The sequence below is a fragment of the Triticum aestivum genome, chromosome 5D (assembly GCF_018294505.1).
Source record: "Triticum aestivum cultivar Chinese Spring chromosome 5D, IWGSC CS RefSeq v2.1, whole genome shotgun sequence".
Taxonomy (NCBI): domain Eukaryota; kingdom Viridiplantae; phylum Streptophyta; class Magnoliopsida; order Poales; family Poaceae; genus Triticum; species Triticum aestivum.
The window spans coordinates 108,368,563-108,440,651 of NC_057808.1; the positions used below are offsets into that span (position 1 = coordinate 108,368,563).

General features: G+C 46.6%; 1 protein-coding gene and 1 pseudogene across 1 annotated transcript; both read left to right on the top strand.

Annotated features, from left to right (window-relative positions):
* The first annotated feature begins 18,643 nt into the window (after window positions 1-18,643).
* Window positions 18,644-19,629, top strand: LOC123120325 (uncharacterized; annotated as a pseudogene).
* Window positions 19,630-43,178: 23,549 nt separating this feature from the next.
* On the top strand, window positions 43,179-48,180 carry LOC123119729 (protein NPG1). Its single transcript, XM_044539632.1, has 5 exons — window positions 43,179-43,572; window positions 45,131-45,386; window positions 45,459-46,669; window positions 47,077-47,224; window positions 47,572-48,180. The coding sequence occupies exons 1-5, from the start codon at window positions 43,354-43,356 to the stop codon at window positions 47,886-47,888; spliced, it is 2,151 nt and encodes a 716-aa protein (XP_044395567.1). The 5' UTR covers window positions 43,179-43,353; the 3' UTR covers window positions 47,889-48,180.
* The last annotated feature ends 23,909 nt before the right edge of the window (window positions 48,181-72,089 follow it).

Below are 72,089 nucleotides of genomic sequence, written 5' to 3' on the forward strand. Positions count from 1 at the left end.
TCTTGCCAACCTCATAGTCTCTCCTACTTTGGAAGATCAAATTCGTGAGGCACAACTTCTTGATGCCATGGTGTCGTTGAATTGTCACGGCAGATGTCCTCGTGCAAGGACTTAGTCGTGGAGCCATCGCCGCTAGGAAGCTTAAAGGGGTTAAACGGGACAAGGAACATGAGGGTTATACTGGTTCGGCCCCTTACGGTGAAGGTAAAAGCCTACGTCCAGTTGAGGTGGTATTGCTTTAGGGTTTCGATGACCAGCGAGCTTAATCGCTATTCCCGGCTCTCGATCTGTTGCCTCTCGTCCTGAACCGCCGCCGGGTCGTCCCTTTATATAGAGAGGTTGACGCCCCGCGGCTCTCAGAGTCCCGGCCGGCTTATAACAACATCCGGCTCGGACTCTTAACTACTCCTGCCTTATACTACAAGTCTTGTTACAACGGCGGTTTATCACTACGGGCCTTAAGCCGCCTCCGGGTCTAAGCCCATTATTGATCCGCCATCCTCAAGCTTGGTACTGGGCTTCGCGTGATGACCATTATGACGTAACCCGGCCCCTCCTGGGCGGGTGACTCTAATGGTTATATCCTCAACATTAGGCCTCGGATTGATTTGAACCGGTTCATGTCAATCTTCAATCCTTCTGAAAGAAAATCTTCCGGCTTCTGCTTGTGCGAAAGTTATAACCCTCCGTGATGTCATCTTCTAGATTCTTGGTAACCCGCCATGACATCATCTTCTGGATTCTTGGTAACCCGCCGTGACGTCATCTTCTGGATTCCTGGTAACCCACCGTGACGTCATCTTCCATTAAGTTCATTTTTTATTCTGTCATATCCCAACGGATCTTATCTTTAATGGCTATCCCGAAAATCGAGGCGTTTTCGTGGCAAGATAATCATGTCGTGGCCTCCTTGTTTCTCGCACCCATTCATCAGCCGAGCCTTATAAATAGGCTCGGCCCATAAGCCTTCATTCACTTCCTCTCCTCTATCGTCTTCCTCCTCTGACGCCCGAGAGCTCGAGCTCCACCGCCACCGCCGCGCCTCTCGTCTTCATCAACCTCGGCCGCTGCATCACCCTGAGTCGGTCCAGAGAAAACGGCGGCGACCTTCGCATCCCATCAACGCCCGTAAGTCCTTGCCACTCCATACAGTAGATCCGCATTAGGGTTCTTGTCGTTCTCCCCTGTTCTTCATAGTTCGTCGCCATTTCTTTACAGTTCTTCCTACACGGCCCCCTTGGATCCAGAAACCATATAGAGCTCGTGCGGCTGTGGTTTCGCACCCATTTTCAACAGTAGCATGTCCCCTTTAAAGATATCTTCTTAGAGCTCATGAACTTCTCTGTATCAGCTTTCTAGGTCTAGAAATTTTTTCTTTCTGGACGATTGTTTAATCCAAAATAATTACTGCGATCTGTGAAACTTGTTTGCGCCACACTTAGTCAAAAATTGCATCTGTTAGCTATGGCGGCTTATATCGCCGGCTTAAAAGAGGCCATGCGCTGTAAAATTTCCGGCTCATTTATGATAGAGTTTTAAATAACTTGAATGACTCATGATGCCCACAGCGGCTTAGATAACCCGACACAATTAGCCATATGTCATTAGGCCCCTTCATAAGCCGCCATCTTGAATACTGAACTGTAATCTTCCTCCGGCTTATATTTGAACCAAACATTTCCCTTTGTCATAGGCTTTCGTCTTTCACAATGCCACCCAAGGCTCCCAAGGCACCCATTACGTGCAACTGGATGAGATCCAATGTTACTGATGATACTTTAGCTGATTTCGTGAAGACGGGTTACCTGCCTAAAAAGGAGGTCATGTCTTATCGTGCCCCTGACCCGTCCGAAGAAAGACCTCAACCAAGAGACGGAGAGGTTGTGATATTTGTTGATCACATGAGCCGGGGCTTTGCTCCTCCCGGCTCAAAGTTCTTCAGAGACGTCCTGAACTTTTTCGATCTGTGACCTCAAGACATTGGACCCAATTCCGTGTTGAACATTTGTAACTTTCAAGTGTTTTGTGAGGTATACCTTGGAGAGGAACCCAGTCTGCTACTCTTTAGGGAGTTATTTTACTTGAACCGCCAGAATGAATGCGCCAACGGGCCTAGCTTGGAACTTGGCGGAATCTCCATTCAACGACGGAGAGATTGCCTCTTTCCTTACACTGAGCCGCCAAGCCACCCAAAGGACTGGAACCAGACATGGTTCTACTGCCAAGATACTTCTCCGGCTGATGAGAGCCCTCTGCCCGGCTTTCGTGCCCTGCGTCTGGAGCCAACTCACCCCCTGCCAGACAAACTATCTCAAGCTGAGCGTCAACCACTGATCCCCACCATCAACAAGATTAAGGCTCTTCTGGGAAATGGCCTTAACGGCGTCGATCTGGTCCGGGTCTGGATTTCTTGGCGGGTGATTCCCTTGAGCCGCCGCCCCGGCTTAATGTGCAATTACACGGGCCGGAAGGATGATCCTCTGCGGCACAGCCCCAACGATCTACCTGAGGATGTCGTGGGCGACATGACCAAGTCCCTCTTGAACGAGAGCTTAGCAGACTGCGGGAGGACCGGCTTAAGCCCCTTCTGCCAAGCTAACCCGGCTCCGGCGGTAAGCTACCAATCTGAGCACTTTACTTTCCATTTCAACAATTTTCATTTTAACTTCAAGGAAACCCTTGTTGCATTTTTCCAGGCTAATGACAAGTTTTGGAAGGTCAAGTATGACCATGAGGCTGCCAAAAAAGCCAGGAAGGCTAAAAAAGCCGCCAGGAGAGCCGCTCCCCGCAAGAAGGGGAGTAAGCCTAGCGCCTCAGAGCTGCTTCAGTTGGATGATAGCTCCGAGTCAGAGGTAGCCCTTGATTCGTTAGGCTCTTCTTTTGTTTTTCGCCTGGTTTTTAACCACCTTATTGACTTGATTATCCGCAGGATGATACCGGAGCGAGTAACCCGGTGACTGAAGAGGTAACTATACTTTCCTCCGACTCGGACCCCTTGCCAAGGCTGAAAGTCCGAAGAGTAACCCGGAAAGTAAGATTTTTGCATCCTTTAGCTTATCAAGATCCTCAATTTCTTTTGAAGCAACAGATTCATGAGAGCCGGAGGCAAACCCGGGCCAGCAAGGATGCAGACCTCTCCTCCGGCTTACCCGAAGCATCAAGAAAGCGCCGGACTGAGGTTATCTCCAACTTATACCCTTTTCATCCTTTAGCGGGCGTCACTCGTCAACCACTCAATTCGTCTGATTCAAACTATCAGGAAACTTCACCTTCCTCCGGTGACTCCATGCAATCTAACTTGCCGGATTTCAAGACTGCACCCGGGTAATGATAATCATCTCATTCTGTGCTTATCTTACTTATGTTTTTTGTACTAACCTTTTGATTTTCAGTGCCCAAGCCAAGCTCAGCAAGAGGGCCAAGAAAAATAAACCGGTCGAAGAGCCAGACTTAACTGAACCCAATGCCTCTGCCTCTGAGCCGCCATCTGCACCAGCCCCGGAAACCGCCGCATCAACTGAAGAACAAACCATGGCGGGTTCTGACAACCCAGAGATTCCCAGCTCAGCTCAACCGTCCGATGACCCGGATGTGGTGATTACCCGGACTGAATATGTTGAGCCGGGAAGACCCACTGTGCTGGCCAGATGTTCTGCCAAAGAAGAACTGCTGAAGCGCCACAGGGCTAGACTGGAAATCACTGACTATGCTAACTTGAGCATTGGAGACATTGTTTTTGGTTACATTGGTCAAGTGCACAACAGCCGGGGTCTGGAGATTGATATGGTGAAGCAGATATAGCAAAAATCTGAGGTACAACTCTCTTGCTTACTCCATAGTCATCCTTACCATGCTAGCCCCCAAGTCTATTACTTATGATAGAATATGTTGTAGACTTAACTTCTGGCTTACCTTCTTGAACCGGCAATTATAAATAGAATCTTTCAGCATACATTAGCCCCCAAGTGCCAAGTGTCTTTGCTTGCAAAGTGCTTGGGACTTTAATGTTGTATAATAATCACTCACACTGTAACCCAGAATTTGTACAGGCTGCCTGCAAGAAATTTGAATCTGAAATCTCTGAGCTGAAGAACCGCCTAAAGACTCAGGAAACTGAGACCCGGAAGGCCAACGCCAAATTTGAGTTCAGTGTTGCTGCACAAGAAAAGCTGAAAAAGAAATTTGAAACAGAAAGAAAGACTTGGGCCGAGGAGAAAACTGCTTTGCTCAGCCGGGCTGAACAAGCGGAAGCTGCTCTGACTGAGAGAACCGCCGAACTCTCCGGCTTAAAGCGCCATGTGTCACAGATGGTCTCTGCAATCTTCGGTAAGTCATTCTGCAAGCTTTTAACAAGCTTACATTCTTTATGTCTTATAAGTCCCACAATTGCCATCAGCTCACCTAACTTTGTTATGCAGGTCCCAGAAGCTCCAACCTTAATCAAAATGTGCTGACCAAGCTGAAGGCTGTTTACACCTTAGTGGAGCAACTCTACACCGGGTCACAGCGTGCATTAGCCGTTGTGGCTCTGTCCAATGAGGTTCCGACTCACCTGGCGGACGTACTCAGGCGGCTTGCCGTTCTTCCTCAGCGCTTCCAAGAGCTAAGACGGGCTTCTGCAAGAGCCGGAGCTATAGCTGCTTTGAGCCGGGCCAAGGCTTTTCTCCCGGAGCTAGACCCGGCCGACATCGCTCTTGGATACCCCAGCCTGAAGGAAGACGGCACCCCCTTTGACCAGAAAGATTTCGCTGCCTGTGTGAAGAGCGTGCGCCCGGTGGCCACCTTGATTGGGAATGACATCGACCTTACCAAGTATCAGCCGGGCTATGACGCGGAGAATCAGAGGATCCCCACTCCACGCTATGAAGCAATCAGCTTGATCCCTCCGACTCGTAAGCATACCTTCGCCCCAGAAGTTGACCCGGCCGGGTTAATTGATGACGAGGCTCAGTTTGAAGCTTTGAGCGGCATTGACTGGAAATCATCAACCTTCCAGGTCATGGAATCAGCCGGAGGAGCGGAGAGGGATGAGCCGGAAGCTTCGACCCAACAAGCACCTTGATTTTTAGGCGGCTCATGGCTACACCTTAAAACAATGCCTCACCTTTTGGACTCGGGGAGTCTTGTAATAGAGTAGGACAAACACTTAATTTTGTTGTGCCATCGTGCACGTGTTGAATGCTTAACTCCATTTAAGTTGCTTCTTCATATTCCTCCGGGTTGTAATTGATCATTTATTTTCCTTAAGCTTGAATAACTGTCTTTAATTGTTCTGCATAGAAAAATAAATCACAAGTCTCTAGGCGGCTTACCGCATGGAGAGTCACATATCTTACACTTAACCCGGAACATAACCAAGGTCATAAAAGACCGGCTCCGGCTCTCAACCATATCTGGTGCTCCGGCTCTTAACCATATCTTCAGGATAACCACGATAGCCTACCTGCAAACTTTGCAAGTATATCTCCGGTTTATGTAACCCAAATAATGAGGTTGAGAACTCAACTCCAGTTCACCAGCGTTGATAATGCTTTATTGTGTGCTAGTAACATTGTTAATCAAATTTAAGCCGGCGGAGCAAGAACCGCCCTTGCACACTGTTGATATGACCAGAAGAACTTGTTGTAAATCAAAAGATCAAAACTTAGGGGCTTCCGGTTCGAATACGACCAGAGAACCGTCCCAAAGGGGTTAAGCTAAGATTCGAATGCGATCATATAGCCCCCAGTGGCTTTGGCGTTGCCGATCAAGAGGGTACCGACAGCTATGTTCTCTTTGGTTCGAATACGACCCATGTTTGAACAGGAAGCCCCCAAATGACCTTAAGAGTTGTTTAGCGACGCTGATTCGAATACGATCCACGTCGGTTCTCAAAGGGGGTTGAGCTGTGATTCAAATATGATCAAGAAAAACTCCCCAATGAGCTCGGCGATTTGCCAATCAAGTGGGTATCGACAGCTATGTTCTCTTTTGTTCGAATACGACCTATGTTTGAACAGGAAGCCCCCAGGTGATCATATTGGTAACGGCCAAATTCGGATACGATCGTAAGCCTGACCCACCTCCAAGTGACCATGTAATGTTGTAATGGAAATAACACATTTACCTTTGGAGGAGAAAAGGACAGAGGTCCTGCTTTATTATTTATCATAATAGATACATGGCTATAGAAATATGTACATTATGAGAGCTGGTGGCTCAAGTGTAATAAGGCCGAAGCTGAGCTATGTTCCACGGCCGACGGGTCTCTTCCTCCGACTTGCGTGAATCTTTGTGCTCCCGAACATCGATAAGGTAGTATGACCCGTTGTGCAAGTTCTTGCTGACCACAAAGGGCCCTTCCCAAGGCGGGGATAACTTGTGTGCATCTGTTTGATCTTGGATGAGCCGGAGCACCAGATCACCTTCCTGGAAGACCCGGGACTTAACCCGGCGGCTGTGATAACGGCGCAGGTCTTGTTGGTAAATCGCCGAGCGAGCTGCTGCCACATCACGTTGTTCGTCCAACAAGTCAAGAGCATCTTGGCGCGCCCGCTCATTATCCGCCTCAACATAAGCCGCCACTCGAGGCGAGTCATGACGGATGTCGCTAGGGAGGACTGCTTCCGCTCCATAAACCATGAAGAAAGGCGTGTAACCCGTAGATCTGTTAGGAGTAGTATTGATGCTCCATAATACGGAGGGTAACTCCTCCACCCAACAACCCGGCGTCCGTTGCAAAGGGACCAAAGCCGGGGCTTGATGCCCTTCAAAATCTCCTGATTAGCTCTCTCAGCTTGACCATTGGATTGAGGGTGAGCCACTGATGAAACATCAAGTCGAATATGCTCTCGTTGACAAAACTCCTCCATGGCGCCCTTAGACAGATTGGTACCATTGTCAGTTATAATGCTGTGTGGAAAACCGAAGCGAAATATCACCCTTTTCATGAACTGAACCGCTGTGGCCGCGTCACACTTGCTAACTGGCTCTGCCTCAACCCACTTTGTGAACTTGTCAACTGCCACCAAGAGGTGGGTCTTCTTATCCTTGGACCTTCTAAAAGGCCCAACCATATCAAGCCCCCAGACCGCAAATGGCCAAGTAATTGGGATCATCCTCAGCTCCTGAGCCGGCACATGAGCCCGTCGCGAGAACCTCTGACAACCGTCACATTTACTGACCAAGTCCTCCTCATCAGCATGAGCCGTCAGCCAATAAAAACCATGACGAAAAGCCTTGGCCACAAGGGATTTTGAGCCGGCATGATGGCCACAATCCCCCTCGTGAATCTCACGCAAAATTTCTTGACCTTCCTCAGGGGAAACACAACGCTGGAAAGTTCCAGTGACACTGCGACGATGCAGCTCGCCATTGATAATTATCATTGACTTAGACCGCCGGGTTATTTGTCTGGCCAAAGTTTCATCCTCAGGCAATTCTCCCCGGGTCATGTAAGCCAAGTATGGTATCGTCCAGTCTGGGGTAACGTGGAGAGCCGCCACTAACTGTGCCACCGGGTCAGGGATGGCCAAGTCTTCCTCTGTAGGCAATTTAACAGAAGGGTTATGCAAAATGTCCAAGAAAGTATTAGGCGGCACCAGCTTTCGCTGAGAGCCCAGCCGGCTTAATGCATCAGCCGCCTCGTTCTTCCTGCGATCGATGTGCTCTACTTGGTAACCCTGAAAGTGTCCAGCAATGGCATCAACTTCACGACGATAAGCCGCCATGAGAGGGTCCTTGGAATCCCACTTGCCTGACACTTGTTGAGCCACTAAATCTGAGTCGCCAAAGCACCTTACCCGGCTCAAGCTCATCTCCTTAGCCATCCGAAGACCATGGAGCAAGGCCTCGTACTCAGCTGCGTTGTTAGTACAAGGAAACATCAACCGTAGCACATAACGAAACTTGTCACCTCTAGGGAAAGTTAATACAACTCCAGCCCCCGAGCCCTCCAATTGCCTAGACCCGTCGAAGTGAATAGTCCAATATGTGTTATCCGGTTTCTCTTCAGGCACCTGCAGCTCTGTCCAATCGTTGGTGAAATCCACCAATGCTTGAGATTTGATAGCAATGTGTGGCACGTATTTCAGACCATGAGGCCCAAGCTCTATAGCCCACTTAGCCACTCTTCCTGTGGCTTCTCTGTTTTGGATGATCTCTCCTAGGGGAGCAGAACTAACCACAGTGATGGGGTGACCCTGGAAATAATGCTTAAGCTTCCGGCTTGCCATGAACACACCATAAACAAGTTTCTGCCAATGTGGATACCGTTGTTTGGACTCAATGAGCACTTCACTGACGTAGTAAACCGGCCGTTGAACCGGATACTCCTTACCCTCTTCCTTGCGCTCCACTACCACAGCCACACTGACGGCTCGTGTGTTAGCGGCTACATACAGTAATAAGGGCTCCTTGTCAACCGGAGCAGCAAGAACTGGGGGCTCAGCCAGCTGTCTCTTCAACTCCTCAAAGGCAGCATTAGCAGCATCATTCCAGACAAAGTCATCTGTTTTCTTCATTAACTGGTACAGTGGCATGGCCTTTTCACCCAAACGGCTTATAAACCGGCTCAAAGCAGTGATGCGGCCTGCCAGACGCTGGACGTTGAATTGTCACGGCAGATGTCCTCGTGCAAGGACTTAGTCGTGGAGCCATCGCCGCTAGGAAGCTTAAAGGGGTTAAACGGGACAAGGAACACGAGGGTTATACTGGTTCGGCCCCTTACGGTGAAGGTAAAAGCCTACGTCTAGTTGAGGTGGCATTGCTTTAGGGTTTCGATGACCAGGGAGCTTAATCGCTATTCCCAGCTCTCGATCTGTTGTCTCTCGTCCTGAACCGCTGCCGGGTCGTCCCTTTATATAGAGAGGTTGACGCCCCGCGGCTCTCAGAGTCCCGGCCGACTTATAACAACATCCGGCTCGGACTCTTAACTACTCCTGCCTTATACTACAAGTCTTGTTACAACGGCGGTTTATCACTACGGGCCTTAAGCCGCCTCCGGGTCTAAGCCCATTATTGATCCGCCATCCTCAAGCTTGGTACTGGGCTTCGCGTGATGACCATTATGACGTAACCCGGCCCCTCCTGGGCGGGTGACTCTAATGGTTATATCCTCAACATGGTGAAGAAGGTGAAACGTGGTATCGACAAGGGTCTCTCCAAATACAAGTGCTATCGCATTGATGACAGAGACACTTTGTTCTTCGAGGACCGGATTGTGGTTCCTAAAGGTGATCTAAGGAAAGTCATTATGAACGAGGCGCACAATTCTCTTCTTTCCATTCATCCTGGAAGTACGAAGATGTACCATGACCTCAAACAGTCGTATTGGTGGACTCGAATGAAGCGAGAAATCGCGCAATTCGTGAATGAATGTGATGTCTGTCGAAGAGTGAAAGCAGAACACCAACGACCAGCTGGTCTCCTCCAACCTCTTGCTATCCCAGAATGGAAGTTTGATCATATCAAAATGGACTTCGTGACTGGTTTTCCAAAGTCCAAGGGCGGAAATGATGCTATCTTCGTTGTCATTGACAAGCTTACTAAAGTGGCTCATTTCCTTCCAATCAAAGAATCCATCACAGCAGCTCAGTTGGCAGAGCTATACACCTCCAGGATTGTCTCCTTGCACGGCATTCCACAATTGATTTCCTCAGATCGTGGAAGCATCTTCACTTCTAAGTTCTGGGACTCCTTCCAGAAGGCCATGGGCACCAACATTCGCTTCAGCACAGCTTTCCATCCTCAAACTAGTGGCCAAGTCGAGTGAGTAAATCAAATTCTTGAAGATATGCTCAGGGCTTGTGTCATTTCCTTTGGCATGAAATGGGAAGATTGTCTTCCATATGCCGAATTCTCCTACAACAACAGCTTCCAAGCAAGTTCGGGCAAGGCCCCATTCGAGATTCTCTATGGCAGAAAGTGTTGTACTCCTCTCAATTGGTCAGAGACTGGTGAACGCCAACTTCTTGGCAATGACTTAATCATAGAGGCTAAAGAAATGTGTAAAGTCATCCGTGAAAATCTCAAAGCCGCGCAATCGCGTCAGAAGAGTTACTGTGATAGTAAGCACCGTGATGTGGCTTTCGAGATCGGAGACCATGTCTACCTCCGCGTCTCTCCAATGAAAGGCACTCGTCGCTTCGGTATCAAAGGGAAGCTTTCCCCTAGATACGTGGGTCCTTTCAAGATCATTGGCAAAAGAGACGACCTCGCCTATCAACTTGAGCTTCCTTCTAACTTCGCGAACATGCACGATGTGTTCCACGTGTCACAGCTCTGCAAGTGCTTCAAGACGCCTGAGCGCACCATCAACTTCAAAGAGATTGACCTCCAAGAAGATCTGCCTTATCATGAGCACCCCGTTGCTATTCTTGAAGAAACTGAGCGCAAGACTCGCAACAAGTCAATCAAATTCCTGAAAGTGCAGTGGTCGCACCATTCCGACCAAGAAGCCACCTGGGAACGCGAGGACCACCTCCGTTCCGAATATCCGGAGTTCTTTTGGTCCTAGATCTCGGGACGAGATCCTCTCGTAGTGGTGGAGTGTTGTAACACCCCGGATGTAACTTTCCATATTTGTAACTCCAACTCTTGCCATTTTCGGCTATGTGTTATGATATTTCCTTCGTGGTCGGGTTTTGTCTTTCGTTTTGCATTTTGTTCATGTCATGCATCTCATATCATGCCATCATGTGCATTGCATTTGCATACGTGTTCGTCTCTTGCATCCGAGCTTTTTCCCCGTTGTCCGTTTTGCAATCCGGCACTCCCACCTCCTCCGGCGCACCCCTTTTCGTTTCTTTTCGTGAGCGGGTGTTGAACGTTCTCGGAATGGACCGAGGCTTGTTAAGTGGCCTTGGTATACCACCGCTAGACCACCGGTCAAGTTTCGTTCCATTTGGAGGTCGTTTGGTACTCCAACGGTTAACCGGGTAACCGCAAAGTCCTTTTGTGTGTTGCAGCAAAACCCCTCTCTAACCAGCCCAAAACCCCTCTAAGTCACTTTCATGCTCTAGGTCGTTCGATCACAATCGTGTGGGCGAAAACCGCACTCCATTTGGAGTCTCCTAGCTCCCTCTACCTATAAATATGTGCCTCCCCCGTCCAAATCACAGATGAAACCCTAACCTCGTCCCCTCCGCGCCGCCGGACAAAACTCCCACCGACGGACGTGTCCGCCTCCCACCGCCGCCGCCACGTGTCGCCTCCGGATTCGCCCCCGCGCGCGCTCCCCCGCCGCCCGAGCTCCTCCTTCCTCCCGCGCCCTCTCTCTCCCGTCGCCGGCCGCCGTCCTCCGCCGCCGTTCCGCCCCGACCGCGCCGGAGCCACCCGAGCCCGCCGGCGTGCCGCCGCGCCTGGCCGTCCTCCCCCGCGCCCGTCGGCCTCCTCCTCTCCTCCGCCGTCCCGCGCCGGCGCCGGCCCCGAGCGCCGCCCTCTCCCTCCTCCCTCACCGCGAGCACCAACTCCGGCGAGCTCGCGCCGACGCCCCGGCCAGATCCCGATCTGGTCAACACCCTAGGGTTGACTTCTGTTTCCCCCGAAATTTCTCCAAGTCTTTAAGTTTTTGCAGTACATGCCCATGTTCATCGCATCATAACCCTCTGCATATAGCTCCGTTTCGTGCGTGTAATATATCGAAATGTTCATCTCTAGATGCTCTTCATTTTGTTCCATTGCACCATGTTCATTTGAGTCTATCTTGATGCCCAAATCTCTGGTGCAAGAGTGCTAGTTGCTGTTATCTGCTGTTACTTCTCAGAAATTGAGGATTTGTTATTTTTGTTGCATTTAATCGGTGCATCTTATGAGTATGAGCTCTACATGTGTTTTGATGTATGCCATGCCATCTTTACATAGGTGTATGCCATGTATTTTGGTGATCTCTGTGGTGACTAGCACAAGCATGCAAACTAGGCTCCGTAATGTTTCTGATTTCAGGGACTTAGTGATTTTACTGTCTGTGACTGCTGTTATTTTGTTGCTATGTATCCATGTGTCTACAGAGAGATCCATGCTTATTTTGGTGATGTTCAGTAAGGATGTTTTGTAGATATTGTTGTAGTTGATCCCTTCAAGCCCTTGTTTACAATTATGGAGTTCCCTAGCATGACTCAATCTTGCTCTACTTTTGCTATAAAATATTTCTGGCAGATTCTTAGCATGATATTCAATTTTGCCAAGCTTGTTGTAGTTGTTTCATTCATGCTATGTACTTGCTCTTGCATTGGTTAGCTTCATAAACATGCCATCTTACTATAGGTATGCTTGTTTTGTCATGGATTGCTTTGTGGTGAGTGCATTAAGCTCACAAAGATGCTTTCGTATTATTTTTTCTGCCATGCTCTGTTTTCTGCTAAGTCTGAAACCTGTTAACGAAACTTGCTATGTTTACATGGTTGCCATCATATCTTCTGGTCCTTTTTGGCTTATGGTCAGTAAGGGACTTTTGTCATATGCATTTAGTAGAATACTGCCATGCCTTGATTTGCTATGTTAAGTTCCTGTAGCATGTTGATTTCATGCTCTGAACATTGCGACCTGATGCTGTTTCAGTCATGTCCAGTAATTTCACCAAGTCTGTGAACCTGTTATCTTTTGCACTTTTGCCATGCTTGTTTGAAACTGTTAAGTTGTGATCTAGCCGTAGCTCAGTATTCATCTTTTGTCAAGCATCACCTGTAGATTACTGTCATATGCTTTTTTGCTATGTTGGAGTGTTGTAGCATTGTTACTTGTTGCATTCTAAGTGCTATCATGCTGTTAATCACAGATTCGTGCCATTCTTGTTTTGCTTGCCATTTGCAAACCGTGCATCCGTTTCCGGTGATCTTTATATCGATTTTGACCGAAATCATATCATCTTTCCAGTGGCATGCTTGGTTTGCCAAGTTACTTCCTTGTACATCATTTTCCTTCCGGAGCACGCATATGCATCGCATATCACATCTCGCATATCATTCATGTATTGCATCATGTTGTTTGTGCATTTCCCGTGTTTGATTGTGGTTCCGTTGCTTGTGTTCTTGTTTTGGGTAGAGCCGGGAGACGAGTTTGTGAACGATGAACTTGTTGAGTACACTTACGAGGATCAAGCTTTCGACAACTCTGAGAACCTTGCAGGCAAGATGACCATACCCTCGAAATCACTTCTATCTTTGCTTTGCTAGTTGTTCATTCTATTGCCATGTTGCGCTACCTACCACTTGCTATATCATGCCTCCCATATTTCCATGTCAATCCTCTAACCATCCTTTCCTAGCAAGCCGTTGTTTGGCTAAGTTACCGCTTTTGCTCAGCCCTTCTTATAGCGTTGCTAGTTGCAGGTGAAGATGAAGTTGGTTCCATGTTGGAACATGGATATTTTTTGGAATATCACAATATCTCTTATTTAATTAATGCATCTATATATTTGGTAAAGGGTGGAAGGCTCGGCCTTATGCCTGGTGTTTTGTTCCACTCTTGCCGCCCTAGTTTCCGTCATACCGGTATTATGTTCCTTGAGTTTGCGTTCCTTACGCGGTTGGGTGATTTATGGGACCCCCTTGACATTTCGCCTTGAATAAAACTCCTCCAGCAAGGCCCAACCTTGGTTTTACCATTTGCCACCTAAGCCTTTTTCCCCGGGGTTTTCGCGAGCCCGAGGGTCATCTTTATTTAAACCCCCGGACCAGTGCTCCTTCGAGTGCTGGCCCAAACCGAGCGATGTCCGGCGCCCCTGGGCAACCAGGTTCTATGCCAACCCGACGTCTGGCTCATCCATTGTGCCCTGAGAACGAGATATGTGCAGCTCCTATCGGGATTTGTCGGCACATCGGGCGGCTTTGCTGGTCTTGTTTTACCATTGTCGAAATATCTTGTAAACCGGGATTCCGGGACTGATCGGGTCTTTCCGGGAGAAGGTTTATCCTTCGTTGACCGTGAGAGCTTATGATGGGCTAAGTTGGGACACCCCTGCAGGGTATTATATTTCGAAAGCCGTGCCCGCAGTTATGAGGCAGATGGGAATTTGTTAATGTCCGGTTGTAGAGAACTTGTCACTTGACTTAATTAAAATACATCAACCGTGTGTGTAGCCGTGATGGTATCTTCTCGGTGGAGTCCGGGAAGTGAACACGGTTTGAGTTATGAATGAGGTAAGTAGGAGTTCAGGATCACTTCTTGGTCATTACTAGATGACGACCGTTCCGTTGCTTCTCTTCTCGCTCTCTTTTGCGTATGTTAGCCACTATATATGCTTAGTGCCTGCTGCAGCTCCACCTCATTACACCATCCTTTCCTATAAGCTTATATAGTCTTGATCTCGCGGGTGTGAGATTGCTGAGTCCTCGTGACTCACAGATTCTACCAAAATAGTTTTAGGTGCCGACGATGCCAGTGCAGATGACGCAACCGAGCTCAAGTGGGAGTTCGACGAGGAACGTGGTCGTTACTATGTGTCTTTTCCTGATGATCAGTAGTGGAGCCCAGTTGGGACGATCGGGGATTTAGCATTTGGGGTTATCTTATTTTCATTTGAATTTGACCGTAGCCGGTCTATGTGTGGATTTTGAATGATGTATGAATTATATTTATGTATTGTGTGAAGTGGTGATTGTAAGCCAACTCTCGTTATCCCATTCTTGTTCATTACATGGGATTGTGTGAAGATGACCCTTCTTGCGACAAAACCACTATGCGGTTATGCCTCTAAGTCGTGCCTCGACACGTGGGAGATATAGCCGCATCATGGGCGTTACAGCTGTCCGTCTGTTGTTCTGCCTCATCGCAAACAGTTGGAATGGATTAACCGTGAGCCCTGCATCGCACACGCAACTAAAATCTGAACCGTGTCTGATGGCTCCGCCATCGCAAACGTTTTGCACCCTTTTTGACAGTTTTTTTTGCACCACCGTTTGTGATTATTGCATCGCACACAGTTTCAGCAAAGGGTCTCTGATCGTAGTGTCGCGTTAGCAGTATCCTGCAGTAGTGTTATTTCAATAAAAGTGTATATGTTGCTGTTTTGAAAATAGAACATTTTCTATCATTGTCTGAATTGTTAAAAATGTCAGAACGTGATAAAATCTTGAAATTTTTACACAATAAGCTACAACAAATTGTCTATAGTGTGGTAGTTTTTTCACAATTTTTGGATTTACATAAGTATGAATATTCTTGCATTCTTTACAGACTGTACTATTTTGACAGATTGCTGCTATGTTTGCATTGTTTACATATGTTTGCTTGTTTAATGATTCTATTTGAGGATAGGACTATTAAATATGCATAGGCATTTAGTATGAAATTTTAAATAATAGTTTTAATGATTTGCTAAAGTAGAGAATGATATGGTTTTGCATTGATTTATACTAACTTATCTCACAAGTTCTTGTTGAGTTTTGCGTGGATGAAGTTTTTAAGATTTTGGGAAACCGTGATATAAAAGGAATTAAGGAGACACAAAATATCAAGCTTGGGGATGACCAAGGCATCCTAAGACAATATTTCAAGAAGTATCAAGCATCTAAGCTTGGGGATGCCCCGGTAGGCATCCCACCTTTCTTCATCAACAATTATCGGTTAGCCTCGATTGAGCCTAAGTTTTTACTTCTTCACATGATGTGTGCTATTATTGAAATGTCATTTTATTTTATTTGTTTGTTGTTTTAACAAAATACTTAGATCTTGAGGTTTTTAAATAAGAGACAGTCCTCAAATGGCTAACCATTTATTTAACTATTCGTTTGAACTTCACTTATATCTTTTTGGAGTAGTTTGCCTTTTACTCTAGTGCTTCACTTATATCCTATGAGTAAATTGTTGAATGAATTGAATATCATGAAGTTGAAATTATATGTTAATATTATGCCTAGTAGTAGATTCACATTGGGTTTATAAAGTGAAACCGTTTGAAGCATGACAATCACAATATTGGTCATACAAGCAATTCATGAATGATTAGTATAAGGAAGAGAACTTTCACATACAAATATATTATCTTGGACATCTTCTATGATTGTGAATACCCATTAATTATTTTCAAACTTGAGAAAATTAGTTGAAGTTGGACAAGGAAGACAACGTAATGAGTTATGGTTGTGTATATTTGCATAGAAGTTATATTGTCATGGATCCTCCAACATGTGGTGTTTGCCTAGGATCTTTTGCTAGCCAAAAATTTGTACTAAGTAGAGATACTACATGTGCATCCAAAAACCCTTAAACCCAGTTTCTTGCCATGAGTGTCCATCATACCTACCTATGGATTGAATAATATCCTTCAAGTAAGTTGTCATTGAAATGATCGAGAAGAGGTGTCTAGAGGGGGGTGATTAGACCCTCAACAAGCAAAAGTGGCAGTTTTTAAGTTCTTCAAGTTAAGGTGGAGTTTTAGGACAAGTTTAAGCATTCACAATACATTTCAAGCAAGCATGACAAGAGTATGAGCAGCGGAAAGAGTAAAGCATGCTAGTTGCAAGAAAGTAAAGGGATGGGATTGGAATGTGCAAACGCAATGTAGACACGGAGATTTTTTGCGTGGTTCCGATAGGTGGTGCTATCATACGTCCACATTGATGGAGACTTCAACCCACGAAGGGTAACGGTTGCACGAGTCCACGGAGGGCTCCACCCACGAAGAAGCAACCTTGTCTATCCCACCATGGCCATCGCCCACGAAGGACTTGCCTCACTCAGGTAGATCTTCACGAAGTAGGCAATCTTCTTGCCCTTACAAACTCTTGGTTCAACTCCACAATCTTGTCAGAGGCTCCCAAGTGACACCTAACCAATCTAGGAGACACCACTCTTCAGAAGGTAATAGATGGTGTGTTGATGATGAACTCCTTGCTCTTGTGCTTTAAATGATAGTCTTCTCAACACTCAACTCTCTCTCACAGATTTGGCTATGGTGGGAAAATGATTTGAGTGGAAAGCAACTTGGGGAAGGTTAGAGATCAAGATTCTTGTGGTTGGATTGGAATGTCTTGGTCTCAACACATGAGTAGGTGGTTCTCTCTCAGAAAATGAGTAGTGGAAGTGTAGGCATATTCTGATGGCTCTCTCTCAAATGGAAAAGGAGGTGGAGGGGTATATATAGCCTCCACACCAAATCCAACCATTACACACATTTGACCCAACTAGGTCAGACTGAATAGGAGAACTCGGTGAGACCGATTTAGTTCAAAATGTGAACGTTAGGAATCTCGGTGGGACCGATGTGCTAGGGCTAGGGCAAAACCTCATCTTGGTGAGACCGATTGCATGAACTCGGTGAGACCGATTTCAGCAACGAGCAAACAAAGAGTAGGTCAAGAAAACTCGGTGGGACCGATTGCATATTTTGGTGAGACCGAAATAATTACAACAGGCAACAGAGAGTTTGCAAGGCCATCTCAGTGAGACCGAGATCCGTATCGGTGAGACCGAATTGTCTAGGGTTTTTGGCAGTGGCTATGTCAACTGAACTCGGTGGCGCCAGATAGATCAAATCGGTGGGGCGTGTTTGACTTTGGGTTTTGACGACATATATGGAAATGAGAAAGTGGCTGAGGGTTTTGGAGCAATATCATTAAGCACTTTGAGCAAGTAGACCATTAAGCAACACCTCATCCCCTTTTAATAGTATTGGCTTTCCTATGGACTCAATGTGATCTTGGATCACTAAAATGAAAATGAAGGGTCTTCAGCTTTTGCCAATCTTTGTCCTTAGCATTTTGAAGGGGTTTCACATCCTCTTGTCCTTGCTACGCCATTGTTGAACTCATCTGAAATACACTTGGTAAAGGTATTAGTCAAATAAGAGATATGTTAACATTAATTACCAAAATCATCCAGGGAGCACTTGTGCTTTCAATCTCCCCCTTTTTGGTATAACATATTATATTTAATTACTATATAGTTGTAAATATATACTACCAAAAATATGAGTAGCATTTCTCATGCAAGTTAAGAGAAATATAATTAGTGTGATTGACTAGGTGGCATGTGTGGTGATTTGCATGTGCGCATGTTGAGAGAGAATATAAATACCATTTCCAATGCAAGTTAAGAGAAATATTTAATAAGATGGTGAGGTGTCATGTGTGCATGTTAAGAGAGTTGAGATAGTGGGGATCAACTATTTAGTTACTCACTCCGTTTTTATTTCTCTGCATATTAGCTTTGACTAAAGTCAAACTTTATAAAGTGTGACTAAGTTTGTAGGAAACAATATGAACATTTACAATAACAAATTTATATGATGTAAAAATATATGCAATAATGAGTCCAATGGTATTGATTTGGTGGTGTATATGTTCATATTTTTTTACAAATGTGTTGAAAGTATATAAAGGTTGACTTTAAATAAAGTAATATGCGGAGTAAATAAAAACGGAGGGGGTAAGAGCAACTCCAATGGGGCGACCAATTTCGTCCGCTGACGTCCGTTTGGGTCGGCGCTGACAGAAAACTCGGCCCAACGCACCGACCCAAACGGACGCGCGTCTGCTTGGCGTCCGCCTGCCGACCCATTCCCGGCCCATTTTTGAGCCGGATTTGCGTCGGCGCGGACACGAGACGGACGCGCGTGCGCGCCTACTCCTATCCCCGGGCCCGCCAGTCGGTGGCAGCCACCACCATTTTCCCCCATTTTTCCCAAAAACCCTCCCGCCCGCGCGCTCCCGCCCCACACCCCACCATGGAGGACACCATCGACCTCGACGCCGCTGCCGGCCTTGCCTCCCTCGCCTCGTCCGGCGCCCCGCCCCCGCCGGGAAAGGCAAGCCTCGTGCCCTGCGCAAGACCGCTGCCGCGGCCAAGCCAAAGAAGCCGCTGACGCCCGTACAACGGGCAAAGGAGTCGGCCAAGAGGAAGGACCGGAGGCACGCCGCGGACGCGAGGGATGAGGCCGCCACGCAGGCCGCCGCCGCCGCGCAACAGGAGGTCACCAACGTCCGCGTCGCGGCGGCAACGAGGGAGGCGCTCTACATGCCAGGGTTAAACCTTGGCTAGCACGGCCTCCTCAACGCCGCCGTCGCCGCGGCCAGCACCGGCTCATCGACGTTTCCTCGAATGGTGCTACCCGACTCGCCCCGCGCGTCGGCTTGCAACCCGGTGCCCGACTTCCACGTGTACCTGCAGACCTCCCGCCTCTCCGGGGAGTGCTCGCCCGACGTGAGCGTGGTCGCGCCTTCCACGCCCGCGCCTGCGCCCATCGACCTCAACGCCACCCCGGTGGCCGGTGGCTCGTCATCCGGTGGCGCGAGGAAACGCGTGCGGCAGACGCTGGCCAGCGTGCTCCCAGAGGCCTGCAACCTGTTTGATGGAATGCCGTCCGCCGTCGACGAGGACTACATGCAGAACCTCATCTTCGAGGGCGGTGCGCCGGCCACTGGCTACGATCCCGACGAGACACAAAGCCAGGACGGCCGCGGGCCGTTCACGCCGGCCGCTAGCTATGATCCCGATCAGGCGGCCTTCATGCGTGATTAGGTCGGCATCGACCTGGACGGCTTCCCACTCGACCACGAGTTCCCGGACGACTACGGGCTAGAGGAAGAGGACGAGTGCGACATCGAAGTGGAGCCCTTGTTCGAGGACGAGCTCGCCAACCAAGCCGCCGGTCCTAAGCCGAAGCGCAAGAGCAAGCGTACAAAGGCATACACGGCGGCCGAGGACAAGCTTCTTTGCGAGTGTTGGCGAGACATTGGACAAGACCCCAAGACCGGCGCCGAACAAAAGCATTCGAATTTTTGGATGCGTGTCCACCGGGAGTTTCATGAGCGCAAGAAGTTTCCGCCTTACCAAATTGTCAGCACGCGCGGGTGGGTGTCCATTTCCAAGCGATGGAGGGTGATCCAACAAGAGTGCAACAAGTTTTGCGCCACTCTTGAGAGCATCAAGGCCCGCCCCGTGAGTGGCATCGGCATGCAAGACATGGTATGCTAGCAAGCCACCCTCTTTTGTGTCATCAAGTTCATGCTTGCGTGTTCATTTGCATATCATTTGCCCATATGCTTGCATGGAAACATTTTATAGGCATTTCAAGCTTTGGAGGCATTCAAGGTTCAACACAACGGCAAGTGCTTCAACCTCTCCCATTGCTTTCGGGTCATCAAGGACGAGGAGAAGTTCAAGGCGCAATATATTGCCCTCAAGTCGCGTGGGGGGAAGAAAGCCGTGGAGGAGGTTGGGGAGGGCGAGCCGTCACGGCCGCGGGGGAAGACCAACTCCAAGAAGGAGGACAAGCGGGATGCGGCATCCAACGCCTTGATCGCAAGCATGGAGGGCATGATGAACAAGAAGGACTCAAGGAAGGAGGAGCGCCGGTGTTTCAAGACGGAGCAAATGGACGCTTTCATGGAGATCCAAAGGAGGATGCTTGAGATGGACGCGGAGAAGCAAGCCAAGATGTTCGAGCTCGAGGCGGAGAAGCAAGCCAAGATGTTAGAGATCGAGGCCGCCAACGCCAAGACCAAGGCCAAAGAAGTGGCACTCGCGAGCATGATGACCGGGATGGAGATCATGAAGGTGGATCTCGACGCCGTGTCGCCAAGGAAGAGGCCGTGGTTCGAGAAGATGCAGACCGACATGCTCAAGTTCGACGACGAGTGATTTATGGCGGCGAGTGCCATCTTTTTTGTATGCCGGCAGGTGTGCTGGCATGACCACGGGGGCCGCGATGGCGTGGTCGAACTCAAGTCCCACCCTTTTTTGTGTGCTCGCATGTGTGCTGGCCGGCTCGCGAGTGCGCCAGCATGAACTGTGGTGAATTTTCTAAAGTCGGCATTGTATGCTGGCGCTGGCATGGTGCTGGCATGATGAGACATGGCCGCTAGCATGATCGGCCACGGGCCTTTTTTTCAAAGTTGATGCGGACATGAAATGGGTCGGCGCGTTGGACGCACTGCCGACCCAAATGCAAAACTGGGCGGATGTCGGGCGGGCGGCCGATCCAAATGGACAAAAAGCGAACAAATGCGCTGTCCGTTTGGGTCGGCCCGTTGGAGTTGCTCTAAATAAATGTAATATATGAAGTAAATAAAAATGGAGAGAGTATAATATAGGATTCAGAAGCATGGTAATAGTGCCAAGTTCTTGCTGCAAAATTTAAGCTCTTACATCAAGGTCTTAAAAAGTGGCCTTGTAACATTTCTAGATGGGATGTTCTGACTGCAAATTGTAATATGATCATTCAAATGCTTGATGAGAATAATGTATGATGGCACACAATTCATACTTTTGGTGTTGACGGAGAGAGGGGGCCTGTTGCCTTTTTCTCCCGCTCCATTGCTCCAACATCGATCCAAGCAAAGCCGGAGCGGCCGCCAGACCTTTTCTTTTGAACAGCAGCAACGCCAGGCCTTTACATAAGCGGGTCCTACTCCTGGTTCGCACTGGGGCCACCTCCCAGTGTTCCGTTATCGAATAAAGCGTGGCGACCGTTCAGCGGTAGGGCGCACCTCCCAGAAAGCTCCAGCTGAGTTGCCATTCCACGGCACAGGCAGACAAGGAAATTTTGGCTAGGGGTACAACACAACAAAGTACCATGCCCAGGCATTTTTATTGTTGGCTACAGATACGTGAGTCCTTCACCTGCAGCATCATTGCAAAAAGAGGTCTGCTTCGGTACACCCCCTTAATGTATAAAGGCATTTTGGGCATACTGTGCTTAACGTATCCCGCGCCGTATGCAGCGTGCCCATACATGTAGAGCCGAGCGCACGGCTCGAGCCGATACGGCCGGCTCGCATGTACCCCTTCCCGCCGCGCGAAAAAAAAACCACAACCTAGCGTTGATCACGCGGCTCATTCAACGTCGCCCCATCCGGCCGATCGCCGCCCTTCCCCGCCGATCTAGCCGTGATCACGCTGCCAATTCCAACGTCTCCCCGTCAGGCCGAACACCGCCTTTCCCCGCCGATCGCCGACCATTCTCCCTGTCTTCACACGGGATCTGGCCGCCGTGTACGTTGTTGGAGTCGCCGTCGTATGTGATTTGGCCTCCGTGCAGGTCGTCGCGGTGACGTGGCCTACGCGGACGCCGTCGCCGTCCGCAACGGCGTGATCAACCTCTCCGGGAACGTCCTCACCGTCCGCAGCCAGGCCAGCGTCTAGGTTTGCCATCTAAGCCGTCTAGTTTGTGGAAAAAAATTGTAGCTGCAAATAATTATCTGTAATCACTTGTTTGTTATGAATTATTCATCGGTATGACTGTTGTACATTTAATTTGATTTCAAATTGATAGATCAATTTTTATTTTAAATGTTGCAGTGTTGGTAGTGAGGTCATTCAATGGATAAAGAAATTGGATTTACGGATGCGTTCTTGGAGACGAGTGAGTGGTATGGTAGCGATAGTGTTGATCATACGAATGGTAATGAAAGTAAAAAATGATGATGATAGCAGCGATAATGAATCCTGGTCGTCGTACGATAATTTACCTGAGGAGGATTTTCAAAAGAAGGAGGAGGGTGCTTGTAGTGAAAACGTAAGTGACGTGTACATTCATTTCGTCGGACGAAGAACCATATGGGTACTTACATGTGCATATGATTTTTTATGTGCAGGAGGATGTTGACATGCAGAACGAGGAAAATCATGGTGTTGAATCTTTCGCGGATAACATAAGTCAGGTTCGGTCCAAAGTTTTAGATGTCATACAATAATAAAAACTTGTTAATGACAACTTACACTTGCTTATGTGTAATATTGTAGGCTAACTTCGATGGTTGGAGTGGTGATGATGGCTATGAGCATGAGGATGCATCTAATATGGACATTGAGGAGGCTGAAATCCAGCAACGTGCGCTGGAGACACAGTTGAAGTTTATGGGTATGACCTTTGCATCACAATGGGAGGCTTACACGTTCTACAATAACTACACCAAAGACCGTGGATTCAGTATCAGAAAAGATAAGGTGAAACGAGGAAAAGGTCTTTCAACCACTATTCGGTATAGGCGGTACATTTGCTCGGGGGCAGGAAAACGACTGAGTAAATTTTTAAACCCGGAGGGCCGTACCCGCAGGCTAAGACCTGAGACTCGTTGCGACTGTGGCGCACATTTAGTTGTGAAGTTGGACAAAGGTCGTGGAGTTTAGTTCGTGGCAGCTTTTATGGATGATCATAACCATTTGTTGGCTAGACCAGATGAGGTTGTTTTTCTGCGGTCACATAGAGTGATGTGAGATCACCAGATAGCTGAGATCTTGGCGATGGAAGGAGCTGAGATCAGAAAGCATATCATCGTCGACAACTTCACTAGCAGGTATGGTTCGTACGATAAGTGTGGGTTTCTGAGACGAGACGTCTACAACCTATGTTGTCGAGAAAAAATGAAGTTGATTGCGAAGGTGATGCTAACACGGCAATCGGGATCATGAGGAGTAGAAAGGAGAAGGATCCGGACTTCTTCTTTGAGTATGTACCCGATAAGGAGGGCCGTTTAAAGAGCATGTTCTCGTGCGATGCATAGTCGCGGCGGGACTATCAGTTGTATGGAGATGTGACTGTGTTTGACAACACGTATAAGATGAACAGATATGGTATGCCATTCATCCCTTTGTTGGTGTAAATAATCACCGTTGCACCACAGTGTTTGGTTGTGCCATTGTGTCCGACGAGACCGAAGCGACGTACGTGTGGCTGCTCCAGACATTTCTGAAGGCCAATTGTCAGAAGAAGCCAAGGTCAATCATCACAGATGGAGACGCTGCAATGATACGAGCTATTCGGTTGGTTTTGGTTGATGTGTTGCACCGTCTCTGCTCATGGCACGTGGAAAAAAATATGCAGAAGCACCTTAATTACAAATCACTAAATGAGTTCAGGGCACTCTTGTACTACTCCACCTCTCCGGTCAACGTTGAGGCGAGATGGCACGCTTTTGTCCGTAAATGGAAGACTTATAAAACAGAAGAGTGGCTGCGTAGGATGTACAGGAAGAGGAGTCTGTGGGCAGCATCATATCTGTCAGATGGCTTTTTCTGGGTATGCGCAGTAATCAGAGGAGTGAAAGCCTTAACTCTTGTCTTCACCTTCACCTGGACGGCGGTATGACTATTGTTGATCTAGTTGTGCATTATGAGAATTGCATAGTTCGACTACGTGAGAACGAGGCGCATGATGACTGTGTTTCTAATCAGTCATTACCACCATCAGTCACAGAATATAAGGACATTGAGGAGCATGCTGCCAAAGTATTCACTCATGCCAATTTTTATATTCTTCAACAAGATCTGAAGAAGATGGGAGAGCTCGAGATTTTTGAGACGCTAGTGGGAGTTGACTGTCACACCTTCATCGTGACATGGAGAAATAACCGCAAATTTCAGTTCAGCTTGAATTATCGAGTTGAAAACCCTGAGAATACTATAGACTGCAGTTGTGGACGAATGCTTCGAAAAGGGTTGCCTTGCAAACACATTATGTATGTGTTGGCTCATCTGAAAATACCTAAAATACCTAAGTGTTGCATCCTTAAGAGGATGTCGAAAGTTGCGAGAGGTGGGCTGCCTGCACAGCGGAAGAGTGACATGTTTGGCTGGGGTTGGACAGGGGCATAGCAGCATGCTCACTATAGTCAACTCAGTATAACAGGAGCAGAAACTTTCCATGTTGCATCAAATGATCCATTCGTCTTTGATGAGTTGATGCAGTGTCTGCAGAATATAATAGCTAAAAAAAGGTCCCTGAAGATGATGTTGTTGGTAGTAGAAGAAATGTGCATGAGGAGCCACGTGAGCCGGAACAACATGTTGATGTCATAGGTGATCCCGTGAAAGTTTCCACGAAGGGCGCCCCTAAACAGAGCAAGACAGGACGGGCAAAGAAAGATCCAAATATTACAAAAAATGGAAGACCAAAATCTTTTTCTGAGAGAAAACCCGGTCCTCTTTGTGGCATATGTCGCGAAGAGGACCATAGACGGCAAACGTGCCCCAGAATGAAAAGTAAGTTCTACTTTTTTTAATTATTTCACTTTGTTTCTCTATTTACAATTGTCTGATGAGTTGTTTACAATTTGTTATGTAGGAACCAGGTATAAAGATGAAGTATTAATAATCAATGGAAGGCAATGGGACAGAGTTCAATTAGCATGTCGTTGTGTTGCTACACGTACTATATTTGCAGCCATTTTTTTACGTTTTATTATCGCTTTAAATGCGTGTCCAACTATCATTGGTACTATTTTGTGAGACGAAATATTATAAGTGTGGGCAACTAGTGTTATTTGCGGCTGTAATGTTATACGTATTGTTGTTGTTTATATTCACGGCGGTCATTTTTTTTCATAAAAGAATACCCCCGCCGTGCTGAGTTGGATCCGATGATGATCCGCCTGATTGTTGCACATGATCCCAGAATGATTCTGGTGGCAGCAGCGGCGCTGGATCCGATCATGATCCGCCTGACAGCATGATTGGCGCGCCATCCTCCGAATATTCCAGTCCAGCCCGTGCGGTGGCCGACAACCGAGATAGTGGCGGGCCCACACAGTCCAGCTAGTGCGGTCCGACGCGATTCGCTGTGTGCCACACGCGTGTCTGGTGGCCCAGGCGCCGACCGAGCGACAGCCGCGGGCCCGGTCGCAGACGTCTCGTCCCGCCTGACCGAGCGGGCACGTATCAAGGATGCCACTTGGCGCGCGTGGGCCGGCCCAATGGCGGTGCGCGACGGCGCACGTGGGCTGGCCCATTGACTGTGCCGATGGTGCGGGGGCAGGGTCAGCGGGGGTCAGGACTAAAGTTTAGTCCCACCTCGCCCGCCGAACAACGCCGCGACCGCCTTATATACCTGCCTTTCACAACCCTTCCAAACTCGTTTGAATCTCGCCTCGTCCCGCCACTGCCCCGTTGCGACCGTCCTGCAGGCCGTACCTGGGCCGAAAGGCCGGCCCTTTCGCCGCCCGGCTTGATCGGGCCGGACCGATTACGTCCAGTTGCGGCCTGCAAGGACTGTTGGGCCTTTTTTAGATATGTTATTTTTTCACATAGATTAATTTTTTATATGTTAAACAATCGAGAAAAGTCATGACAGCAGTAACACATTCATACAAATATAACATATTTCACACATAACAATTGAAATGCCATGTCTCATAACCTTTAACAAAGTAGTATAACGAATAAACTGAAAGTGCCATGTCTCATATCCTTTAACAAAGTAGCATAACAAATAAACTGAAAGTGCCATGTCGCATTACAATCGAACAAAGTGATAAGTAACCAACAACGGTAGGAAAACCTTCTACGGGACTAAAACCCTGCCGATGCTAATACATATTCCTTCTCCATGATTTTAATAATTTTCATCTTGACCTTCTCTAATGTGTTCACCTCCGGAAAAAAAATCCGCGACAATAAGTAGCCTTTACTCATTAATCTCTTCCTGGTCAAATTCATATGTCCAGCGATCTCCGTCCCAGTGTTTTATGCACCGCATCACAAAAGGTCCACATGACACTCTGCAATAAAACACGTGCGATCAGCTTAGGACGTAGCATGCACTTGCTTGTACTAGTTGTATGCAGTATGAACTTACCCATCTTTTTGTCTCGGCATTTCGTACTCATTTATTGGCCACGATGAGACATCTGGATATTTTTTTGCTTGAAGAGTTGAGTTGGCCTCCATAATATCCTTAGAAATTTCAGCTCTCTGAAACAAATTAACGAAACCAGAATAATGTATGTCGCAATATAAACCAGAATAATGTATGACCCAATATTTTTTTAATGTGAGTGCGAAAATTATAGCGTACCAGTGTGGCAATCATATTGCGAATTCTTTGGCTAATTACGCCATTAGAATTTCAGTCAAGAACTTGAAACTCCTCCTTGACGATGTGCATCACTATGGTTATCCAATGATTGTCGTTAACGTGCATAGGAAAATACGCCTACATAACAACCAAATGATGTTAGTGCAATAAAAAACTATTGACTAAGAAAAACTAATAAATATGAAAGCAATACCTTGTCCCGTGCGAAATACTCATCCATTACTCTAGTGAAGACTTTTGTTTTCTTTGTAAGCTTCTCTGAGTTTATATTATTTACTGACTTGGTCTTTCCCCTTGCCCTATTCAACATAAATTTGGGGAACCACGTTGTTGATATGTGACGATCAGCAAAACCACGGTGTTCTAGGTGCTTACAATATGCATTGATGATCTGCATACATTAGTATAAAAATTTTATCAACTTCTGAAGTACAAATGAGGGTTCTATTAAAAACAAATCATACTTACAACGCCATTCAACCATTTAAACGTGAGGACATCATGAAGCATTGCTGGCGTGCATATGTCCCCATCTGGTGGCGGCACATTAACCACGGTTTTGTGCGCATGTTTCTTTGACGATGCAAGAGTCTCAACAAAAACTTTGGCTGCCTCTATGCGATCCGGAGTCATATTAAGAGAACTTGCTAGAATTGAATGTGGTGACGATGCAAACAGATCTAAAGCAATGCAGTTACGGTCAGTTAAATGATAAAAAGAAATTACATAAGGCGTGAATGAATAATAAAGTAGTATTTGACTTACTTTTTTTAACACGTTTCTTGCGGGTAATGAGAAGGTCGTAGGGGGATTGACAATATTTTGACGGATTTCGTTTGCGTTTACCTTCATTGTCCTGACTGCCTTCACCATTACCTATGTTGCTCTTTGCCGGGAAACTCTCAAACGTTTCTTCGGACTTTGTTGGTGACAAACCACCCATAGACTCACCAGAAATGTCAGCATTCTGCAGGGTTCGGGACATAGGCGGAAAGTCTTTTGTCCGTACAGTTGATGCCGAAGATGGAGAGTTTCCATTATCGTCTATAATGAAAGGATCAGTAGCATCACCTTTACCCGGTGTCGTCGCCGGAGCACCCGTGTCATCAACGGGCACGAAGGTATCATTCATACCCGTGAAAGATGTTCCTATCTTTACGTCCGTAGGTGATTCAATATCTGGCCAATATTTTGATGACTTGTACTTGCCATTCTTCATCCCAACTCCTTCACCTACATCATCAAATTCGTCAACGTTGTCCCTCTTAATGGATTTGTACATCACACCTTCCGTGTTCAACCTTTCCATTACCATCTACAAACACAAATGAAACACGATAAGTAGTTGAACAATTAAAGCACATTCAATACAACTTCTAAATTACATGTGCACATCTTTCGGGTATATTGAGAACCTCCTTGTGAAGCAGCTTTATGTATGTCATCACGCGGTCCATACTATAATTCGTGTTCGATGAAACCGCCGACATGCTTGGCTTTCTACTCCTGCCACCACCTTTCCGTTTAGTTTTCTTCGTTTCTTCCTCTGGGACAGTCCCTTCACGTGCAACCTTAGCACGTCTGTACTCTTCGCTAATGCAGTTTTCAATCTGTACAACAAACAATAAAATGAATTAAATAACAAATATACTTAATTACTATGTGGGACCAATAAGGACTATACTTATTGACTTACATTGCCGGTACCCCGCCCGTGTATGTTGTCATAGTTGTCTCGCTTTTTCCCTTCCGTTTCTGGCCAGTTAAGCATTAGTGGGTATTCACGAGACAAAGGATCAAATGCATCCAGACCAATTGGCTTAAGTTTTTCCCAGTATATATACTGCCTGATAGTAAACACAATTAGTCAGACACATATATCACATAAAAAATTTATGTACATACAACTATTACAAAATGACTTGTACATGAAGAAGAGCGAAGTTCCCGATAGGCCAATGGAATTTTTCAAGATCTTTGACCATTTTTTAATAGCATCCATGCACACCCCCAACGTGAAATATTTCCAATTGTATGACTTGATAGCGTTGACATCCTCCACCATTTTGTAATAACGATAAGGAACAAACTTGGTGGATTGTGGTGCTAAGACTGTACCCATAAGAATCAGTACGTCCCTCTTCACAAAATCATCATCATATGACTGACTATCAACAATATTTTTTATCAAGTCATCGATGAGGATTAGGCCTATTCTTTTGTCTAGAAACTGATTCGGAACAATTTTTTTGGCGTCTAGTTGTACTGTTGCTATCATGCTATTGACATCATCACCCTCGTTACGTAGCCCGAATACGTCATAAAAATCGTCATTAAGCACACTGATGCCGTCAGTATTTGGCCGAATAATAAATCGCTTTCTACTAGTATCATACGTTGTAATCAAAAATTTCAATAATTTTTTCCTCATTTTCACTGAAGGAATTCTCAACATACTGTCCAAATTTGTGTCACGTAGCATCATGCGTTGTCTGGGTGTGAATGTTTCCACCAATTCGCACCACTTCTCAACCGAGCAGTACACATCTCCGTGTTCTTGCATTCTAAATAAGATGAATGTTATCTAACTAGTTACGAGATTTAAAAAACATTACATATGATTTAATACCATACCTTCCGGCGCCGCGAGGTGCACCGGCAGCCCCCGTTGGCTATCCCCACCCGGTGTGGGTTAGTCGTAGCAGCCGCGCGCTCTCTGCCCACACCACCGCGGTGGCCGACGGCCCGCCCTAAGGTTCTGGGTGCGGGCGACTTTGCCGAGACGGCCCGGCCGGGCCGAGATCCAAGTCGCGCGCGTAGATGAGTGTATGGCCGTCGTGAGGGCGGCAGGGAAGGGAGTTGGGACGGCCACGACGGTGCGACCGTGGGATCAGGGTGAGGTCGTGCGTGGAGGCGGCGGGGTTAGGCGGTCGTGGGGCGAGGTAATGGCGACGTGGTTTCCATGCCCATGCACGCACGTGCGTCGTCATAGACGTGGTCACGCCATAGTGGTCCTCTTGGCCCGTTCCGTAAAACTTCCGCCGGCTGGCCCATGATGCATTTATTGAAAACAAATAAATGCATTGTACTTTAACAGCTCTAGTTTAATACCACATCGCTAAGCCGATGCGCCGTTGACTCCTTTATATAATTTTTTTTACATGAACAAACATCTGAGTTTGTGGGACTCTATTTAGAGGATATGCAGGATCGATGTGAGACTTCACCTGCTCAGAGCTTGTGAAGGTTCACATGGATCATGCATATTCTTCAAAAATAGAGCCATTATCTTCGATGTTTTTTTAACGACAGAAAATATTAATGCGTTTTTTTCTGACAGAAAATATTAATGTGTTTTTTATCTAATTCAACCATTCAATTTTTTTGCACACGCACTCATCACCAGGGCCATCATGCGTGTAAGTTTTCATAATTTTTTGAGACCGTATGAATTTCGTATGGTTTTTTCCGTGAAACGCACCGAAAACACTGACCGGGCATGACGCAACGTGCTTTTGGTATCGAAATACGATCAATTTTTGGATTCAGTGTCGGAGTGGGCATACCAACTCATTTGCAAAATTTCAGGCCATTCTGAAGATGTCAAAAAAAATTGACCTCGTTCTCCGGAGACCGTTCGGGTAGGAGCGAAGGCCACATCCGAAAAAAGTTTTTTTTCGACATCTTCAAATGAACCCAAATTTTTTCCATACTGTTGTACCATCATGACTAGTATGCATGATAAGTTTTATGGCTTTTTGCCACTCTATGTATTTTCTACAACTTTTGCGGTGAAAACACATTAAAGCATTTCCCGGACGCAACTTGTTTTTTGTCTCCAAATACATTCAACGGGTAGCGAAGGGCCCATCCGAAAGGACTTTTTAATCGATGACTAGCATTTACGACAAGTTTCGTTGCTTTTTGCTACTCTATGAATATCCATGATTTTTCCGGAGACCGTTGAGGTCATTCGAAAATTTTCACATCGTTTACCGGAGACCGTTCTGTTATGAGCGAACCGGCCGTTTTGTCTCAGTTTTATTTTACCACTTGTCGTCTCGTAATGTTCAAATGCGCATATTTCCGTTTATTTTTCGAAGCTTTATTGCACCGACTAATATCAAATTAAACATAAGGATATTTTTTTCGGATAAACCATTCCAACTTCATTCATACTTAAAGATATTTTACATAACTTAGAACGAAATTTAAATCTAAATCTAAACCTAAAACTAAACTACTCCTCGTCGCTGGCGCCGGTGAGGTCGACGACCGGCGCCATACCTCCAGCGCCTCCTTCGCCGCCGTCGCCACCGTCGTTGCCGTCGTCGCTGAAGTCGTCGTCCCACCAGTTGCCGCCATGCTGCGCCTCCTGCGCCTGCACCGCCGCCGCCTCGTCTGCTGACTGGGCCAGCACGACAAGTAGCCCCGGGGTGTCGTCGGGGTCGCCGTCTTGCGCGAGGGCGGCCTGCGCCGGCGGGATCGGGACCAGCACCTGCTGTGCCGGAGTACTAGGGCCGGGAGCGGGTGGGCCGTGGCGGCGACGAGAAGAGCCGACCTCGCCGGTAATGTCTCCGACGGGGCGGCCGGCCGCCGCATCCCTGAACGCGCCGAGGACGACATCGAAGTCTTTGTCGCGCCAGAAGCGGCGGCGGGCCTTCCTGTTGTACCGGGCGCCAGGGAAGGCGTGGAGCTGCTCCGCCGTCGGCGGCGGGCCGCGTGTGGGGACGTCGTCTGCGCCGATCCGCCATGGCCCCGGCACCTTCGAAGCCGGCGGCACCATCAGGCAGAACCGGGCGAGGTCCTCCGTGTCGCGGATGGTGAGGCTCAACGGCCAGACGCCGCCCAGCCATGCGCCTTCGTCAGAGTCGCTCGAAGACATCGCTGGGGTGCGTGTCGGTGGCATGGAGAAGAGATGGACTGCCGTGGAGTTGTTTAGGGTGGAGGGAGTGGATGGACTGGCGCAGGGCCGGGCGGCCTTTTATAGCCGGCGGGTGGAGGGACTGGCCCGGGGCGAGCCGCCGGTGGCGCGCGCCACGAGGGAGAGGTGGGCGGCCCGACGCGGGCGGCTGGCGGCACGCGCGGCGGCGGTGGCGTGGGAAGGCGGGCGGGCTACAGGCGCGGCAGCGGTGGCGTGTGAAGGCGCGAGGACGGCAGACGCGGCAGGCGAGGCATCGGTGGCGTCTGAAGGCGGGCGGGCGGTCGCCGCAGCGGTGGCAGCCGAGCGGTCGCGTCAACAGCCGGCCCGAGGCAGAAGGCGGGCGGCAAGCGGGCGGTCGCCGCACGTGCGGCAATGGAGGGCGCGGCCTACGAGGGCAGCAGGCGGGCGGCAAGAGATCGGCCGCGAGCAGTCGGCGCCTGCATGCACGCCGCAATTACTGCAAGCAATTAACTGCATGACGATACAGCCGTCCGCGCCACATCCACACGTACGCCCCCACTGGTCAACGCCGACTTTTGAAAAAAAACACGCCCTGCATCTGACATAGTGGGCCCATGGATGCTAACTACTCGGCTCGGCTCGCGTCCTCACGGCTGCCAAGCGGCTCGGCTCGTCCCGCAGCCCCGTATACACAGGCGCGCGGAGGTATCGGCGTGGACGCGCGGGGTAGATTTTTTACATAAGACGATCGTGCCCCTGGCAGCGAAGGGGTATGGGCGAATCTCAGCCCTTGATATGTTTAAGAGGGGTGTACCAAGCAGAAGTGTTGCAAAAATAAAATAAAAATCACACGTAAAAGTTGGAGCAAAATAACCCGCATAAAAGAAAAGTTGGAGCAGAATGATCTATGAAGCGACCATACTACTATTTGTATACCCCCTTCGTTCGGATATTCATTTCAGCGACAAGTAATTCGAGACATAGAGAGTACTATTTCTTCCCGTGGTTAAACTTTGCATGGATTCAGACAGAGAAGTTGGTTAGCTAGGGCCTATATTAATTTCCGGCCAATTATCGTCACATGCTTCTCTCGCGAAAACAAACTTAGTACATAGTCCCTCCGTTCAAAAATGCAATATAAGATGTTAAATATTTCTGTAACTTAGATGTATATAGACATATTCTATTGTGTTTGTTCACTCATTTTAATCCATATATAGTCCATATTAAAATATTCAAAATGTCTTATATTTGTGAATGGAGGGAATATTTTTTTTATTTCTTTCAAAAAACTTTCGACATTTTCATCAATTGTCATGGTAGTCGAAAGAACACTTGAAGTAACAGAAATTACATCTACTAGGTCCTTAGATCATCTAGAGACGGCCACAATCACTGAAGCAAGTCGATGACATGCCACCGTCATCATTCCTCCACGGGAGTCAGACAAACCTTGTTGAAGTAAAAAAAATCAGAAAGTCGTCATTCTAAGGCCCCCACATGACCAACGCCCAGAACAACAACCTGTTGGGAATCGTAGCATAATATTAAAATTTTCCTACGCTCACCCAGATGCATCTATGGAGTCTACTAGCAACGAGGGGAAAGGAGTGCATCTACATACCCTTGTAGATCGCGAGCGGAAGCGTTCCAATGAACGTGGATGACGGAGTCGTACTCGCCGTGATCCAAATCACCGATGACCGAGCGCCGAACGGACGGCACCTCCGCGTTCAACACACGTACGGTGCAGCGACGTCTCCTCCTTCTTGATCCAGCAAGGGGAAAGGAGAGGTTGATGGAGATCCAGCAGCACGACGGCGTGGTGGTGGATGTAGCGGGTCTCGGCAGGGCTTCGCTAAGCTTCTGCGAGAGAGAGAGAGGTGTTGCAGGGGAGGAGGGAGGCGCCCAAGGCTGTTGTGTGCTGCCCTCCCTCCCCCCTTTATATAGGCCCCCTGGGGGGCGCCGGCCCCAAGAGATGGGATCTCAAGGGGGGGCGGCGGCCACAAAGGGGGGAAGGGGTGCCTTGCCCCCCAAGGCAAGGGGGAACTCCCCCCTAGGGTTCCCAACCCTAGGCGCATGGGGGGAGGCCCAAGGGGGGCGCCCCAGCCCACTAAGGGCTGGTTCCCTTCCACTTTCAGCCCACGGGGCCCTCCGGGATAGGTGGCCCCACCCGGTGGACCCCCGGGACCCTTCCGGTGGTCCCGGTACAATACCGGTAACCCCCGAAACTTTCCCGGTGGCCGAAACTGGACTTCCTATATATAATTCTTCACCTCCGGACCATTCCGGAACCTCTCGTGACGTCCGGGATCTCATCCGGGACTCCGAACAACTTTCGGGTTTCCGCATACATATATCTCTACAACCCTAGCGTCACCGGACCTTAAGTGTGTAGACCCTACGGGTTCGGGAGACATGCAGACATGACCGAGACGCCTCTCCGGTCAATAACCAACAGCGGGATCTGGATACCCATGTTGGCTCCCACATGTTCCACGATGATCTCATCGGATGAACCACGGTGTCGAGGATTCAATCAATCCCGTATGCAATTCCCTTTGTCAATCGGTATGTTACTTGCCCGAGATTCGATCGTCGGTATCCCAATACCTTGTTCAATCTCGTTACCGGCAAGTCTCTTTACTCGTACCGCAATGCATGATCCCGTGACTAACGCCTTAGTCACATTGAGCTCATTATGATGATGCATCACCGAGTGGGCCCAGAGATACCTCTCCGTCACACGGAGTGACAAATCCCAGTCTCGATCCGTGCCAACCCAACAGACACTTTCGGAGATACCCGTAGTGCACCTTTATAGTCACCCAGTTACGTTGTGACGTTTGGCACACCCAAAGCACTCCTACGGTATCCGGGAGTTGCACGATCTCATGGTCTAAGGAAAAGATACTTGACATTGGAAAAGCTCTAGCAAATGAAACTACACGATCTTTTATGCTATGCTTAGGATTGGGTCTTGTCCATCACATCATTCTCCTAATGATGTGATCCCGTTATCAATGACATCCAATGTCCATAGTCAGGAAACCATGACTATCTGTTGATCAACGAGCTAGTCAACTAGAGGCTTACTAGGGACACGTTGTGGTCTATGTATTCACACATGTATTACGATTTCCGGACAATACAATTATAGCATGAACAATAGACGATTATCATGAACAAAGAAATATAATAATAACCTTTTATTATTGCCTCTAGGGCATATTTCCAACAGTCTCCCACTTGCACTAGAGTCAATAATCTAGTTACATTGTGATGAATCGAACACCCATTGCGTCCTGGTGTTGATCATGTTTTGCTCTAGGGAGAGGTTTAGTCAACGGATCTGCTACATTCAGGTCCGTATGTACTTTACAAATATCTATGTCTCCATTTTGAACACTTTCACGAATGGAGTTGAAGCGACGCTTGATATGCCTGGTCTTCCTGTGAAACCTGGGCTCCTTCGCAAGGGCAATAGCTCCAGTGTTGTCACAGAAGAGAGTCATCGGGCCCGACGCATTGGGAATCACCCCTAGGTCGGTAATGAACTCCTTCATCCAGACTGCTTCCTGTGCTGCCTCCGAGGCTGCCATGTATTCCGCTTCACATGTAGATCCCGCCACGACGCTTTGCTTGCAACTGCACCAGCTTACTGCTCCTCCATTCAAAATATACACGTATCCGGTCTGTGACTTCGAGTCATCCAGATCTGTGTCGAAGCTAGCGTCGACGTAACCCTTTACGACGAGCTCTTCGTCACCTCCATAAACGAGAAACATATCCTTAGTCCTCTTCAGGTACTTCAGGATATTCTTGACCGCTGTCCAGTGTTCCTTGCCGGGATTACTTTGGTACCTTTCCTACCAAACTTACGGCAAGGTTTACATCAGGTCTGGTACACAGCATGGCATACATAATAGACCCTATGGCCGAGGCATAGGGGATGACACTCATCTTTTCTCTATCAACTGCACACCTTGCAATACAGGCAAGAACCCCTTCTTGGACTGATCCATATTGAACTTCTTCAATATCTTGTCAAGGTATGTACTCTGTGAAAGACCAATGAGGCGTCTTGATCTATCTCTATAGATCTTGATGCCTAATATATAAGCAGCTTCTCCAAGGTCCTTCATTGAAAAACACTTATTCAAATAGGTCTTAATACTTTCCAAGAATTCTATATCATTTCCCATCAATAGTATGTCATCCACATATAATATGAGAAATGCTACAGAGCTCCCACTCACTTTCTTGTAAACACAGGCTTCTCCATAAGTCTGTGTGAACCCAAACGCTTTGATCATCTCATCAAAGCGAATGTTCCAACTCCGAGATGCTTGCACCAGCCCATAGATTGAGCGTTGGAGCTTGCATACTTTGTTAGCATCCTTAGGATCGACAAAACCTTCCGGCTGCATCATATACAACTCTTCCTTAAGGAAGCCGTTAAGGAATGCCGTTTTGACGTCCATCTGCCATATCTCATAATCATAGTATGCGGCAATTGCTAACATGATTCGGACGGACTTCAGCTTCGCTACGGGTGAGAAAGTCTCATCGTAGTCAACCCCTTGAACTTGTCGATAACCCTTAGCGACAAGTCGAGCTTTGTAGATGGTCACATTACCATCTGCGTCCGTCTTCTTCTTAAAGATCCATTTGTTTTCTATGGCTCGCCGCTCATCGGGCAAGTCAGTCAAAGTCCATACTTTGTTTTCATACATGGATTCTATCTCGGATTTCATGGCTTCTAGCCATTTGTCGGAATCCGGGCCCGCCATCGCTTCTTCATAGTTCGAAGGTTCACCGTTGTCTAACAACATGATTTCCAGGACAGGGTTGCCGTACCACTCTGGTGCGGAACGTGTCCTTGTGGACCTACGAAGTTCAGTAACTTGATCCGAAGTTTCATGATCATCATCATTAACTTCTTCCCCAGTCGGTGTAGGCACCACAGGAACATTTTCCCGCGCTGCGCTACTTTCCGGTTCGGAAGGGGTGACTATCACCTCATCAAGTTCCACTTTCCTCCCACTCAATTCTTTCGAGAGAAACTCCTTCTCTAGAAAGGACCCGTTCTTGGCAACGAAGATCTTGCCTTCGGATCTGAGGTAGAAGGTGTACCCAATAGTTTCCTTAGGGTATCCTATGAAGACGCATTTTTCCGATTTGGGTTCGAGCTTTTCAGGTTGAAGTTTCTTGACATAAGCATCGCATCCCCAAACTTTTAGAAACGACAGCTTAGGTTTCTTCCCAAACCATAATTCATACGGTGTCGTCTCAACGGATTTCGACGGAGCCCTATTTAAAGTGAATGCGGCAGTCTCTAAAGCATAGCCCCAAAATGAGAGCGGTAAATCGGTAAGAGACATCATAGATCGCACCATATCCAATAGAGTGCGATTACGACGTTCGGACACACCATTTCTCTGAGGTGTTCCAGGCGGCGTGAGTTGTGAAACTATTCCACATTTCCTTAAGTGTGTACCAAATTCGTGACTTAAATATTCTCCACCACGATCTGATCGTAAGAATTTTATTTTTCTGTCACGTTGATTCTCAACCTCACTCTGAAATTCCTTGAACTTTTCAAAGGTTTCAGACTTGTGTTTCATTAGGTAGACATACCCATATCTACTTAAATCATCAGTGAGAGTGAGAACATAACGATATCCTCCGCGAGCCTCAACACTCATTGGACCGCACACATCGGTATGTATGATTTCCAATAAGTTGGTTGCTCGCTCCATTGTTCCGGAGAACGGAGTCTTGGTCATCTTACCCATGAGGCATGGTTCGCACGTGTCAAATGATTCGTAATCAAGAGACTCCAAAAGTCCATCTGCATGGAGCTTCTTCATGCGCTTGACACCAATGTGACCAAGGCGGCAGTGCCACAAGTATGTGGGACTATCGTTATCAACTTTACATCTTTTGGTATTCACACTATGAACATGTGTAACATCACGTTCGAGATTCATCAAAAATAAACCATTGACCAGCGGGGCATGACCATAAAACATATCTCTCAAATAAATAGAACAACCATTATTCTCGGATTTAAATGAGTAGCCATCTCGAATTAAACGAGATCCAGATACAATGTTCATGCTCAAAGCTGGCACTAAATAACAATTATTGAGGTTTAAAACTAATCCCGTAGGGAGATGCAGAGGTAGCGTGCCGATGGCGATCACATCGACCTTGGAACCATTCCCGACGCGCATCGTCACCTCGTCCTTTGCCAGTCTCCGTTTATTCCGTAGTTCCTGTTTTGAGTTACAAATATGAGCAACCGCACCGGTATCAAATACCCAGGAGCTACTACGAGTACTGGTAAGGTACACATCAATTACTTGTATATCACATATACCTTGGGTGTTGCCGGCCTTCTTCTTGTCCGCTAAGTATTTGGGGCAGTTCCGCTTCCAGTGACCACTTCCCTTGCAATAAAAGCACTCAGTCTCGGGCTTGGGTCCATTCTTTGACTTCTTCCCAGTAACTGGTTTACCGGGCGCGGCAACTCCCTTGCCGTCCTTCTTGAAGTTCTTCTTACCCTTGCCCTTCTTGAACTTAGTGGTTTTATTCACCATCAACACTTGATGTTCTTTTCTGATCTCCCCTTCCGCTGATTTCAGCATTGAATATACCTCGGGAATGGTCTTTTCCATCCCCTGCATATTGTAGTTCATCACAAAGCTCTTGTAGCTTGGTGGAAGCGACTGGAGGATTCTGTCAATGACCGCGTCATCCGGGAGATTAACTCCCAGCTGAGACAAGCGGTTGTGCAACCCAGACATTCTGAGTATGTGCTCACTAACAGAACTGTTCTCCTCCATTTTACAGCTGAAGAACTTGTCGGAGACATCATATCTCTCGACCCGGGCATGAGCTTGAAAAACCAGTTTCAGCTCCTCGAACATCTCGTATGCTCCATGTTTCTCAAAACGCTTTTGGAGACCCGGTTCTAAGCTGTAAAGCATGCCGCACTGAACGAGGGAGTAATCATCAGCACGTGATTGCCAAGCGTTCATAACGTCTTGGTTTTCTGGGATTGGTGCTTCACCTAGCGGTGCTTCTAAGACATAATCTTTCTTGGCTACTATGAGGATGAGCCTCAGGTTCCGGACCCAGTCCGTATAGTTGCTGCCATCATCTTTCAGCTTGGTTTTCTCTAGGAACGCGTTGAAATTGAGGACAACGTTGGCCATTTGATCTACAATACATAGTGTAAAGATTTTAGACTAAGTTCATGATAATTGAGTTCATCTAATCAAATTATTTAATGAACTCCCACTCAGATAGACATCCCTCTAGTCATCTAAGTGAAACATGATCCGAATTCAACTAGGCCGTGTCCGATCATCACGTGAGACGGACTAGTCAAGATCGGTGAACATCTCCATGTTGATCGTATCTTCTATACGACTCATGCTCGACCTTTCGGTCCTCCGTGTTCCGAGGCCATGTCTGTACATGCTAGGCTCGTCAAGTCAACCTAAGTGTATTGCGTGTGTTCCGAGGCCATGTCTGTACATGCTAGGCTCGTCAACACCCGTTGTATTCGAACGTTAGAATCTATCACACCCGATCATCACGTGGTGCTTCGAAACAACGAACCTTCGCAACGGTGCACAGTTAGGGTGAACACTTTCTTGAAATTATTATAAGGGATCATCTTACTTACTACCGTCGTTCTAAGCAAATAAGATGCAAAAACATGATAAACATCACATGCAATCAAATAGTGACATGATATGGCCAATATCATCATGCTCCTTTGATCTCCATCTTCGGGGCACCATGATCATCTTCGTCACCGGCATGACACCATGATCTCCATCATCATGATCTCCATCATTGTGTCTTCATGAAGTCGTCACGCCAACGATTACTTCTACTTCTATGGCTAACGCGTTTAGCAACAAAGTAAAGTAAATTACATGGCGTTATTCAATGACACGCAGGTCATGCAAAATAATAAAGACAACTCCTATGGCTCCTGCCGGTTGTCATACTCATCGACATGCAAGTCGTGATTCCTATTACAAGAATATGATCAATCTCATACATCACATATATCATTCATCACATCTTCTGGCCATATCACATCACATAGCACTTGCTGCAAAAACAAGTTAGACGTCCTCTAATTGTTGTTGCAAGTTTTTTACGTGGTTTGTAGGTTTCTAGCAAGAACGTTTTCTTACCTACGTATGACCACAACGTGATTTGCCAATTTCTATTTACCCTTCATAAGGACCCTTTTCATCGAATCCGTTCCGACTAAAGTAGGAGAGACAGACACCCGCTAGCCACCTTATGCAACTAGTGCATGTCAGTCGGTGGAACCTGTCTCACGTAAGCGTACGTGTAAGGTCGGTCCGGGCCGCTTCATCCTACAATGCCGCCGAAACAAGAAACGACTAGTAGCGGCAAGAAGAATTGGCAAACTCAACGCCCACAACTGCTTTGTGTTCTACTCGTGCATAGTAACTACGCATAGGCCTGGCTCATGATGCCACTGTTGGGAATCGTAGCATAATTTTAAAATTTTCCTATGCTCACCAAGATGCATCTATGGAGTCTACTAGCAACGAGGGGAAAGGAGTGCATCTACATACCCTTGTAGATCGCGAGCAGAAGCGTTCCAATGAACGTGGATGACGGAGTCGTACTCGCCGTGATCCAAATCACCGATGACCGAGTGCCGAACGGACGGCACCTCCGCGTTCAACACACGTACGGTGCAGCGACGTCTCCTCCTTCTTGATCCAGCAAGGGGAAGGAGAGGTTGATGGAGATCCAGCAGCACGACGGCGTGGTGGTGGATGTAGCGGGTCTCGGCAGGGCTTCGCTAAGCTTCTGCGAGAGAGAGAGAGGTGTTGCAGGGGAGGAGGGAGGCGCCCAAGGCTGTTGTGTGCTGCCCTCCCTCCCCCCCTTTATATAGGCCCCCTGGGGGGGCGCCGGCCCCAAGAGATGGGATCTCAAGGGGGGGCGGCGGCCACAAGGGGGGAAGGGGTGCCTTGCCCCCCAAGGCAAGGGGGAACTCCCCCCTAGGGTTCCCAACCCTAGGCGCATGGGGGGAGGCCCAAGGGGGCGCCCCAGCCCACTAAGGGCTGGTTCCCTTCCACTTTCAGCCCACGGGGCCCTCCGGGATAGGTGGCCCCACCCGGTGGACCTCCGGGACCCTTCCGGTGGTTCCGGTACAATACCAGTAACCCCCGAAACTTTCCCGGTGGCCGAAACTGGACTTCCTATATATAATTCTTCACCTCCGGACCATTCCGGAACCTCTCGTGACGTCCGGGATCTCATCCGGGACTCCGAACAACTTTCGGGTTTCCGCATACATATATCTCTACAACCCTAGCGTCACCGGACCTTAAGTGTGTAGACCCTACGGGTTCGGGAGACATGCAGACATGACCGAGACGCCTCTCCGGTCAATAACCAACAGCGGGATCTGGATACCCATGTTGGCTCCCACATGTTCCACGATGATCTCATCGGATGAACCACGGTGTCGAGGATTCAATCAATCCCGTATGCAATTCCCTTTGTCAATCGGTATGTTACTTGCCCGAGATTCGATCGTCGGTATCCCAATACCTTGTTCAATCTCGTTACCGGCAAGTCTCTTTACTCGTACCGCAATGCATGATCCCGTGACTAACGCCTTAGTCACATTGAGCTCATTATGATGATGCATCACCGAGTGGGCCCAGAGATACCTCTCCGTCACACGGAGTGACAAATCCCAGTCTCGATCCGTGCCAACCCAACAGACACTTTCGGAGATACCCGTAGTGCACCTTTATAGTCACCCAGTTACGTTGTGACGTTTGGCACACCCAAAGCACTCCTACGGTATCCGGGAGTTGCACGATCTCATGGTCTAAGGAAAAGATACTTGACATTGGAAAAGCTCTAGCAAATGAAACTACACGATCTTTTATGCTATGCTTAGGATTGGGTCTTGTCCATCACATCATTCTCCTAATGATGTGATCCCGTTATCAATGACATCCAATGTCCATAGTCAGGAAACCATGACTATCTGTTGATCAACGAGCTAGTCAACTAGAGGCTTACTAGGGACACGTTGTGGTCTATGTATTCACACATGTATTACGATTTCCGGACAATACAATTATAGCATGAACAATAGACGATTATCATGAACAAAGAAATATAATAATAACCTTTTATTATTGCCTCTAGGGCATATTTCCAACACAACCGTCACTGATGAAGAGAAGCGTAGATTGGAAAGATCGAAAGGGTAGACACACGAATCGTAGATCAACAAAGACCGGATCCAAGTAGATCCATTGAAGACAAACACCGATCGAATCTTGCTAGATTCGTTGGAGACACACCTCCATGCGCCCTCCAACGACATTAGATGCACCACCGGGATGGTGATGGCCCCAGGAGAACCTTATCCTATTTTCAGAGAGCCGCCTCACCTTCTTGAGCACGGCACAAATCGAAACCAAATTAAAAAAACACCTAAAACGGAACATGTGCCCTTTCGTCGGCAAGAGTCAGGGTCCATCGCGCCTTCATGGTCCTAAGGCCACAAGAGACGAGGTCAGATGACGGTGGCGCCGGCGAGAGGCAAGAAATCCTTGTCACCTGGAAGTCGCCTTCCGTGGAGAGGAGAAAAACATTTCGGTTAGCACATATTTACCATAATACTATTTTTTTCATTTATAGAAATAACGCAATATCTCAAAAATCCAAATTACGACATGACATACGAGCGTTATTTGAGAAGATTTCTCATGGTTAATTCAGATCCTCACAACCCATGTTATATTAACTCTTTATTATCGACATATTCGAGATCAGAAAGGAGAATAAGTCGGTCATCAAATAGTCTCGCCATTTCAAAATTATCTTCTTATCAACTTTACATGCCTCCCCTCTACGTGCCGCTCTGGTGGTCGATGGTGGGAGGGGAATTCTGATGCCTTCGCTCTGGTTAGTAGCTTAGGTTAAGACTTTTAGTCCTCGCAGGTGCGGCGCTCAGGAGGATGGTAGCGCTTCTTCTTCGAGTTTGTCCTCCAGGCTTTGATACTCCCTTCGTTTCTAAATATAAGTCCTTATAGAGATGTAATACGAATTACATACAGATGTATATAGACATATTTTAAAGTGTAGATTCATTCATTTTATTTCATATGTAGTATGTATTGAAATCTCTAAAAAACATATATTTAGGAACGAAGGGAGTACGGCCTTAGCTGTTACTTTTGGGTGAGTATTTATGGTGTTTCCTTATTGTGATTTTCTAATGATAAGTATACCTCTGTCATTGTGTCTAATAATTATACCCCTATGCCATGGATTAAGAAGTTTAACAGCTAACTTTCTAGACCAAACATCTATTTCAAATAGGGTGAACGTGTATATATCTATCTAAAATGGGGAGGCACCCTCACTGCCAGACTGCAGTAATTATGAACTCCCAAATGAAAATGCAACAAGTACAACAGCCACAAGACCTACTACAAGTAGAACAACGTGCCGGCGAGCTCGAAGGGAAACAAAAATAAAATAAAACGATGAGCTCCCCACTCCCAGAGTAGAAAGGCCAAGAAGTCCAATGCCATGGATCTCGCCTCGTCCGTCTACTAGCCAAGAACAACTACCCACGCATACGCATTGACGTAGCACATGCTCGCCGGAGGGATCGCGCGGTGCCTCTGAGGCAGCAATGGCAGCGGCAGCAGAGTCGGACAACGGGAGCGAGGTGGGCCCGACCGGGGACTCGGGGGCGTTCGCTTCGCCGGTGAAGGCGAGGGAGAGGGCGCCGGAGTCGGAGGCCGGCGCCTCGGCGGCGACGGCGTCCGAGTCCTCGGAGACGAGGGTCGACGACGGCAACATCCAGGAGGCCGAGTCCTCGCTCCGCGAGGGCCTCTCCCTCAACTACGAGGTATGGAATCGTTGCCTCTAAGTTTCTGTTTTTCTTTCCTTTCTGCCAAATCTTAATCTGGGAGGTTGCGCGAGTTGCTCGAGGTCTGTTTGTCTGAGATGGAGTGAACAGATTAGATAATTTTGGGGTCCAATTGTGCCTATATGCTGTCTGTCCTTTGATGCGTTTTGGGGGAAGATCGGGATCTTCGCGCGGAGGTCGTAGTGCCTGATTTCCTTGCTCATTTCAAGGACTGGTGGTTCTTCATGTGGGAGATGGCATTGTTTTCACAAGGTTGCGGGGCCATTCTGATTTGGTCAGCTGAGCAAGAATTTAGATTAGAATGATACATTCTGCTTGGAAGATAAGATAGCATTTCGGGGAGATGTAGGATACTAAGATGTTATCTTGTGGAAATTATTCTCCATGTTTGGAGGATTCAGCATTCGTGCTTTTTCTTTGGGGCAATTCTGAAAATTCAGAAGAGAATGTAGAACTCAAAGAAAGTGAAATAACTCGTGGATAGATGTGGAAAACGATCTTGCTTTTAGATGTTGTATAACCGTTTGACCATGGTTTGGTCAGTGTGTGATATCTTATCTAGTGAATTTGGGACCTAGCCAGCCATTCTAACACTCAGTAAGAGGTTTGTGCAATTTGTAATGGATGGAATGGTACAAGTGTGGTCGAATTCAGAAGCAATTTGCATGATTAACACAATGGGAATTTGATGTGAAAAAAAGAGATCGTTTTCTTTGTTTAGTTCAGTTGGGCAGCTCTTTGTTCTTGTTTAGGGTCTGTTTGGATCATTTACTAGCCTCACCTAGCCAGGCTAGGTTAAGCTAGCCCGCTTGTGACATAGCCCACATGAGCTAAGCGATGTTGTTTGGTTGTGTTGCCCCGGGTTACAGTTACGTGACTTGTCTCACGCACGATTCGCTAGTTTGCCGTCGCGAGGCAAGGATTTAGGTGCAGTTACGAGCAAACTTGCATCCAAAAGCAAACAAAATATGACTCTACCAAAGGCATATCCTTGCTAGGCAAGGCTAAAGCTGTCCTTGCCTTAGAACCAAACGCACCTTTGGTCTTTGTTGTGGCAAAACGATTTCATTTCCCTTATTTCTCTATATTTTGCGACAAATGATAATACAACGGTTTTGTGTTTATCTCACATGTTCTAATGTTTACACGATTTCCTTTTCTGGTGAGTTTGAAAACATCAGAAATCTTGGAGTTTCGTACTTAACTATCAACAAGAGATTAAGTTAGAGTAGAGATGCTTGTCTGTATCTTTGATAAAAATATATGATCTTCAGGTATCATTTTTAGGACAACGGGACATAGTTTATGCCCAGAGTTCAGAACCCTAATTAAGTTTAAACAAGTAGTATAAGCTAAATTGTTTGGTTGTGATTACTGATACTGAGTACCAATATGTGCTAGAAAGTTTATTTGTGCTTGACTAGCTGAATGCTCCTAAACCATGATTGCTGATAGGCCAGTAGCCAAAGAATACTCAGCACCTCTTATATTTTGTTGCTGCTAACTTTGCCTTTCATGTATTTGCTTTGAAAATTAGGAAGCAAGAGCTCTCCTCGGGAGACTAGAATATCAGAGAGGAAATGTAGAGGCTGCACTTCGAGTATTTGATGGAATAGACCTTCAAGCTGCTATTCAGCGTTTCCAACCGTCGCTTTCAGAAAAACCATCTTCCAAGCGGAATAACAAACTACGGTCAGATTCATCGAATTCAGGATCACAGCATGCTGCTAGCCTTGTTCTTGAAGCCATTTACTTGAAGGCAATGTCTCTTCAAAAGTTGGGGAAAGCAATAGGTACGAATGCAAACTTTCACTCTGACCATTTTGTTATGCTTGTTGTGACACCATGAATCCATTGACTTGCAGAGGCCGCTCAACAGTGTAAAAGCGTCCTTGATGCTGTTGAAAGTATCTTCCAACGTGGCATACCTGATGTCATGGTTGAACAAAAGCTGCAGGAAACTGTCAGTAAATCAGTTGAGCTACTCCCAGAACTTTGGAAGCAAGCTGGGGCTTATCAAGAAGCACTTGCTTCTTACCGGCGTGCTCTTCTTAGTCAATGGAATCTCGACGATGAATGCTGCACGAGAATTCAGAAGAGGTTTTCTGTTTTTCTGTTGTATGGTGGTGTTGAGGCAAGTCCGCCGAGCTTGGCTTCACAAACCGAAGGTTCATTTGTCCCTAAGAATAATTTGGAAGAGGCAATCCTGCTGCTCATGATACTTTTGAAGAAGTGGTACCTTGGAAAGACTCACTGGGACCCCTCAGTGATGGAGCATCTAACCTTTGCATTGTCACTCTGTGGCCAGACATCTGTGCTTGCCAAGCATTTCGAAGAAGTTTTGCCTGGAATATACCCTCGAACTGAGAGATGGTATAGTCTAGCCCTTTGTTATTCTGCAGCTTCGGATGATGAAGCGGCATTAAATTTGCTAAAGAAGTCTTTGAATAAGAATGAGAGTCCCAATGACATAAATGCCCTGCTTTTAGCTGCTAAGATATGTAGTTCGGACTATTATCTTGCTTCCGAGGGTGTAGAGTATGCAAAGAGAGCAATCGGTGACGACGAATTATTAGATGGGCATTTAAGGAGTGTTGGGCTCCATCTCTTGGGGAGTTGTCTGGCTAATGAGTCTAAAATTGCTTCGTCCGATCATCAAAGATCTCTCTTGCAGGCTGAGGCTTTGAAATCACTTGGTGAAGCATTTTCCCTTGACCGCCACAACCCAGATTTAATATTTGACATGGGGGTTGAGTATGCTGAGCAACGAAACATGCAGGCTGCACTGAAATGTGCAAAGCAGTTCATTGACACAACTGGCGGATCTGTTTCTAAAGGCTGGAGATTGCTATCTTTGGTTCTCTCTGCGCAGCAGAGGTATTCAGAAGCAGAGGTGGTGACTGATGCTGCATTAGAAGAAACTACAAAATGGGAACAAGGGCCATTACTTAGAATAAGGGCTAAACTGAAAGCAGCTCAATCATTGCCCATGGAAGCAGTTGAAGCATACCGTGCCCTTCTTGCTCTTGTTCAGGCACAACGGAAGGCTTATGGATCTTTAAAAAATGGCACAGAGGTTTGTCTTCTCAATTAAACAAATGTCTCATTGAAGTTCATGCTTGTTTGCAAATGTTATTACGCCCATACCGTTTCTAGTTAGTTTGGAGTGGGATTGGATCCTCACACTGAATAATGTTGCTCAAATAGCAATATCTTTAAAAAATGGCACAGAGGTTTGTCTTCTCAATTAAACAAATGTCTCATTGAAGTTCATGCTTGTTTGCAAATGTTATTACGCCCATACCGTTTCTAGTTAGTTTGGAGTGGGATTGGATCCTCACACTGAATAATGTTGCTCAAATAGCAATATCCTTTGAACTACTTTTCTTGTTTGTATTTGCTGCTGAAACTAAATGCCACTATAATTTTCACCAACGCACACTGTTCTTTTTGTTATCTCATACTTTGTGAAATTTGTTTCAGGAAAGGGATAATAAAGTGAGTGAGTTTGAAGTTTGGCAAGGTCTTGCCAACTTGTATGCTAGTCTTTCGTACTGCAGAGATGCCGAAATATGTTTGCAGAAGGCTAAAGCTCTGAAAACTTATTCTGCCACAACACTTCATGCAGAAGGTGAGGAAATCTTGGTCACCGATTCATGACCCGTGAGCCATACGTGCATCTCTGGTTATTGGTAAAAGTATGTATTCATCCTTGCACATAAAAAGAGTATGAAACCCGTTATGCGGTATGTGCCTTGAGGATTTGTTGGTTTACTGTCATGCCTGCAAAGTATAATACAAGTGATTGTCGTGCGAATAAAAAACAAGTAGAAATGGGTAAAGTGTTGAATTTTTTCTTCGCTTTTTTTTCTCATTCATCTAGGCTAGGCATTTATTGAATTTAAAATTTGGAAGACATCCCTAGCTTTCTTCTGTCAAATATCCTGTGACCATCATGATCCGTTCATTTCTTTCCAGGTGACATGCATGGGGTCCGTGAGCAAACGCAGCATGCGCTGGCTGCATACTTGAATGCACTCTCAACAGAGGTAGATCATGTACCATCCAAGGTGTCCATCGGTGCTCTCCTGTCGAAACAAGGGCCCAAGTATCTCCCGGTGGCGAGGAGCTTCCTGTCGGACGCCCTAAGGCTCGAGCCTACGAACAGGATGGCCTGGTTCTACCTAGGACAGGTCCACAAGCATGACGGGAGGCTAGCTGAGGCCGCCGATTGCTTTCAGGCGGCCTCGATGCTCGAGGAATCAGACCCAGTAGAAAGTCTCCGACCGCTCTGATCGGTCATTTGGAACAACTTGAGGTTTCTTTTTTTGTCGGTCAATTTTCCTTCTCTTCCTCCTTATTTCGGGTACATAGCTGGGCAGAAATTTGAGGCTGGCTACCTGTATCTTGTATTCCCAGGAGCCACTGTGCTGCTGTTGTCGACAAATGCTGTAACTGGTTGCTAAGTTAGTTGCTTGCCTGGTATGGCAGTATAAAGCATATGTATCAATATCACCCGCTACCACATAAGTAAAAGTTTATAAGGAGTCGTCGGCTAAGATAAAACGAGTTACTGTTGGTGCTCTACATGCTCCCTCCGTGTCCTATTATAATATGTTTTGAATATTTCGAACTACTCCCTCCGTTCCTAAATATTTGTCTTTCTAGAGATTTCAACAAGTGACTACATACGGAGCAAAATGAGTGAATCCACACTCTAAAATATGTTTACATACATTCATATGTTGTGTCCATTTAAAATGCCTAGAAAGACAAATATTTTGGACGGAGGGAATACTATATATGAATTAAAATGAGCCAACAAAAACACTAAAATACATCCAATTCAGAAAAAAAACTTACGAACATCTTATACCCCTCTGTAAAGAAAAGTAATGATCTAAATGCTCTTATATTTCTTCAGAGGAGTAATTCGGAATGGACCGAGTAACATTTACTTTGTGATGATATGATTTCAGTCGCTGTTCCGGCACCTGGAGTTACCGCGTGAGCTGAGCCTAATTAATACTGCAAGTCAATTGAACACCCAACCAGAGAAGTGCAGCCTAATACAGATCCATTGACACTCCTTTTGCCAATCTTCCTTTAAACCAACCCTGTCGAAATAAACCGCAAAAATGGCAATCCTTTTCGCCAACACGGTGTTCACTTGTTTAGGAACAGATGAGAGGAGTCAGTCGGGCTATTCACCTGTTACAGATCTGAAGCGAACTATTCAGCCTTATAGGACGCAAATAGGAGAATTGGTGCCTCGTCACCAAATGGGTGCGGAAGATAATCTATCGGAGATGCTCTTACTATGTTTTGGTACTCACTTCGTTTGTTTTTATAAGACGTTTCAGATAGCTTGCTTTGTATTGTTTTAAATAGTGTCTGAATCTCTAAAACGTCTTATAAAAATGAACAGAGATAGTATGATTTTTGGTCTGAGGGTGGCCTGCTTCGGACAAAGTAGCCATGCTTACTTGTGATTGCAGCCAACCCAAATGCCAGGGTGGTGGGTATATGGGTTAATGCGTTGGGCCGCAAGATTTCGTCGAGCTCTTGGCCCGATCGAAAGAGAGGACTGAGATCAAATGAGGATGTATCTCCCTTTCCGACATATTTCAGATGTGTGTTTTCAACAGTCTCGTTCTACAAGAAAGTTTTTAAGTCCTGTCCTAAGTGCGAGGTGATGGATATCTCGAAGGCAAGAGTCCCAGCCAAAATTAGGATCTTTTTGTAGCAAGTAGTTTTTAACCGTATCCCTAGTGGAGATCAAGTCCTTAAGAGGCATGGACCGGGAGATGGCAAATGTGTATGGTGTGGTGAGGATGAGATCTAGATGCATTATTGCACGGTTCGCGTGGAGTGTTATTCGAGCAGCGATAAATTGTAATTGGAGTCCGACGGCTTTTTTCGACTTGCAACGTTTCTTTGCAGGATCGATAGGAATAGATAGGAGATTAGTGTCGATGGGCTTTGCCGCATTAGCTTTGGTTTTTTGGGCTACCCGTAATAAAGCATTGGTGGAAGGAAATATTTTCAATCAGCCGGCTGACTTGATCTATAAAATGGTAGTTTTCTTACGGCTATGGAGGCAGTTGGCGAGATTGGGGGACCGGCAGCGCATTGACATCTTTATTAGCAAACTTCGCAACCAATGCCACGAGCTCCACCAAGCGACATGACAACAACCTACCGGCTAGGGGAGCCTTTTGTCCGTCAACGGCGAGGGCAGCAATCAGGCGTATGCTTCAGTAGTGTTTGGGAGTAGATCACCCTAGGTGGCCGTGCTGCGTCGCGCGTTTAGGCCCTAAGCCTTGTATTGAACCTTTTCTTTCCTCGTCATTCGTTTTTTTTGTTCTTGTTATTATGATCCAAAATCAAGTATAAAGATAAAGGCTAACTTCTGACGAGCGAGCGTAGCGAGGCGCGTCGCCGATAGGCTTGGGCCGAAGCGGACGGATAAGTATTGACCTAGGTCGCCTATGTTATATATATCCTTTGTAAGCCGCCGTACGGGATGAGTTGATCAGTCGTAAATCCCCGGCGTTTGTAACCTCCCCCAATATAGTGAAGATTTGCTGGCTGTCGCCCGTGGTTTTTTCCTCTTCGTGTTGGAGGGGGTTTCCACGTTAAAATCTCGTGTCTCCTGCTTGTTTTCGTTCTTCATCATGTTGATTTGTCTGTCGTATCTCTAACAGTTTGTCTGTTTTCGTGAACCAAGTTTGTAAAGCTAAGAGCCTTAATTTAAGGCCGGGCAAGCACCTTCGTTCAAAAATAAATAAAATAGGAGAGCATGAAAATTCTGTGAAAATAAGCGGGACCAGTATGTACGGATATTCAAAATGGATAAATTCTTTTCATGATTTTTTCTGATTTAATTGTACTATTTTCTATTTTACCGTTCATATAGAGCATATGAACTTTGGAGATAAAACGTCTCCCAATTTGCATCGCTTCTTACAAATCTCCTAAAACTCCAAGCTCTCTTGAAATATTAATCCCTAACGCATCAAGACTTTTAACTTTTTGCTGCTGACCCCACCTATTAGAGTGTTGGATCATTGGTGATTTCTGTTTTGGCCCACTCCCAGGTACTAGCCCAGGCAAAACGTGGCGGCTGTATGGGCGCGAGAAGAGGACCCTGTCTCGAGGCCCTCCCTCACCCAGTGCTCCCGCTTCGGTGGTCACCTCTGCCTGCTCCTCCTGGCTAAACCTCAGGGCTGCTGTCTTCCCTGCTTGTCGGCGGTCAACACAGGGCATGGTTGCGGCATGACCCCCCCCCCCCCCCCACACACACACACACACACATGCGCTCCTGCTTTGGTGGTCGCCTCCAGCCCATCCCCTGCGTCATTGTTGCTCCCCCTTGCTAAACCCAGGTCACTGCCGCCATCTTCCCTGTTCGCCGGCTGCCGGCAAATTCCCCCTACTTGTCGTGGCTAAAAAATGGGGAGTGGCACCCACCACCTCCATCGCAGGCCTCATGCTGCCACACGATGCGATGTGCACTATGTGTCATACACTTTTATTGGGTGTTTGGTTGTGGATTAGTAGGAAGACAAATAAAGTGGCAGGCAGACCAATCTACTAATTTGGCTTACTCGTTGCATTTGGATATGCGAGTGTTAGATTGATATAAGCCGTGATTTCCTTTTTTTAGAAGAACAGGGAACCTTCCCCAGTTCCATTAAAATGAAACCCTGGACTTACATAGTTCAGTTCAGGTTCTCGCTTATCCCCCTCACTCCAAGAGGAGAGGGGAAGCCAAATGTCAAGCAAAAACTAACAAGTTTTGTGAAGCAAGAAAGTGTATCATACTGCAAATTCCACGCAGGGAAAGCAGTTTCCTAATTTGCACAACCCCTAAGCCACAACCTCAATCTCCTGGAATGATTTTCTTGCCTTCAGGGGGTGTGCCGTCTTCGACTGAGGAGCCCAGTCGCCCACTGTCTCTGTTTTCCCCAGCACGCAGACTGCGTGTTCTCCCTCGAGATTCTCTGCCAGCAGCTGAGCACCACAACCGCCTAGCCACTCGTCAAGCAGAGCGGCTTCGACAGGTGCGTCGCCCGGAATGAGACGAACGCTTCCAACTGGGTTCTTTCTCGGTCGCCAGAAAGAATCATCCACTTTGGATCATAGCTTGAAGTTTCCCTATCACCTGCTTTATATTAGACCATGCAATGTTATTAAAGATCATGGAATTTCTAAACTTCCATAGGCACCACATGGTGGCTGAACTAGCAACATTAAGAGCAGCATTCTTTTTATTAGAAACCCAAAATCTAGCCACCAAAAAAATAATCAGATCCTAGGTATTTCTTGAAGTGGTCTCTCACCAAACTCCAAATAATTTTAGCAACAACACAATAAAAAAATGCTGAATAGATTCGTCTGAAGAGCAAGACACACAATCTAGAGGTTTAATGGTGCGTCTTTTCCTAAGGTTATCTCTGGTCATGATCTTATTATAAGGGACTACCCAATGGAAAATATGAATTTTGGGTGGCAGCAGCAGTTTCCACACAGTAGGATGAACACCGGTTTCACCACTCTAAAATTAATCACATGATATAGAGAGCTACTAGAGTACACTCCTTTACTGTCTAGTTGCCAGACCGGGGAGTCTATTTCATCAACCAGGGTGATTTTCTTAAAAATCTCCTCTAGTTGGTACCAAGATTCCATCATCTTATCAATAAAATTTCTTTTGAAAGAGAGCTTGACCTGGGCCCCATCCCAGATCTCACTGATAGTTTTTGAGATCTCCTTGCAAATAGCATATAGGGGGCAATATTGAACAACTAAGGGGGAAGTGCCAAACCAGGTACCTTCCCAAAACCTGATTTGCTTACCATCACCTACTAGCCACCTGTAGCCAAATTTAATGGCATTCACTACATTCATCACCCCTTTCCAGAATCTAGAGGCATGGAGAGTGTTACTAGTAAAAAAAATTGGTCTGTGGGTGTTATACATTTGGTCTACTACCTTTCTCGACAGTTTACCCTCTCCTTTACTATATCTTTGCACCCAGGACCCCAGCAGACACATATTGAGTTCTTGAAGGTTAGGTATACCTAGACCTCGAAATTCTTTCTTCATACACACTAGTCTCCAATTGGCTAGGTGTAGTTTCTTATGTCCTTCAAAGTCATTCCAAAGGCAATGGGTCATCTGAGAATTGATCATCTCAATAGCCCATTTAGGAAATTTAAAAAAGGAAAGAAGGTAAATAGGTATGCTTGCTAAACAAGCTTGAATGAACACTAGCCTCCCTTTATAAGAAATCAGTTTTCCCTCTCCACCCAGCAATTCTCTTGATTATCTTATCTATGAGGGGCTGGATATCTTCTCTCCTAAGTTTGTCATAATGCAGTGGTATCCTAAGATATTTAATAGGGAAAGTCCCCCCTTTACATTTCAGGACATCTATATACCTCATGGTTTCATCTTCAGACATGTTAATAGGAATTAACTCACTCTTGTTGTAGTTAATCGTCATGCCAGACACTTGTTCAAAACAAGCTAGAACAATCTTGAGGTTTTGAGCCATTTCCAAGTTATTTTGCAAGAAAAGAATATTGTCATCCGCATACTGTAGGCAACTTACTCCACCAGGGCAGAAGCTAGGCAAAGCCCTCCAGTCAGCCCTGAAGCAGTGGCTTTGATTAGCATTCTAGCAAGCACATTGACAACCAGGTTGAAAAGTCGGGGTGATATAAGATCACCCTGTCTAAGGCCTTTACTGGTTAGGAAAAATTCACTCTCACAACCATTGATTTTAACTCCTATCGACCCCCCTACAATGGCTTTGATCCAAGCAATCCATTTGGGACCAAAGCCTCTCTTCAACAACTCTTCTAAAAAATCTAGGTGCACACAGTCAATAGCTTTCTCATAGTAAAGCTTAATCACTAAACCCTGCTCATTTCTAGAGTGGACAGAGTGAACACCTCATGAGCAGTGACCACACTTTCTAGTATAAATCTACCTTTCAAAAAAGCAGATTGAGTACACGTAATTAGCCTTTGGAGGATGATGGTAATCCCATTTGTAGGACCTTAGTAAAATCTTAAAGCTACAATTGAAAAGACTAATGGGCATGAACTTCTTCATGGAAGTAGCATCAGGCTCTTTAGGGATAAGAGTTAGTAAAGCAAATTCAACCTAAATAAATCTAGTTTTGTATTATAAAAATCCTCAAACATTCTAATAAGGTCTTCCTTAACAACATCCCAGAATTGTTGGTAAAATAAAATGGAATCCCATCTAGGCCAGGAGCTCCATCCGCATAGGAGCCAAACACTGCCTCCTTAATTTCTTCTACTGAAAAGGGGTGTTGGAGGGTATCATTCTCCCTAGCAGATACTTTTCTTCTTCAGAGAAGAAGTCAGGGATGAGAGTGCACCCATTTCTACTTTCTTTCTTAAAAAGATCTTTATAAAAATCGCTGGCTACCTTAAGTAGATCAGCAGTTTCAGTCACCAACCCCTGTGGGCTTTCCAGTGAGTGGATATAGACCTTCCTCCTCCTCTGGTTAGCTACTGCATGAAAATATTCAGTGTTCCTATCTCCCTCCTTAATGTACCTATCTCTAGATCTTTGTTTAGCTTTCACCTCCTCCTTCAACCAGTATCTTTGGAGTTCTAGGTGTATAGCTCTCATACTATCTTGCTCCTACTCATTGAGCTCCCTATTCTCAGCTAAAACATCTAATTTATCATAATCTTACATAAGCTTCTTTTTGTTTCTTCTTAGATCTGCCTCAATGTTGGCACTCCACCTCTTGGTGGTTTTCCTAAATCTCCTAACTTTCTCTTGCCACACCTCTATTGAGGTTTTGCCAGAGACTGGTGCATTCCAAATATCTGCCACCAGAGTTTTGAAGTCCTCTCTAAGGAGCCACCATCTCTCAAATTTAAAACTACTAGGTTTAGCTTGTTTATTCATCCCTGAATCCCAAATAATTGGGATATAATCACTACCCAATCTAGGGAGAGCACTGCTAGATGCAAGTGGAAAAATGCCATCTAGCTTAGTGTTGCAAAATATTCTATCTATTGTAGACATAATCATGTCAGCCTGGTTGTTTGCCCAAATGTATTTTTTGGAAAAAAGTTTAATTTCTAACAAACTCCAAATCTCAACCCAGGCATTCAAATTATCTGCCCATATGTAGTTCATATTTTCATTACTCTTATTACTACTGTATCTAACTAGGTTAAAATCCCCTCCAATCAGGCTGGGTGTACTAGAATCTAAAAACACAGAGTGAAGCTCAGAGAGAAAGTCCTCTTTGCCCCCCTCATATGCAAATCCATAAACTGTAATCACTCTAAACCCCACTTGGTTACTTCTCAACTTAAGATTGCAGGAAATTGAGGAGCTTCTCAATTCCCAGCTAACTACTTAAAAAATGTCTAAGTCTACCCCCGCAGTGATTTCCTTGTTGACAGCCTTTTGCCTCATTGTAACCATATATCATTATCAAGTATTTTCTTCGACCCATATTAAATGTATTTTAATACTACATATATCCGTTTGAGCAACAATTAATATAAACTGGAAACAGTAATAAAATTCTCTAAATTTGATGCAAGAAAAGATAACGGTACATGTGAGCCCTGGCTCATAAACCAATTTTCAAAACAGGACCCTGTTCGCGCCTCCCCTCGTCGGCGACGCCGGACGAACAATCAGTCGCAGATCCACGAACTCAAACCCGGGAGTCACCTTCTCCCTGGGCGTGGCCGACGATAGCCCGCTGGCATGGGAACAGGATGGTGTCATCAAAGGACACGGATTCGCCGTCGCGAAGGAGCCGCGCATCATGGTGACGCCGCGGTCGTCCTTGAGGACGAGGTGAGGGTTGTCACCGGGCAGGAGTAGAAGGACCCCTCCCTCGTGCCACGGCGTGTCCTTCATGAGAAACGTCGAGTACCTCGCCGCCCATCGCCGCGGCGCCCTCGCTTGCTCGCCTCCCGCGGCCGTCTCGCTCCACTTCCGCCGCTGACGGTCCGTCTGCTGCCAGGCCGCCATCTCGACGTCCTCTTCCCGTGGCGGCGAGCGGTGCTTGCTGGAGCTGGACTCGCCGGCAGGCCCGTTTCCCCTGGGCCTTGGCAAGTGCACGGTGCACTCCGGCTGGGGACAGGAGCCGAGCTCGCCGGTCGGCGCATTGCCGCCGAGCAGAGACGGCGCCTCAAAGCCCGACTGGGCCTCCTTCCCTTGCGCCTGTCGCCTGTTGCGGCGAATTGGGGCCATAGTCGTGAGTGGCGTCGAAGGCGAAGCAGATGAGATCGGTGGCACCCAACGAAGGCAAATAAAGAGGGGACGAACGCGAGATCTGTGAAGCAGCGCCGCGCCGAGGAAGGGGTGGAAGAAGCGGACGAAGACTGCGAGAGCCAGCGACAGCAGAACAGTCGGTTTCGGTTCAGCGTCCAGGGAAGGGATGCATGCAGCTGGGGTCAAACTAGTGCATGCAGAGCGTTCAAGGCTCAACTGGAGTGAGTTTTTGTCTCTTTATTCTAGGAAGCTCTGAGTCAACTTCCTAGCGAACTCGGGCACGCTGGTGTAATGTCCAGGAGATCTGACGCAGGATTTTGACTGCACGACCGAAAACAGAAGACTCGGTCATCTGTACGTTCCCGATGCAAAGCTGCGCACATCGATTACGTGCCCGGTACCTCCTGTCCTGCCAGAGGGTGCTGACATTGGTTGGCTACTTCACAGCGGAACCTCGCCAAGACCGGCTGCGTATTTATTCCGTCCATCTATCGGATTCTACAGTGGACAGACGTTTGCCTACGCATCCGCATGCAGCGGCGCCTCACCGCAACATCGTGCGTGCTCGTAGTTTGTTTTTGTTTCAATGAATCTTTGAGGGACGATTGGCACATAGATGTTGTTACGAACTACTTCTTTTGTAAAAAAATATAAAAATATTTAGATCACTGAGGCCTTGTTCGGTTGCAGCAATTTTTTTGAAGGGGATTGAAGTGGATTGGGGTGGATTAAATCCCATACAAGTCAAAATCTCACTCAATCCCCTCCAAACCTTTTCAATCCCCTTCAAGAGAGGTTTAACCGAACAAGACCTAAGGGGTTCCGGAGAGTTGGGATTCGAGAGGCAATTGGGGATCGGGGATGAACCGAAAAAAATGTTTGGCTGTGGAAGTGTTTTGTTTACGCCTCTCACCCTCCGAGTCGGCGGCTATTAGTTTTTTCTTCTTCTTTTCTGAGGCAACTCACCGGCTACTAGTACTCTGGCACATTGTTGTTACAAGGGCCTCAGCCCACTAGATCACTGGCGCAACCCAGTCAGGCCCATGGCCCGTGACATTTCCACCCTCTTAGAGCATCTCCAACAGCAGCCCTATAATAGGACATGAGTCGTTTTTAGGGCACGAAGAGCCAAAAAACGACGCTCAACAGCTGCCCAATGATAATTATTTTGTAAAAAAAAGAAAAAGAAATGGCCAACATCAAAAGAGGCTTCTCGTACAGCAATTTTGGTGCACTCCCCCCCCCCCCCCCCCCAAAAACGCAAAAAAGAAACAGAGTAGGACATAGGGAATGTACTCCCTCCGTTCTCTAATATAATACCTTTTAGCTATTTCAAAATATTAACTACATACATACTAAAATGAGTGAATATGCATACTAAAATGTGTCTAGATATATGTGAATCAAGAAAAGGCTAAAAGGTCATATATTAGGGAACAGAGGGAGTGACGGCTAGGGGAAAACCCAATTCAACACAATAGTCCGAATCAAAGAGGAAGAAAAGGCTTCAGGGCATCTCCGACACCGACACTCAAATTGGTAGTATCCGTCCGGATCCCGGAAGCCATCCAATGCCAACCCTCATTCGTCCACGGAGCAGTACGAACCACAAATTTTCCACAAACCGAAACCAAACTTTGGGGGAGGAGGGGGCTTTGCGTGAATCCGGACATGAGACACGTCAGACAATGACACCCCTGGCCTACCCAAAAGGAAGGAGGAGCCCGCGCTTTTGTAGCTGCCCGCACTGTTTCCGCGCCAAAATACCCACTCTCTTCTTCCATCACACCGCTCTTCACCCAATTTCTGCCCTTTTCTCCCGCTCTCTTCTTCCCTCCCGACGTCGACGCATGAAACCGGAGGATAACCTGTCGAAGATGGAGATAGTGGAGGTGCTGGAGGATCCGACCATCACGCTCGCCCGGAAGATCAACTTCGTGACACGACACAAATGTCGTGTCAAAGCGAAGGCCGCAAAGGAGGAAGCTCTCAAGAAGCAAAAGGCCGACACAGGGCGTGCTGGTGGCAGACGTGGTGATCGTGCTGGTCGGGGACACCGTGGAGGGCGCGGCCTGGGCCGTGGTGGTCCGATGGTGTCGCCCACCATTCATACGCCACGGAGCATTACAAGGCTCCATACTTCTACACCGCCAAGCATCTCGGTGGGCAGTCCATGGCAACCGCTGCTGGGTAAGTGACTTACATCGTCGACGTATACGCGGCGCCACTGCTCTTCTCAAAGTGTTCTTCGCTGCAGCTCGTCCGAATGCAGACGACGGGCGGGGAGCAGATGGGTGCCCGCATGTTGTTTGGTGCTATGCCTAAAGCAGGGGAGATGGCGTACGACGATGGGGAGAGGGAGATGTTCGACATCATCCACGATGGAGGGGGAGGAGGGGGTGACTATGAGGACGGGCAACGAAAGACTCGGATCCCACTCAGCCCGACAACTACACCCACAAGCAGCAGGGCTACACCCAGTCGAGCACGCAACAGTCCTACACCCAGACCGGCACGGGCACACAAGAGTCACTACAAAAAAATACACTTCCATGATGATACGTGTTTGTCACAGTAGGTCACGTTTTCTGTCATGCATGTACATCGATGACGATTTTATGACAGAATCAAGATAGTCATACCTGTGCTGTCGTAGAAGTGTTCCTTGACATTACCAAAATTATCATCACGGAAGTGTCCACTTCCATGACGATAAATGGCGCGTCATGAAAGTGCTTTCGTCAAAGGTGACCGACACGTGGCATCCACCGTAACGGGTCGCCGTTAAGCTATCGGGTCCGGTTTTGGATCCGATAACCCGTTAATAGCCCAGACCAATGAGGATTTTCCACGTGTAAAATTCTCATTGGCCGGAGGAAACATGTGTTGGCTCACCGTTGGGACAGATGTCATCCACTCATTCGACAGGAGGCGCCTATGATAGGTTGACACGTGGCATGGCCCAACAGTGGCCCATTCCGGTGAAAAAGGCCAGCACAGTAAAAATTAGCAGACCGGCCCATATAAGGCCTACTTGTGTCAGGTCCATTTAAGCCCACGGCCCATACGAGATGTGCCGATTCGGCCCGTCAACGACCCGTTAAAGATTTGACACCATTGCAGCCCATCGTCAGTTCGATCCCGTCAATAGCCCGCTATATATTTGGGCTCAATATCGGCACGATGTGATTTCGGCCTGTTAACGGCCCATTCAAGGGATGGGCCAATTTTCAGGATGTACACCTTTCGGCCTTTTAGCGACCCATTTAAGTGTTGGGCCAATTTCCGGCCCGGTGTGTCTTTCAGCCTGTTGACGACCCATAAATGAGTTGGGCCATTTGTAGTCGGACCTGAGTTTTGGCCTTTTAGCGACCCATTTAAGTGTTGGGCCAATTCCCGGCCTGGTGCGTCTTTCAGCCTGGTGACGGCCCATAAATGAGTTGGGCCATTTGTAGTCGGACCTGAGTTTTGGCCTTTTAACGGCCCATGCTCTTCATGGTCCAATACTAGCCTGGTTTCTCTTTCGGCCTGCTCAAGGCCCATAACACAGTTGGGCCATTTACAGTACAACCTGACTTTCGGCCTCTTAGCAGCCCATGCTCTTCATGGTCCAGTACGAGCCCGCTGTCTCTTTCGGCCTGCTAAAGGCCCACAGTATAGTTGGGCCATATGTAGCCCGACCTTAGTAACGACCTGTTAACGGCCCGTGAAATCAAATGGGCCCACCTGTTGCCTGCTTCGATGTCGGTCTGTTAACGACCCGGGAGGTAAGAGGGCCGACCATTAACTTTCGGCCTGGTAACGACCCTTTAACTTAACGGGCCCACTAAAGTTCGTACATGTCTTTAGACCCAATTAGATAATTTGAGCCCATTACGACGAGCAATTATGCACAAGACCAAAACCGATCAAGCAAAGGTACGGCATACAGGGAAAAACATTGCACATCCAGCATATATTACAGGAAATTACATCCACTAGGCAATCAAAGATTGATGCCAGTGCAAATAAATGAACAGAACCTAACGATCTACAACGCCACAATCTGCAACCTCAGCGCGGATGACGCCCATAAGCATGTGGGCAAGTTCTTGCTGCTTTGCTACACTGTCTCTGAAAACATTGATCAGTTGTTGTTGCGCACAAATGTGCAACTCTAATTCCTCCATCATTTCCATCATTGCTTCAGCCATTAATTGGTTCACAAACATACATTTTTTCCATTGCATTCGAGACAGAGGAAACTGAACAGATTCAGATGGCGATTTTGGCAGGCTTGTATTATTGATAGTGGAGAGTGTCTTGACCACTTCATCATAACATAAATTAGGAGGGGAACCGAACAGATTAATCATGAGTTATTGCCATATTACCTGGCCTAGATTTATTGGAAAGAAACAATGGGGTTGCCTTGCTGTTTTCAGACTTTGTCTTCTTATCTTCAGCAGCCTGCACCAAATTAACACACTAGCATTGCTATCATTGTCCAGGTCAGATAATAGGAAAGCAACATTGACACAACGAACGTTTGGGCAACCAGACCACACCAGCCTACACCAAATTAACACAATATGGCACATCTATCATCAGCCAGGTAAGGTAATACGAAAGCAACATTGACACAATGAATGAATGGGCAACCAGAGCAGCTCTACAATTCAGTATTGTGCATGATATGAGATAGTACACTCATGCAGCTCAGTATGCAAAACTACCAGGCACTTTTCCTTACAAAAATCAACATTGTCGCCTTTAACATTTTGCTACAACTGAATTTAGATCAGATAAAGGTTGGATTCACATCGATTAACAAAATACATGCTGATGTAAAAATATAGTGATATACAACAGGTACTTACATCAGCATTGGAGCACAGAGAATTCCCGCGAGATACTTTCCTCGAATACGATCCCAATGGAGGAAGTCTTCTATCGTTTAACCTTATTTTCTAAAAGAGAGATGGGTAAGAAACATGTAGAAAATATGATCAGAATGCTATAAAATTTCATGATGCGAGGATACGCACACGCTTCTTAGAATGGAGTTGACATATTTTTGCTGGACTGGAGCGGACTACTTCTTTGGCCACTGGAATCTGCTTATTATCAGTGGGAGTTGGGTTTCTCTGTGCTGGAGCAGTATCTATGAAAACTGGAGTTGGTTTATTATCTCCTGGCGTTTGGATCTTTTGCAAAGACCTGGTTTGTAACCCTTCAGATTCTAACATAGCCGTCTTCCCCTTGCATGCCTTATATAGAAGAATGATGCTTCAATTATAAAACATGCTACAACAGAGATGGAATAGGTACTGAAGAATAGAAAGGCATAACATATTGACATGTATTCCCTCCATCCGGAAATCAATGGATGGGTCTAGGCGTATTTCAGTTCTAGATACATCCAGTTTTATCCATTTCTGCGACATGTAATCCGGACGGAGGGAGTATGATGTAAGAGCTAGGGATACGACAGGACAACAGTGTAAAAAACACTACTTGAATGTAAAACTGTATGCTAGCGGAATACATCACAGAAAAACATAAGGAAACATATGCGTGTATGATTGGGAAACTAAGATGGCATTGCAAGAGACCACTAGAACAACACTTCAATGTAAAAAAATGAACATGGTATGGTAGAGAGATGAAGTACATACTGATGAATAACAATGCATAAGATATTGAGAAGCATGATGTCCAAACTAAGTAGATGGCATTGCGATAGAGTAGAAGGACGGTACTTGAATTTGAAAACATGTTATCATTAATGGAATAGGTACTAAAAAACAGGAAAGCATGCCATATTTACATGCATGATAAGCAGGCGAAGGACAAGGCATTGCAACAGAGTAGATGCACTCCAGGGCATTATATGCATGTTGTACCCATATCAAAGGCCAAGTTAGAGCAAGGACCTTATGGGGTGAATAGGATTCATCATCTTTCTGCAAGTCTTGTGAAGAGCTGCCTTTACATGTTTCGTCATATTGGGTATCATTGTCGTCAAGTTTATTGGCCGTTACATTGCTCCGTGAGGTTCTTGTGGATAAATCAGTGTGTGCAATTATATCTGACATGCATGGAAGACAACTAGTAGTTAGATTTATGTAATGAGTGCCTATAGGAGATGACATAAATAGTAGAACTGGGGTTAACTAGCAGCAACAGGTCTCAAAAACTAAAGGGAGAACACATATGAAAGCTACAGAATATGTATCATTTGTACTCGAGATTAACTAGATGGCACACAAAAGTATTAAAGAACAACATAGGTTATACTAGAAGTGGTATAATACTATAATCACCAGCCTGTGGGATAGCATTGGCTGATGGATGTTAACTATGGAACAATGTTACCTAAAGAACAAGTCTCTTAGCTGAACTATGGAATAACGTTAACTCCTGAACAAGACCCGTAAGAGATCAGCATGAATATACAGTGAAATGTGATAATCTATTTTCCATGCTTAGATGAATAACAAAGCCATAAATGTTGCAGACAAGTAAGATGAGGGTACTACAACCTATCTGGCCGCCATCCATAGGAGTGAGCATCATGTGCTAACTTGTTGATGGCCCTGCAGTTGTTGTGGTTGTCCATGTTGGGCACGCGCATTCGATGCAGGGAACTGTTGAAGGAAATATGCCCTAGAGGCAATAATAAAGTTATTATTTATTTCCTTATATCATGATAAATGTTTATTATTCATGCTAGAATTGTATTAACCGGAAACATAATACTTGTGTGAATACATAGACAAACAGAGTGTCACTAGTATGCCTCTACTTGACTAGCTCATTGATCAAAGATGGTTATGTTTCCTAGCCATAGACATGAGTTGTCATTTGATTAACGGATCACATCATTAGGAGAATGATGTGATTGACTTGACCCATTCCGTTAGCTTAGCACTCGATCGTTTAGTATGTTGCTATTGCTTTCTTCATGACTTATACATGTTCCTATGACTATGAGATTATGCAACTCCCGTTTACCGGAGGAACACTTTGTGTGCTACCAAACGTCACAACGTAACTGGGTGATTATAAAGGTGCTCTACAGGTGTCTCCGAAGGTACTTGTTGGGTTGGCGTATTTCGAGATTAGGATTTGTCACTCCGATTGTCGGAGAGGTATCTCTGGGCCCTCTCGTTAATGCACATCACTTAAGCCTTGCAAGCATTGCAACTAATGAGTTAGTTGTGGGATCTTGTATTACGGAACGAGTAAAGAGACTTGCCGGTAACGAGATTGAACTAGGTATTGAGATACCGACGATCGAATCTCGGGCAAGTAACATACCGATGACAAAGGGAACAACGTATGTTGTTATGCGGTCTGACCGATAAAGATCTTCGTAGAATATGTGGGAGCCAATATGAGCATCCAGGTTCCGCTATTGGTTATTGACCGGAGACGTGTCTCGGTCATGTCTACATAGTTCTCGAACCCGTAGGGTCCGCACGCTTAAAGTTTTGATGACAGTTATATTATGAGTTTATATGTTTTGATGTACCGAAGGTTGTTTGGAGTCCCGGATGTGATCACGGACATGACGAGGAGTCTCGAAATGGTCGAGACATGAAGATTGATATATTGGAAGCCTATATTTGGATATCGGAAGTGTTCCGGGTGAATCGGGATTTTACCGGAGTACCGGAGGGGTTACCGGAACCCCCCGGGGGTTAATGGGCCATAGTGGGCCTTAGTGGAGATGAGGAGAGGCGGCCAGGGCAAGGGCTGCGCGCCCCTCCCCCCTAGTCCGAATAGGACAAGGAGAGGGGGGGCGGCCCCCCCCTTTCCTTCCTCTCCTCCACCTCTTTCCCCCTTCTCCTATTCCAACAAGGAAGGGAGGGAGTCCTACTCCCGGTAGGAGTAGGACTCCTCCTGGCGCGCCTCCTCCCTGGCCGGCCGCACCTCCCCCCTTGCTCCTTTATATACGGGGGCAGGGGGGCACCCCAACGACACAACAATTGATCGTTTGATCTTTTAGCCGTGTGCGGTGCCCCCCTCCACCATAGTCCACCTCGATAATACTGTAGCGGTGCTTAGGCGAAGCCCTGCGTCGGTAGAACATCATCATTGTCACCACGCCGTCGTGCTAACGAAACTCTCCCTCAACACTCGGCTGGATCGAAGTTCGAGGGACGTCATCGGACTGAACGTGTGCTGAACTCGGAGGTGCCGTGCGTTCGGTACTTGATAGGTCGGATCGTGAAGACGCACGACTACATCAACCGCATTGTGCTAACGCTTCCGCTTTCGGTCTACGAGGGTACGTGGACAACACTCTCCCCTCTCGTTGCCATGCATCACCATGATCCTGTGTGTGCGTAGGAATTTTTTTGAAATTACTACGTTCCCCTACAGTGGCATCCGAGCCAGGTTTTATGCGTTGATGTTATATGCACGAGTAGAACACAAGTGAGTTATGGGCGATATAAGTCATACTGCTTACCAGCATGTCATACTTTGGTTCGGCGGTATTGTTGGATGAAGCGGCCCGGACCGACATTACGCGTACGCTTACGCGAGACTGGTTCTACCGACGTGCTTTGCACATAGGTGGCTGGCGGGTGTCAGTTTCTCCAACTTTAGTTGAACCGAGTGTGGCTATGCCCGGTCCTTGCGAAGGTTAAAACAACACCAACTTGACAAACTATCATTGTGGTTTTGATGCGTAGGTAAGAACGGTTCTTGCTAAGCCCGTAGCAGCCACGTAAAACTTGCAACAACAAAGTAGAGGACGTCTAACTTGTTTTTGCAGGGCATGTTGTGATGTGATATGGTCAAGACATGATGCTAAATTTTATTGTATGAGATGATCATGTTTTGTAACCGAGTTATCGGCAACTGGCAGGAGCCATATGGTTGTCGCTTTATTGTATGCAATGCAATCGCCCTGTAATGCTTTACTTTATCACTAAGCGGTAGCGATAGTCGTAGAAGCATAAGATTGGCGAGACGACAACGATGCTACGATGGAGATCAAGGTGTCGCGCCGGTGACGATGGTGATCATGACGGTGCTTCGGAGATGGAGATCACAAGCACAAGATGATGATGGCCATATCATATCACTTATATTGATTGCATGTGATGTTTATCTTTTATGCATCTTATCTTGCTTTGATTGACGGTAGCATTATAAGATGATCCCTCACTAAATTATCAAAGTATAAGTGTTCTCCCTGAGTATGCACCGTTGCGAAAGTTCTTCGTGCTGAGACACCACGTGATGATCGGGTGTGATAGGCTCTACGTTCAAATACAACGGGTGCAAAACAGTTGCACACGCGGAATACTCAGGTTAAGCTTGACGAGCCTAGCATATAACAGATATGGCCTCGGAACACGGAGACCGAAAGGTCGAGCGTGAATCATATAGTAGATATGATCAACATAGTGATGTTCACCGTTGAAACTACTCCATCTCACGTGATGATCGGACATGGTTTAGTTGATATGGATCACGTGATCACTTAGAGGATTAGAGGGATGTCTATCTAAGTGGGAGTTCTTAAGTAATATGATTAATTGAACTTAAATTTATCATGAACTTAGTACCTGATAGTATCTTGCTTGTCTATGTTGATTGTAGATAGATGGCCCGTGCTCTTGTTCCGTTGAATTTTAATGCGTTCCTTGAGAAAGCAAAGTTGAAAGATGATGGTAGCAATTACACGGACTGGGTCCGTAACTTGAGGATTATCCTCATTGCTGCACAGAAGAATTACGTCCTGGAAGCACCGCTGGGTGCCAGGCCTGCTGCTGATGCAACTGACAACGTTAAGAACGTCTAGCAGAGCAAAGCTGATGACTACTCGATAGTTCAATGTGCCATGCTTTACGGCTTAGAACTGGGACTTCAACGATGTTTTGAACGTCATGGAGCATATGAGATGTTCCAGGAGTTGAAGTTAATATTTCAAGCAAATGCCCGGATTGAGAGATATGAAGTCTCCAATAAGTTCTACAGCTGCAAGATGGAGGAGAATAGTTCTGTCAGTGAGCATATACTCAAAATGTCTGGGTATAATAATCACTTGATTCAACTGGGAGTTAATCTTCCGGATGATAGCGTCATTGACAGAATTCTCCAATCACTGCCACCAAGCTACAAGAGCTTCGTGATGAACTATAACATGCAAGGGATGGATAAGATGATTCCCGAGCTCTTCGCAATGCTAAAGGCTGCGGAGGTAGAAATCAAAAAGGAGCATCAAGTGTTGATGGTCAATAAGACCACCAGTTTCAAGAAAAAGGGCAAAGGGAAGAAGAAGGGGAACTTCAAGAAGAACAGCAAGCAAGTTGCTGCTCAGGAGAAGAAACCCAAGTCTGGACCTAGGCCTGAGACTGAGTGCTTCTACTGCAAGCAGACTGGTCACTGGAAGCGGAACTGCCCCAAGTATTTGGCGGATAAGAAGGATGGCAAGGTGAACAAAGGTATATGTGATATACATGTTATTGATGTGTACCTTACTAATGCTCGCAGTAGCACCTGGGTATTTGATACTGGTTCTGTTGCTAATATTTGCAACTCGAAACAGGGGCTACAGATTAAGCGAAGATTGGCTAAGGACGAGGTGACGATGCGCGTGGGAAATGGTTCCAAAGTCGATGTGATCGCGGGCGGCACGCTACCTCTACAACTACCTTGGGGATTAGTTTTAGACCTAAATAATTGTTATTTGGTGCCAGCGTTAAGCATGAACCTTATATCTGGATCTTGTTTGATGCGAGACGGTTATTCATTTAAATCAGAGAATAATGGTTGTTCTATTTATATGAGTAATATCTTTTATGGTCATGCACCCTTGAAGAGTGGTCTATTTTTGTTGAATCTCGATAGTAGTGATACATATATTCATAATATTGAAGCCAAAAGATGCAGAGTTGATAATGATAGTGCAACTTATTTGTGGCACTGCCGTTTAGGTCATATCGGTGTAAAGAGCATGAAGAAACTCCATAATGATGGACTTTTGGAACCACTTGATTATGAATTACTTGGTACTTGCGAACCGTGCCTCATGGGCAAGATGACTAAAACGCCGTTCTCCGGAACTATGGAGAGAGCAACAGATTTGTTGGAAATCATACATACGGATGTATGTGGTCCGATGAATGTTGAGGCTCGTGGCAGATATCGTTATTTTCTCACCTTCACAAATGATTTAAGCAGATATGGATATATCTACTTAATGAAACATAAGTCTGGAACATTTGAAATGTTCAAAGAATTTCAGAGTGAAGTTGAAAATCATCGTAACAAGAAAATAAAGTTTTCTACGATCTGATCGTGGAGGAGAATATTTGAGTTATGATTTTGGTCTTCATTTGAAACAATGCGGAATAGTTTCGCAACTCACGCCACCCGGAACACCACAGCGTAATGGTGTGTCCGAACATCGTAATCGTACTTTACTAGATATGGTGCGATCTATGACGTCTCTTACTGATTTACCGCTACCTTTTTGGGGTTATGCTTTAGAGACGGCTGCATTCATGTTAAATAGGGCACGATCGAAATCCGTTGAGACGACGCCTTACGAACTGTGGTTTGGAAAGAAACCGAAGTTGTCGTTTCTTAAAGTTTGGGGCTGCGATGCTTATGTGAAAAAGCTTCAACCTGATAAGCTCAAACCCGAATCGGAGAAATGTGTCTTCATAGGATACCCAAAGGAGACTGTTGGGTACACCTTCTATCACAGATCCGAAGGCAAGACTTTTGTTGCTAAATTCAGAATCTTTCTGGAGAAGGAGTTTCTCTCGAAAGAAGTGGGTGGGAGGAAAGTAGAACTTGATGAGGTAATTGTACCTGCTCCCTTATTGGAAAGTAGTTCATCATAGAAACCGGTTTCTGCGACGCCTACACCAATTAGTGAGGAAGTTAATGATGATGATCATGGAACTTCAGATCAAGTTGTTACTGAACCTCGTAGGTCAACCAGAGTAAGATCCGCACCAGAGTGGTACGGTAATCCTGTTCTGGAGGTTATGCTACTAGACCATGACGAACCTACGAACTATGAAGAAGCGATGGTGAGCCCAGATTCCGCAAAATGGCTTGAGGCCATGAAATCTGAGATGGGATCCATGTATGAGAACAAAGTGTGGACTTTGGTTGACTTGCCCGGTGATCGGCAAGCAATTGAGAATAAATGGATCTTCAAGAAGAAGACTGACGCTGACGGTAATGTTACTGTCTATAAAGCTCGACTTGTTGCAAAAGGTTTTCGACAAGTTCAAGGGATTGACTACGATGAGACCTTCTCACCCGTAGCGATGCTTAAGTCTGTCCGAATCATGTTAGCAATTGCCGCATTTTATGATTATGAAATTTGGCAAATGGATGTCAAAACTGCATTCCTGAATGGATTTCTGGAAGAAGAGTTGTATATGATGCAACCGGAAGGTTTTGTCGATCCAAAGGGAGCTAACAAAGTGTGCAAGCTCCAGCGATCCATTTATGGACTGGTGCAAGCCTCTCGGAGTTGGAATAAACGCTTTGATAGTGTGATCAAAGCATTTGGTTTTGTACAGACTTTTGGAGAAGCCTGTATTTACAAGAAAGTGAGTGGGAGCTCTGTAGCATTTCTGATATTATATGTGGATGACATATTGCTGATTGGAAATGATATAGAATTTCTGGATAGCATAAAGGGATACTTGAATAAGAGTTTTTCAATGAAAGACCTCGGTGAAGCTGCGTATATATTGGGCATCAAGATCTATAGAGATAGATCAAGATGCTTAATTGGACTTTCACAAAGCACATACCTTGACAAAGTTTTGAAGAAGTTCAAAATGGATCAAGCAAAGAAAGGGTTCTTGCCTGTGTTACAAGGTGTGAAGTTGAGTAAGACTCAATGCCCGACCACTGCAGAAGATAGAGAGAAAATGAAAGATGTTCCCTATGCTTCAGCCATAGGCTCTATCATGTATGCAATGCTGTGTACCAGACCTGATGTGTGCCTTGCTATAAGTCTAGCAGGGAGGTACCAAAGTAATCCAGGAGTGGGTCACTGGACAGCGGTCAAGAACATCCTGAAATACCTGAAAAGGACTAAGGAAATGTTTCTCGTTTATGGAGGTGACAAAGAGCTCATCGTAAATGGTTACGTTGATGCAAGCTTTGACACTGATCCGGACGATTCTAAATCACAAACCGGATACGTGTTTACATTGAACGGTGGAGCTGTCAGTTGGTGCAGTTCTAAACAAAGCATCGTGGCGGGATCTACATGTGAAGCGGAGTACATAGCTGCTTCGGAAGCGGCAAATGAAGGAGTCTGGATGAAGGAGTTCATATCCGTTCTAGGTGTCATACCTAGTGCATCGGGTCCAATGAAAATCTTTTGTGACAATACTGGTGCAATTGCCTTGGCGAAGGAATCCAGATTTCACAAGAGAACCAAGCACATCAAGAGACGCTTCAATTCCATCCGGGATTTAGTCCAGGTGGGAGACATAGAAATTTGCAAGATACATACGGATCCGAATGTTGCAGACCCGTTGAATAAGCCTCTTCCACGAGCAAAACATGATCAGCACCAAGGCTCCATGGGTGTTAGAATCATTACTGTGTAATCTAGATTATGGACTCTAGTGCAAGTGGGAGACTGAAGGAAATATGCCCTAAAGGCAATAATAAAGTTATTATTTATTTCCTTATATCATGATAAATGTTTATTATTCATGCTAGAATTGTATTAACCGGAAACATAATACTTGTGTGAATACATAGACAAACAGAGTGTCACTAGTATGCCTCTACTTGACTAGCTCGTTGATCAAAGATGGTTATGTTTCCTAGCCATAGACATGAGTTTTCATTTGATTAACGGGATCACATCATTAGGAGAGTGATGTGATTGACTTGACCCATTCCGTTAGCTTAGCACTCGATCGTTTAGTATGTTGCTATTGCTTTCTTCATGACTTATACATGTTCCTATGACTATGAGATTATGCAACTCCCGTTTACCGGAGGAACACTTTGTGTGCTACCAAACGTCACAACGTAACTGGGTGATTATAAAGGTGCTCTACAGGTGTCTCCGTTGGTACTTGTTGAGTTGGCATAGATCGAGATTAGGATTTGTCACTCCGATTTTCGGAGAGGTATATCTGGGCCCTCTCGGTAATGCACATCACTATAAGCCTTGCAAGCAATGTGACTAATGAGTTAGTTGTGGGATGATGCATTACGGAATGAGTAAAGAGACTTGCCTGTAATGAGATTGAACTAGGTATTGAGATACCGACGATCGAATCTCGGGCAAGTAACATACCGATGACAAAGGGAACAACGCATATCGTTATGCGGTTTGACCGATAAAGATCTTCATAGAATATGTGGGAGCCAATATGAAGATCCAAGTTCCGCTATTGGTTATTGACCGGAGACGTGTCTCGGTCATGTCTACATAGTTCTCGAACCCGTAGGGTCCGCACGCTTAAAGTTTCGATGACAGTTATATTATGAGTTTATATGTTTTGATGTATGGAAGGTTGTTCGGAGTCCCGGATGTGATCACGGACATGAAGAGGAGTCTTGAAATGGTCGAGACATGAAGATTGATATATTGGAAGCCTATATTTGGATATCGGAAGTGTTCCGGGTGAAATCGGGATTTTACCGGAGTACCGGAGGGGTTACCGGAACCCCCCGGGGGTTAATGGGCCATAGTGGGCCTTAGTGGAGATGAGGAGAGGCGGCCAGGGCAAGGGCCACGCGCCCCTCCCTCCTAGTCCGAATAGGACAAGGAGAGGGGGGCGGCGCCCCCCTTTCCTTCCTCTCCTCCACCTCTTTCCCCCTTCTCCTATTCCAACAAGGAAGGGAGGGAGTCCTACTCCCGGTGGTAGTAGGACTCCTCCTGGCGTGCCTCCTCCCTGGCCGGCCGCACCTCCCCCCTGCTCCTTTATATACGGGGGCAGGGGGGCACCCCAACGACACAACAATTGATCGTTTGATCTTTTAGCCGTGTGCGGTGCCCCCCTCCACCATAGTCCACCTTGATAATACTGTAGCGGTGCTTAGGCGAAGCCCTGCGTCGGTAGAACATCATCATCGTCACCACGCCGTCGTGCTAACGAAACTCTCCGTCAACACTCGGCTGGATCGGAGTTCGAGGGACGCCATCGGGCTGAACGTGCGCTGAACTCGGAGGTGTCGTGCGTTCGGTACTTGATCGGTCGGATCGTGAAGACGTATGACTACATCAACCGCGTTGTGCTAACGCTTCCGCTTTCGGTCTACGAGGGTACATGGAGAACACTCTCCCCTCTCGTTGCTATGCATCACCATGATCCTGTGTGTGCGTAGGATTTTTTTTGAAATTACTACGTTCCCCTACAACTGTTGAGTGGGGACTATAGCTCCCTTCTGGTGTATGCTTCCCTTGTTGGAGCAGCTGCGGTGAGTCGGAAGACGGTGTGGCTGAAGATGCAGAAAACGCATAATGTTAAGAATGACACATCTCTCTGATCTGAAAAAAATACCCTAAGAGATCAACAGCAAGGTACGAGAGTGGTCACACGTCTGTTGACTGAAGACTAAATTGGGGTCACACGATTTTATTTTATTTTGGTACTGTCCAATCTACGCCGGATGGCTTGATGGCCGTCTTGTGCCTCCCGGCTGACACTGTTCGGAATCTTCCCCGAAGAGGCAGCAACCACCGGCCGAGCAGCCTGCCTCCGCCGTCCGTGGCCCCGACCAAAACCCCGCTCCCCGCCCCATCGCACTGCCGTGGTTGCGCCGCCCCCGGGCCAATCCACAAAGACTCGCCGTCATCCAGATCCGGCGGCGGCAGTACCTTCAACCCACGCAACTCTAAGATAGCCATCTAAGAGCTGCTTCCGCAGCGAACTTGCGCCCCCGCACCGTTACGTTAGACACCAGCCAACCCACAGCCTAGGAGCTCCGCCGGCTCGAGGGGTGCTGCTTCCCATTGGGAATCGATTGGCCCAGAATAAAAATTCAAACAACTGACGCCTAAATAAAGTGATTTGAGATGAGGGTGCGACCTATCTGGCGGCCCGGTGAAGTAGGCAGCTCCAGCTGCCGAGTCGATGAGGCCGGCGCGGTTGCGGTGGCTACCGGCGGCAGGGAAACAGAGATGTCGCGATGGTCGACGGCTACGGGGAAGCAGCGCCGGGGCTCTAGACGGGTCCAAAGTTGGAGCCGCTCCAGCGCCG

Excerpts from the sequence above, each read along its gene's own strand:
- LOC123119729 (XM_044539632.1), top strand. The coding sequence starts at position 43,354 with ATGGCAGCGGCAGCAGAGTCGGACAACGGGAGCGAGGTGGGCCCGACC. Across the intron at positions 43,573-45,130 it reads GCCTCTCCCTCAACTACGAG|GAAGCAAGAGCTCTCCTCGG; the intron begins GTATGGAATCGT and ends TTTGAAAATTAG. Across the intron at positions 47,225-47,571 it reads CACAACACTTCATGCAGAAG|GTGACATGCATGGGGTCCGT; the intron begins GTGAGGAAATCT and ends ATTTCTTTCCAG.